Below are 72,089 nucleotides of genomic sequence, written 5' to 3'. Positions count from 1 at the left end.
TCAAGCCTAGAGAGGAAAGGAGGAATAGAGGCTTAGGCTGTCCACCAGGCAAACTGATACAAGTTCAGGTCCTGGGGAACAGAGGCAGATTGGGGTGTTAACATTCACATGGCTCCCATAGTTTCCTCCTCAGACAAGGACCTAAAGGAACTGCTGAATTCATGAATTAGGGACCAGAAGATAACCAAAAATATACTAAATCTAAATCCTTCCCCTTAAGAAGAATTGGGCAGTAAACTTAAGTCTCAGTTGAAAAGGCCTGGGGAAAAGGCCAGAAAATTCAGATTCTTTAAAATTAATGATACACTTGACCATTGCCTAAGTCATGTTTTCTTTCTTTCTTTCTTTCTTTTTTTTTTTTTTTGAAGATTTTGTTTATTTATTTGACAGATAGAGATCACAGGTAGGCAGAGAGAGAGAGGAGGAAGCAGGCTCCCTGCAGAGCAGAGAGCCAGATGCGGGGCTTAATCCCAGAACCCTGGGATCATGACCCGAGCCGAAGGCAGAGGCTTTAACCCACTCAGCCACCCAGGTGCCCCGTCATGTTTTCTTTTAATACTGGTATTAACTGAGACAATGCAAATAAAGTCAAGTTGCTAATTCTGTTTTTTATGCACATTAAATGAATCAGAAGCATCATCTACATTGTCTTTCCTAGTGAATATCCCAGTTATAATTCTCTAAATGTGATCATCAAAACTGCACATAGATTTCTTAACAAACTGTAGAAGTGAATTCCCCCAAAAGAACATTTAGAAGAGAAGCAAGTAGGGCTTCTGCAGAATTGGTCTATTATTAATCAAACTGCTCTGCTTCATCAATAAAATGATTAAGAGCAAGTTAGCACTGTTTACAGAATTCATTGATCAAAGCTTTTGATTTTATGGTCGGGGACATGGTGTGGGGTAACATAACTGCAACCCTTCTGTACATCTCAAGCTGTTAGGATTCTTTGGAGTCACAGAATCATGGCCCATCCATGACAGATGGTTCAGCAATGACCATGACTCCGATTCTGCTCATTGGGAACAACACAGAGCTAAGGAAGTGCCCACAGGTTTGCTCTCTCAACTGCCATTCTTCACCTACAAACACTTTTGTGGTTTTTTGTTTTGTTTTCTTTTGTTTTTAAAGATTTTATTTATTTATTTGACAGACGGAGATCACAAGCAGGCAGAGAAGCAGGCAGAGAGAGAGGAGGAAGCAGGCTCCCTGCTGAGCAGAGAGCCCGATGCGGGGTTTGATCCCAGGACCCTGGGATCATGACCAGAGCCCAAGGCAGAGGCTTTAACCCACTGAGCCACCCAGGCACCCTTACAGACACTTTCGTAATGTGCGTGTACTACATAAAGCTTTTCTTATGGAAACCACTCTCTCTGTTTCCCACTTTAAATGGACAGTTTGAGTTTTATTCTCCAATCTTAACTGTAATAATAGTAGTGATCATGTATATTATTGACTGTAACCTAGGACTTGGGCCATGCGATTTATATACATTACTCATTCATTGATTGCAAATGAGGAAACGGAGACTGAGTAACCTTCCCAAGGTCATTTGGGGAAGGTGAGAGAAGCATTGCACTCAGGTATGTTTGACTCTGATAATGGATATTATCAGCGATATGCTTTTATCTAGTGTAATTACTGCCTCTAACAGCAAATGTCAATATTGGGAAGAGAGAAGTCCATTGGCAATATTTAGTTTAATTATAAGAAGATGTAGCCTACATTTATGATACAAATATTCAGTAGAGATGTTATCATTCTGCAAATGATAGAAAAAAAAACTGTATTTCTTGATTGCATACATCTACTTATCTGGTATATAGTTGGATACTTCACCTACTATATACCACTTAATCCTCACACGATCACTAAAAAATACCAATTCTTATTCTCATTTTACAGTTGAAGGCATTCAGGCTTAGGATGGCTAGGTAACTTTCACAAATTCACAGAGAAAGTAGTTGACTTCTAGTGCAGGTGCTGGATGCTACACCATGCTGCCAGTGTGACTTTACAAATGCATCTTTAAGATTGCTTTCATACCAAATATTTGTGTACAAAACATATTTGTAATATATTCTTTCATCAACAGGCATAGTCTCTATTTTGTATTAAGGACTGGAATCAAAATAATCAAATCTTCTCCAAAAAAGTAAAATCTTCGAAGGATCCATTAACAGATTATAGACTGTTAATAGCTGGAACATGAGGGTTTATGGAGCACAACCCACTTAATCTTCATGGTAAGGAAACTGAGGTCTCCAGAGAAGTCCTAGTTTATCCATCCTCTGATTAGTGGTGAGACTATGAACACATCTCTAAAATGGCAGCTAGAATTCAATTTGTGCAAAAACCACGCCAATTGGGAAGCCAAATAAATAAAACAAATAGCACTCTGTGTACGTACTGTTAGCTAGACTATTACCATCACGGGTACCAACATGACTACATTAAAATGACCCTAATGGCCCACTAAATTGGCCAACCTTATGCCCACACACACGTGGTCTTTGTGCTCACTGGACAACAATGATATTCTCCACTTGCTGAATTGATTTCTCAGATCACAATCTGAGATTGTGATTACACCTACTATGTAAGTTCTTCTCTGGTTTCGTATGAACCATGTTCGCATGAACAAAATTAAATGTTATGTTTGTATGAACATAATTAAAATGTCTCACAAATTTAAAAAATATGCCAAGAAACTTTGGACTTCACAACACAGAAGTTACTCAGAAAGTGACTATAAAGCCTGGAGTAGGGTGATAAAAGCATCCAGTTTGCCTGTGGCAAACCCAGCTTGTGCTTGGTGACGTAGCTTTACTATCAATAACATCCCATTTTACTCTCGAAAGTGGCCAACCTTGGATGATGAATTATCTGGTTTAAGCACCTCATTTCCAAATTGGTTAAAAATTTAAATATAAAGCTATTTTGGAGATGATGCAAATTTACAAATGTGATGTAGGCTCCAATCCAGAAACCCTATGTGCTCTTCACAGCAGATAGGACAATGAAGAATTCCTTGTGTTCACAGAGAAAATCCAACTGTTTTCTGGATAAGCTAGGTGCTGTCTTTCAGAGAAACTAGATGATTCATATGAATTTTTAGTTTCTCCAGAGGACAAGAACATTACCTACATAACAACAAAAATGGTAAGTTGAAGCAAAACACCTCCTTCTACGTGAATGGCTGCAGGAAACACCCAAACCCTCCTAGACGATCCACTCTTGGAGGCGCATATGCCTGAGTCTGTGAGATAAGATGCATCCCAGGCCTCACAATGCATGACTTGGCTATTCCCTGGAACTCCTGTATTACATTTTATTATTAACACAAACAATAACATGCATGAGAGACAATATTTCCATCATTACAGAAAGGGTGTTATGTCCTCCCAGGAATATAGCAGGACCCTCTAACTAACCATTAGGCAACAGCTCCAAAAGTCATTGTCATAATCATAGTTAGGTTCTGAACAATGCTTGGCTATAACATATAATAACGTGACAAACTGACAGCAGGATGCTGTCCATTTCCAAGGGAAACCTAACAGAGGTTTAAAGAAATAGCCTAATGGAACAACCTTGTCATTGTCAGGAATATTCCATTTGTAAGCAATAGAAATCCACTGGCATTAGCTTCAAGTAAAGAGAAATTTAGTATAAGGTTGAAGTGGGAGAATCATGTTGAACATCAGTTGGGGGGCAAATGCATTTGGATCTTCTCATAAGTTGGAAAGCTCTACAGGCACTAAGCTACCACCTCTGGAACAAAGTGGTCCATTACTGCTTTTCTTCTCATGTCTACATTAATCTGCTTCAATTTATGACTTTCCTCTGTCTATTAGAATTCTCTGCTGATTTACTTCTATACAGAGCCCCCCAAAAAGGCATCTCCATTGTAGTTTCCTAGTTCAAGTATCTAGTTCAGGTCCTAGTTCAAGTACCCAGCCTTCTGGATTCTAATTCTAAATTCCCAGGAAGAAGCAAATCTGACTGGCCCATGAGGTAGACATGTGTGTCAGTGAGCTATGACAAAAGAGAACTTAAACAAATAAATATAAACATGGAACTCAGGAACCTGATTTGAGCAAACATTCCCAGAGGAACCTACATATGGGTATACAATGGTTGTGTGCATTTTTACCATATTCCTATAGTACCAAGGAAGCTTATTTTCTGTCTCTTCCCAAATACATTTGGAAATAAGTTGGGCATCAGTGGGCACAGGGAAGCATCATGTTCTGAGTAGTAAGTATTGCCATTTTAGCACACTCAGCTGTGCCTCTGAAACTTCTGTACAGAAGATCAGATCATGTAATTCCTGAGAGTCATGGCGAGGAGTACCAACCAAGGCACCCAATGTGGACTCCCAGTGTGGAGACTGATGGTGTTCATCACTCTTTACCCAGTCTACTGTCCTCTGGGTATTCTTCCCTAAGCCCTGGGACTCTCACCATCTCTTAAGTTTTCCTATCCTGTCTATACCAGACCTCAGGCTGGAAAGAGAGGGTCTTTTTGATAAAGAGATCAAAGATATAATAAATATACCCTTAGGCAGCTTGACCAATCTTGTCATTCAGACATCTTTGACTTCTAAGCAACATGAAAAGTTCTTGAAATTTTAAGGGGAAACAGACAAAACTATACCAAAGGCTTATGTTTTTACAAATTACCCTAATTTTTTTAACTTAATGGCTCACATCATTTAAAACTCATCACAAAAGCTTTTGTGATTTACTTTATAATTGTTTGTGTTTTGGGGCACCTTGGTGTCTCAGTCTGTTAAGCATCCAACTCTTGAGTTAAGCTTAGGTCATGATCTCAGGGTCTTGGGATCAAGCCATCAAGCCCCATGTCAAGCTCCCTGATCAACAGAGAGTCTACTTCTCTCCCTCTCCTTCTGCCCTTCCCCCTCATTTGCATAGTCTCTCTCTCTCTCTCTCTCTCTCAAATAAATAATCTTTAAAAAATGATAATAATTGTGTTTTTACCTAATTATAATTGTGTTGGGCGCCTGGGTGGCTCAGTCGGTTAAGCGGCTGCCTTCGGCTCAGGTCATGATCCCAGGGTCCTGGAATCAAGCCCCACATCGGGCTCCTTGCTCAGTGGAGAGCCTGCTTATCCCTCTCCCTCTGCCTGCTGCTCTGCCTACCTGCTCTGCCTACCTGCTCTCTCTCTCTATCGCTCTGTCAAGTAAAAATAAATAAATAAATAAATAAATAAATAAATAATCTTTAATTATAAATGTCTTATTGGTAATTTTTTTATTATAACAGAGCTTAATGAGATTCCTTTTAAGAATGAATTTACACACAGAGGGATAGCAATGGGGGGCTTTCCTGTATTTTCCATTATTTTGTCAAATTCAGAGTTTGTTTTGTGTTTTAATTTAAGATTTGGCTTGAAAATGAACAAATACTTACTAAAGGATGTGACCAAATTGTGGTTCTTGTGAATTAAGCCTATGTTACTGCTTTTTGAGGAATTATATTGTTACAATTTTAGTTGGCTTTGCTCAGTTTTAAAACCCCATTGATTTTAAGTACTATGAAAGAAATAACATCTTTTAACAGAGAGGACAACACAATAATTCAATAATTTGGAACTTGATCATAATTTTAATACCATTTCCTATTTAATTTAATTCAATCAACATGTACTGAACACATACTATTGATTAGCCAAAGCACTATAGAGATTAGAAAGATGGTGCAAAAATATACCTTTTCCATCCTTCTCCCCTGCTGCCCAAACATCCCCGAGTCCACGTGACAGATGGAGATAAAATAAATATAACACAAGAGAAACTGCAGTAAACTTGAAAAGTATGGAGTGTTTGGGGAATATGGAAGGAGAGATTAATTCCAGTTTGAGGGACACATGAGGAAATGGAATTTAAACTAGGTTCTGGATTTGAGGTAAGCAATCTGGTTATTCCATAGCCTCAGGATCATCACTTTAAGTATGATTTCTTTCTTCAGAAAACACAGAATTAGTACATCACATTGATATTCAACACAGGGGCATGTCAGAGTCACCTAGGAGATTTTATTAAATATACACATTCTCAATAAACATAAGGCCACCCACCCCTGTGTCCCCCCCCCAGTTTCTTAACTGGTGAGACTCAGATGGGTCTTGGGCACACCCCTCCCCTCAAACAAACACATACACAGAAAGCAAGACCAAGTGTGAACGCCATGGTGAAGCTTTAACGTGTACTTCAATGTGAAATGCAGTTTCTATAAATACTTTTTTTGGATAGGTAATGTTCACATTTCTTGGGAAGATCACATTTAACTCTTAAAGTTAGGAAATTTATCATTATAGTTCATTTTTATTTAATTTTATCTTATATATATTTATGAAATGTACATCAGTCCTTCCCGGAACCCGTAGAGTAAAACCAAACCAAACCAAACCCCCAAAAACCCAGAAAAACAAAAAACAAAACTCAAAATAGGTTGATGATAGACATCTGGATGGAGAGCTAGTGACCTGAATGACTCAGTAGTCTTTCTTTCTGCTCTTGGAGAGCCAGAGTTTGAGGAGTCCTATAAACAGGCCCAATCCCATGCAAAGGTAATTCACCAAGCCAGGGTGAAACGTCTTACTGAGCCTCAGCCATTAATCACAAATCCAGATAGAAAAACCCCAGGCTTCAGACAGTCTGCGACCCTAATACAGACAGCATTGAGCCCCTGGAGCTTTGTATTCTCAGTCTCAAAACCTCAGCAACATATGTTATTGATTGGTCTCCTTTCTCAATAATTTTACTTGGATTGCTTTCTTTTGAGCACCATAATCATAACCTTAGAACACCCTAAGCTGCCCATTTCAGCTCCTTTCCCTTTGTCAGCATGTAGTGCAGAACTGACATATTCAATTTACTCTTGGAGCTCATTCTTGTTCATACAACCTAATTATGTCGACAGATTAATATTTTTCAGATAATTTACATGTGTTGTAGCATCTCTTCGTTGGAACGTTTGCATGGAAAATAGCCAAAAATTTTCATTTAAAAAACAAAACACAACTAATACATTCCAGAGCCTGACCCTCAACAGAATGAATTCAAGGCAATTTGCATGGGGTGCCTGGGTGGCTCAGTGGGTTAAAGCCTCTACCTTTGGCTCAGGTCATGACTCAGGGTCCTGGGATCAAGTCCCACAGCGGGCTCTCTGCTTAGCAGTGAGCCTGCTCCCTCCTCTCTCTCTCTGCCTACCTCTCTGCCTACTTGTGATCTCTCTCTGTCAAATAAATAAATTAAAAAAAAAAAAAAGATTCACTCACTGTCCTAAATAAGGACAGAGTTTAAAAAAAAAAAAAAGGCAACCTGCATGATAGAATTGTTTAACTCTCCTCCACTACCTGGCATGCCAAGGAAAATAAAAAAGGCTAAATATCCCTGAAATGGGTCCCTCAGCTTCTCTCATTCAGATGTAAACTGCAATCCATTCTGCCACCAGCGCCTTTGCTGGAAGGTAGTAGTTTGATGAAACAAACACGATTTCTTTTTCTCAACTAGTGCAGCCATTTCAGGCTGGTTAATTACTCATTAAGTCTCATAGTTTGTGAAGCTGTGTCAGAAGCATTAAGTGGGACAGTAATAAAAGAGGAGGGACTGTTCTGTGAGTGAGCGAGAAGATGGGTTTTGAGGAGAGAACCCTGAAAAGGAGGATGGATCACTTTCTGTGACAAAATACCGGGCTGGCAGCTGAGAAGGACGGTCGGGTGGGCCTTCAGCTGTGAATGTTTTTGTCTTCCCCAGGGTGCCCCAAACCGCCATTGAGCGTCATGGTGTGAGAAGCAGAAGAAATTGATGGAAAGGGATGGGTGATACAGCTTCAAAGTCTGGAAAATTCCTGTAATCACCTGAAAATAAGATATTTGAATCTAATTTAAGAATCTAGTAACTGTAAAGGCTGTTATTAGTCATGTTATACCGTGTGAAGAGATTAACTCTAGCATAAAAAAAGTTACCATATGACACAAAATACGAAGGGTGCCCATGGCCTGTTCATGCTAACCCTGGGCACATACTTGGGCCATTTCACTTCTTTTCTTCTGTTTTATTTTCCTTATTTTCTTTTCCCACCAAGTGAGCATAGCTGAATGCTGCAATGTTTATAGAAAGACAGTACAATTTAACTGCCTTTCTCCCATTTGTATTTTAACTGCGGGGAGGAAAAAAAAAAAAGCTTTCACATCGAAAGACTAAAACCCTAGGTGTAAAATTTCGGGTAGCAGTCAGTAGATAGGAAAGTTGATTTTCCAAATCATGCCCGGCACTTCTAAGTCCAAGCCTGTAGACTGTCCCTTACCTTGCCTACTATTTTTGAGGTGAGAGCTTCTTCGGGGATAAGGCCAGTTTTAGAGAAACATCTGTATCTCCTTCTCCTTGATGTTGAAAAACTCCCCATTCTTTTCCGCTGTTGTCATCTTCTCTGTGTTACAGGATTTTTGGAAGCAAAGTTATAGTCCATTCAATTGTTCATTTGCAAATGTTTTATGAGTTCCCACAATGTTTTACGCAATGTGCCCCGTGTGCTAAAAAAAATCAGTGAACCTAACACTGTTGCTATCTTCAGTTAGTAGAGGAGACGGTGCAACAGCGCGCTGTTGGTGTTAAGACAGAAGTCTGCTTAGGGTTACACTGGGGGTCACAAGAAGTAAGTAGTAAATTTTATCTCCAGTGCATGTTGCTATACGAACCGAAAAAAAAGGACATTTCTCCCACTGTGTCAAAAGATAGAATAGTATCAACCCAGCAAGAAGCTAGCACTTGCCCTTACTTCAAATGGGAAAAGATATTTTGGAAAATTATGTTCTCATTTGAAGTCATTAGGTTAACCACAGAAGTATGATAAGAATTGTGAAACTTACAACCTAAACATACACCGGAAAAAAAAGCGATTAGAGAATTGACCATAGATGGAGATGTACCCTAAATAATGTTTCACCTACGCTTCTGTAAGCCACTTTTTCAAAGCAAAACCTAGTCTTTAAAATCTTGTCTCGTCGTCTATTTATCTATCTACCTGTCTGATGAGGAAGACATCACCTTTTACTCCTAGCAGAGTGCCTTGCACATAGTTGGTGGTCTAGAATTATTCCTTGAATGCTAATGTCAGAAACTAAGTAGCATGATGTGAGTTGTGTAAGAATTTGCTTTTTCTCTAACACAGGTGTCTTCTTAATTCTCTTTTGACTTTTGAAATGTTTGATATTCAAATATTTGATATTTGATCTTTTAAGTTTTAGGTGAGAATTACAATTTTTTATCTACATTCCTTTTAGCTTTTCAAAAGATTTGTATTAAGCATTTGTTTTGTACTAGGCACAGATCTAGATACTGAGGATTACAAGGGGCAAGATAGACCAGGACCTTACATTCTAGTGGGGTAGACAGACAATAAGCAAATAATCAGAATGATAATTTCAGGTAATGATGATGAGTGTAGAAAAAAGTAAAACAGTAAGGTAACACCATGTTCTAGAAGTAGGGATTAGATTGTGTGGTTGGGGAAGTATAGGGGGAAGGTCTTTCAAAAGAGATGGCATTCAGAGAAAAACTTGGAGGGGTACCTGGGTGGCTCAGTACGTTGAAGCCTCTGCCTTTGGCTCGGGTCGTGATCCCCGGATCCTGGGATCAAGCCCCGCATGGGGCTATCTGCTTGGCAGGGAGCCTGCTTCCCGCCCCCACCCCCCTTCCTCTACCTGCCTCTCTGCCTACTTGTGATCTCCGTTAAGTAAATAAATTTAAAAATCTTAAAAAAAAAAAAAAGAAAAGAAAAGAAAAAAAGAAAAACTTGGAAATGAGAAGGAACCAGTGAAGCAGAAGTCTGGAGAATTCACAGAATAGCCACTCTGAAAATCTGACACAACCACGCAGACTACACGCAGACTAGTATGTTCAGGCCAAAAATCTAGAAGTTTTCCTTGATTCCTCTTCTTTCCCATCAGCCCTTCATCCAAACCATCCTCTAATCTTGTCAACATGACCTATAAAACAGCATCTCAAATCTCATCTCCCTGAACAATCCACTGTCTATCACTAACGTAGTAGCAACTAGCCACATCCGGCTATCACTCCTCTGAAATGTGTCCAGTGCCGATGCTCTCAGTGCAATATATACAACAGATTTCAAAGGCTTTGTATGAAAAAAGGTAAAACATCTTAACAATTTTTGTCTGGATTATATAATGAAATGATAATATCTTAATATACTGAATTAAGTAAAATACATTTTAAATATTAATTTTACCTGTTTCTTTTTACTTTTTTCTGCCATATATTTTATTTTGGAATGTGATTTTTTCAAAATCCAAGAGCTTTCTTTTTTGTTACATGTTGTTATTAACTAAAGTCCACAGTTTATTTAGGTTACCTTAGCTTTTATCTAATGTCCTTATTTAGTTCCAGAACCCCATCCAGGATATTACATTACATTTAGCTTTCATGTGTCTTTAGGTTCATCTTGGCTATGAGAATTTTTTAGGCTTTTCTTATTTTGGGGACACACCGGTCAGGTAAATTGTAAGATACCTCTCTTTAAAAAAAAAAAAAAAAAAAAAAAAATTCAATTTATTTAAACTAAAACAAAAGCAGTTTATCCATATTTCCTACTTCCCAACTCCCCACCTCTGGGACGACCAATCTGTTCTTTGAATCTGTGAGCCTGTTTTTAAAAAAATTTTGTTTTAATTCCACAAATAAGGGGGATTGTATGGTATTTGTCTTTTTCTATCTGGACTTACTTTACTTGGCATAATACCCTCAAAGTCCATCCATGTCATCACAAATTCACAAATGACAAGATTTCATTCTTTTTATGGCTAATATTCCCCTACACACACACACACACACACACACACACACACAACAATTATTTTATCCATTCGTCCATTGATGGTCATTTAGTTGTTTCTATATCTCGGCTATTGGCTATAGTAATATAGCTAATGCTGCAATGAACATGGGGGTGCATATATCTTTTCAAGTTAATGTTTCTTTTTCTGATGTGGGGTTCGAACCCTTCACTACTCAGAAAGAAGCTCTGGATTTGGGTTCTCTCCTCGTGATGAGACACTGTGCCAGGTGTGGGGCTTATGGAGGGATTATGTTCCAGCCTCTCCAACCCACTTCAGTGTAGTTCTCTTCTCATTTGCCCAATGTGTAGTCATCAGCCAGCCAGCCTTTAAATTTTTTTTTTTTTAAGAGACAACTGTCCCATATGTAGCTACAAACTCAGTGTGACCATGGGAGAAGGTAAGATCAGGATTTTCCTATATCTTCTTTTGTAGTATACACATTAAGTCTCTAAATTTCCATCAAAGAACCACTCGGCTGTATCTCACAAGTTTTGATAGATAGTATTTTCATGATCACTAGGTTCCAAGTGTTTTTAAATTTCTTCTTTAACCCACAAGTTGTGTAGCATTATGAATTTTTAAAATTTCCATATATGTGGTTCTTCATTTGTCTTTTCACCATTTTTAAAGTTCTAATATAATTATGAATTCAGAATCTGAATGATATCTATTCTTTGAAGTGTATTGGAGATTTTCTCTATTATCCAGCATATGATCAGTTTTTGCCAGTGTTCTGTATGTGCTTGGAAAAAAGTATGCATGCTCTAGTCATAGGTTGTAGAATTCTCTATACGTCTGCCCGTCCAATTTTGTTAATGGGCTATTCGAATCTTCAGTATCCTTGTAGTTTTTGTCTGCTTGAGTTATTAGTAACTGAGAGGAAAAGATGCACTGTGAGAGTGGGATTATCCATCGTTGTCAGCGTGGGTCTCTGTGTAGCAGTATTCTGGGATTCTGAGGCCTTCTATGCCTATGAACATTTGTATCTCCTCCCCAAACCTGAATGTCACTCTGGCTCAATATTAAACTTCCATTTCTAGTTCTTCTCCCTTCAATATTTTAAAACTCTCCATTCTATTGTTCTTCTGGATTCTAATGCTGCTATTAAGAAAGCTAATATTTAATCTGATGCTAATCTTTCATACTGTAAACTTTTAAAAGCTTTGGTCTTGATATCCCAAATTTCACTATGTCCGTGGGTATAGGTTTTCCAGATCACTTTCAGGCTCCATGGGCCCTCCCCGCTGAGGTCTTTTACTTGCTTATTCATCCATTCTTCCATGGAAACTTCTTATTACCATTTCTCTAAGAAGTCATTGTTCTTTGGGGGATTCCCATTATCTGTAGGCTGCCCCTTCTTCTCTTCTCCATATCTCTTGATTTTTTCTTTTTCTATTTCTTTGAATTTCCTTCCTTTTTCTGTGAGATGACCTCAATCTGGTCTTCCAGTTCTCTTATGTGTTCCTTAACTGAATCCATTCTGCCATCTTACTCTCCTTTGTTCTTTATTTCAACTACTATACATTCCATTTGTCGTATGTCCACTTGGTTCCTCTTGTATTTCTTTGTTTTCATATGTCTAACATCATCCCTTATCTTTTTTAGCATGTTTATTGGGAGCTAAATTTAAATGCTTGGTCCATTCTAATGGTTACACTTCTGATGAAATCTATAATCTTTTATTTCCCTTCTGAAATAGTTGTACTTCTCAAAATAATCTTGTCATGTGCATTCATTTCCTGCCCCCCTCCCCGGAAATGCATATGGGAATGAATATAGGGTGACCCACTAGGGCTGAGGGGAGTTTTGGGGATGCTGGACTAAAACCATGATGGTCCCAGGTAAACCAAATGGTTGATCACCTTTCTGGACCCCATTTTGAGTCACACCAAGTTGCTCAGGGGTAAGAATAAATGAACTCTAGAGCAGAGAACCCCAAATCTAGGAAAATCACAGCCAAACACTCTTTAGGTCTAGAGTTCATTTTCTGTTTCCCCCAAGAGGAGAGAAGCATATCAAAAGGAATAGTCCTTAGGTTGAAAGTCATGAGCCCAGGGAAGTAAGAGCAGGAGGTGAGGGTGGTCAAATGTCCTAAGTTGGTTAGGACCTAAGGAGATTCTTGGCTCCTTACAAGCACCTTACAAGGTCCTTACAAGCCCCTGTATGGTCTTGATCTTCCCCCTGAGTCCACTTGGACCAAGGCTTTGTGTCACCACACATGCAGGGGCAGGCACTGATTTTCCCAACGAATGGGGAGTGAGAAGCACAAGCCCATGTGTAATAATTCTTTTCCTCTTTTATTATTCTTCTGCAGTGTGGCTGGCTGCGTATTGTCCAAAGCCTAAACCACTACCACCCTCTTCTCTCAGTCCCTTTACTGAACAGTTACTTCAAATCCTCTCATTACCAGTGTTTTCTCATAATTTTCTTCATTTGATGGTGTTGTACCCTCTACATAGCTTCCATGATCTTGGAGGAAGGAGCAGTAATAATGCAAGTTCAGCATCTTCATATCACATATTTGCATGGTGGTTCCTAATTGGTTTTACATTTTTTATCTAAAAACTACAAACTTCTTGGACATGCAGCAAAAGGGCAAAGCACAATAAATATTAATTACATTATCATAAACAATATCAAGATATGTTCATGTGCCTACAGTGGCCTAATTTTTCAGAAATATTCTTATATAAAATAGCATTAGAAAAATACTACAACCATATTTGACCAGAAACCACATAAAATCTGACAAACTTCTGATTTTTGTTAGAAGTATTTATTATTGTTGCTACGCTATAACATTTGGCATATCTATGGGGTTTTTTAAAATTTCCAAAATATGTCACTAATCTGTAACTTACTATTCCTTACAGCTTCTTTATTAAAAAGACTTTTCTATGGCAAGGTACAAAAAGGCAAGTAGGAAAAGCATTCTAAATTACATTATTTACCTAAAAGACTATCTTTATATATTACTGGTCTATTGAAAATTTTCTTTTCAATCAAATTCCATTCATTTTTACATAATGCAAGTCAGTAACAGCTACCATGAAAAAATAACCATAAGCAAAAACTGTTTTGCTGCCTGTCTTCATTTTTTGCTACCCCTCATTTTTCTTTGTACTTCTGTTTGTGAAAGTTTGAATTCTACCTTCTTGATGCCCTCAAGCCCATAATTACTTCTTATGACAATTCTTTCATGATGCCCACTTATAAATTATTCATCATTTTGAATAATACCTTAACTTCTTCGAACATACTCTTCTACTCTTTCTACTTTTTCTTCTGTGTTTTTTCCAGATTATTTCTATACTTTTGTAATCTTGCCTTTGAGACTTCAAGCTTCTGATTTTTTTTCCCCCAATAGTTGTCCCTAGAATGGCACTGCTATAGAGAATTAAATAATCAAGTGATTCCATGTTTTCCATTCAAAACCTGGTTCCATATTAATTTCCTTCGGACAGCTTTCCTTTAGTAAACACACTTCAGTTTATTCTGTTTCTCTTAACATCTAAGAACTCATGTATAAAGTACACATAATATCACATCCTTGAAAGTGTTTATCATTTTATTCAGTTATATATTTTGGTTATATATTTTGTAATATTTTACTTTATTATTATTACATCCTTACAATCTTTGATTTTTTCTTGTTAGCATGAATTATATAATGTAAAGTGCAATCAGTCGTTTAACGTCAGTCTCTTCTGTTTATAATGTCTATAACTACAAGCTCTTCTGGCTGTCTATTTTTGTATCCCCAGAGCCTAGAATAATATACACAGTAAGTGCTCAATTAATATGATAATGTCTTTGGAATGCCATTCAGGATATCAGTAGGATACCCAACAGAATATCACAAATGCTCACTGATTTTTTAAAAATACCATTTTGTCTCGAATCTCTCACACTTTCTATAGCAATTAGGGTGTATTTGACTCGAAGACGCAGAAAACTTCATGGACTTAAACTAACACAGCCTTAAACCAAAGGAGGCTACTCATTTACTTAGTAGTCCAAAGGTGGGCCTTTCCAGTACTGGCATGACAGTTCAATACTGTTTTCCAGGACCTGGATTCTTTTCATCCTTCTTAGCCATCTGAAGGTCGCTGGTTTGCAACCTCAGCCAGAAGGCATACCAGCCCAAAGATGGTGGCCACATTCTCTTATTTCAATGCGCAAAGCAGGAAGCAAGCGGAGTGGCACCAAAACAATGGCAATATTTACTCATTCTTGTCAGAATCCTAGGACTCCCCCAGTCCCAATGGCTTCTCCCAGTTCCAGTGATGAGAACTGGGTCGTGTACCTACTGCGGGACTAACTGGGGAGAGAGGAAAGGACTGCCATTAATGATTAATTCTGATTCATCCCATATTTTTGGACTAGAAGAAAGGGAAACTGCTGGGGATGCGGCAACACTGTGTTTTCTCTTTAGCCACCTTAAACAAACCACACTGGAGCTCTAGTTTCCTCTGAACATTCAAGCTTTCAAGATTCTTCAGGCGTTTTTCTATTTCCTATATCTTAATCATTAAGCCTTTTCCTTCAGCGACATTTACTTTTTCAACCAAAAGTTTTCCTTCATTGACTTGTTTACATAATCACTTCATTTCTGCATTCTTTTTCTTTTCCAAAGTGCTGACACATATTGCATTTTCAAAAAAGATACAAGCTTATTTTGCCCCTTCCTTTCCATTGCTTATATATACTTTCATTTCTCGACTGTATCAGGAGCCTCAGAGGCCAAGAAAATGTCTTCTGCTCTCAATGTACTTGACTTGCCCTTCCCCTTTATGGTTAATCACACATATGTAGACTTTAATAGGAAGCAACAGAAATCAGGGTTTCATAGACAAGAAGCACTGCTAACATTACAAACATCCTCTCCTAACCTGTTTATATTAAATTCTTTGCATACTTGCCTCCTGCTCTAGTCAGAAAGTCCCCGAACACAGTGGATTTCCCACTTCATCCCACCTTACCCAACAGCTTTCACAAAAGCAAAGAAAGGAGCTGGGTTTCCATAGTAACACACGTGTGACAGTTGAGGGTATCTGGGCATAGGTGAGATAACTCTCAGATTTAGTGGGGAGAGGAGAAATGAAGATTTTTTTCTTTTCTTTTCTTTTTTCTTCCAATAATGCCCTTCAGAAGCTAAAGAGACTCTACAGTGTCAGTGCACGGTGTTAAGTTTTCACTATCTTACAGATTTACAGCTCTTAGAGAAAATTCAATTTCATTTTATTTCATGTGATTTTGTCTTGTCCATGAACAAATGAATGGAGACATAAGTTTTTATTTCTAAAATCACTCTCAGAAAGATAGTTCATGTTGGCATAAAAAAGAACATGATTAAGGAATCAGGAGACAGACACCCATCTCCCAACCACATCTTCAAAATTCTCTACACGTTCTGACATCCTTTCTTATGGCAGCTAATCCTTCCGCCAGTACTTCACATACAGTCTCAAATTAGGTAAGTACCATCATATAAGACAGAATAGGAAAGAAAATATGCCCTACTTACTATGTTTCTTTTGCTTGTTAGTGGTTAAAAATCTACCCTTATGGCAATGCTGAGAATGAACATTGAGAATGAATATCAAATGAATATGAATTCATCGAAAACGAGTATCAAATATCAAGATGAGAAATAAAATGAGCCAACCACACTAAGGGCTGCAGTCTGTATACTTCTCCTTATCAAGAAAAGCCAACAGTAATGCAAGGTCAGAGAAAACATCCTGAAAAATGTCAAAAAGCTCTCCTACTCTTTATTATGCTAAATGGAGTGACTAGGGAGCCCATTCAGTATTTTTTGTGTGACTTCTATCAGATGCACTGCAATTCAGAGTTTCTCAGCTTCTGGGGACCTAGGAAATGAAAAGTTGCTTAAGGTTACATTCTGGATTCATAATCCCAATGCAAATTTCAAAAGAAAAAAGTCACTAAATGTTTACTTGCAAAATAAATGATTTTTCAGCTCCATTGTAATGCAACGTACTACACAGATTGTAATTATCTATACAAAGAAAGTTTGATGCTTCTCAAGAAGCCTAGGAATTTTAACACCATGATGCACAATATGGATCTTAAAAGAGACAGTCTGTCTTCTGAAAAGAAGTGTGACTGTTACAAAGCTAAAGAAACCTCAAATCCGCATAAAGATTTCACACAAAATATGAGACCTATGAAAAGCTAGGTGAACACCGCACTCATCTACAACATCTTCTTGAAATATCCCTGCCAAGAAAGCGCAGATACAATGAATCTATGTGAGCTCCTTTCACTTTAATTCACTTTTTCATAATACTAGTTTAGAATCAGATATCTATGGTTTCCATGATCTTAAAACATTCTTCTGATTCATATATATATATATATTTTGGGGGGGGCAATCTGCCCTCACTGCTGATTCTGGAGGCTCAGATATTACCTTTCATACTTTCACAATATGTCATCAAGAAATGAAGCCTGAATCAATTTATTACACATTTTGACATGATGCTTGCCCTCAATTATTTTAAGCAAAAACTTGGTATGTGCTATAGTATAGCAAGATAATGCAAAAATAAGTTCTCCGTTCTAATACAGGGGCCAAACAGTAACAGAACACTGGCGAATCTAAGTACACCTCTGTAGTAGTTTGATTAACTGACAGAAAAGCTGGAAAGTGAACACCTGGTCTTTCCAGGATCTCAGACCAACATCCTCTCTACATGATGACCTTGTGGGGAAGAGAAAGGGCGAAGAGGTATGTCGTGGCCAAACAGAACTGCAGAAATTTATTATTCACGAGAAATGTGATTTAGTAACAGACTGGCGTAGACTAGTCTGAGAAGGACATAGTTTAAGGAAGGTAAATCCAATAACCAATCATTACAAAATATAATCCAGGAATACTTGGAAATATAGCTTCTCCTAATTTGACGTTGTGGGTACTAGAGTGCAACTAACATATAACGCTACAGAGACCGAACTGGCAAGTTTAAAAACTAAGTAGTTTAAAAAAAAAAAAAAATGTTTCGGGAGGCACGCATGGAAGACCCGCGCCAACTGCTGCAGTAGGTCTCCTAAGTACCGGAAAATTTCTCACCCTAAAGACAAAAGTCCCTGTTTTCTCGATTCAGCCCACGATTCAGCCCACATCCCTCAGCACCATTTCCATGCCCATCATTTAGGCAGCATGCCAAGGAGACGACGTTAAACGCAGAATTCATCACTCTCGACTGCAAAACACCTTGCTCCTTGCCAGCATAGGGCACAGCGACCGGCCCCTCAGGCTCCGGCCCCTCCCGGACCCCACCAGCAGCCCTGTCTCCATACCACCGGCCCTAGGTGGCAAGGGAATCGCGCGTCCTGATTGGCTCATATCGAACCTCCGTCATTCTTCAGCTCCCCTACGATTGGTTGGCAGAGCGTGCGCTGGAGCAAACGCCCAGGCTGGCCGGGCGAAGGGAGGGGAGTAGGTTGATCCCGCGACTAGAATTTTTCCCATTGGCTGACGGTGGGTGTCACGTGGTACGAAGTGCCTCTGTATTGGCCGACAACAGTACCACGGGGTACAGAAACGTGATCTGGTTGGTTGGAATGAATCCCAACTTCCTACTAGGTGCCCCAGCTAGCTGTTGCTATGAGGTGGCCCTGGGCCTTCTGTTGCGTCTTGGAGCTCCGTTCTCCCGGTTTTCCAAGCTCCCATAGCCGAGAGGGCGTGGGAAGAGCTCGACACCAGTCCCGGGCTGGAGCAGGGCGGGGCCGGGGGCGGTGGGCCGGACGTACAGCTACGTCACCGGGCGTGGGCCTGGCTTCCGCGGACTCGCCTTCGCCGCCTCGGGAAGTGGGCAAAAGGGATCCTGCAACGCTTTCCTCAGTGTTCTGACGCTGAAAACAAAGCTTCACTTCGCTGTGTTTATGTTCGTTCCCTCAAAAAAGCTTCTCATTATGTTTATGCAAGATAAACCCAAAGCTCAGGAGTACTGAGAGACTGGGTAGTGTGTCAAGCAAAATTCCTCACCGAGACCTCCTTCTGGGCCTTGCCCGTTTAGATTGCTCTGGCCCCGCTAGCATCTTGTCTCCCCCAGATGCCGAGCGTGGGATTCTCAAATTGACCAGGTTCCGGGCTCAGGCAAACGAACTGCGCATGCTCAGTACGCAGGCCTTGGGGTTCGACGGGGCGTGCGGGGTAGGCTGTTGCTGGGTGGCAGAGGAGGTTGTTTATCTAAGTGCGAGCGGAGGCTTCCGCACGGCGCAGTCTCCCGGGAGCGCGCGCGGCCGGTCGCCTAGGCGACAGGGAGCAGGGGCGGGGCTGCCCCGCGGAGCCCCGCCTCCTGCCGCCGGGCCCCGCCCCCGGCAGCGCTGCGGCTCCCGCTCGGGCGCGCGCTCCGGCACCCGAGGAAGCGGCGGTGGCTGCGGCGGCGGCGGCGGCGGCGGCGGGTGGGGAGCTGGGCGTGGAGGCGCGAGGGGCGGGGCGGGCGGGTGGCACTGCGGGCCCGCGGCTCGGGCGGCTCCGGTGCCTCCGGCGGCTCCCGCTCGCTGCTCGTGCTCAGTGCCTGCCGGCGCCCGCGGGCCGCATTGCCGCCCGGCTCGGCCCATGCCCAGGGCTGCTGCTCCCTCCGCCGGCGCCCGGAGGGCCGCGGCGGCCGTGAGGTGGGGGCGGCCGCGGGAGGCGGCGGGGCCGGCGGCCGACGCAGGGTCCGGGGGCGCAGCGCGGCGGGCGTAGGTCTATGTCGCGGGCGGCGGCGGCGGCGGCGGCCGCGGAGGGACGATGCGCGAGTACAAAGTGGTGGTGCTGGGCTCGGGCGGGGTCGGCAAATCCGCCCTGACCGTGCAGTTCGTGACCGGCACCTTCATCGAGAAATACGACCCCACCATCGAGGACTTCTATCGCAAAGAGATCGAGGTGGACTCGTCGCCGTCGGTGCTGGAGATCCTGGACACGGCGGGCACCGAGCAGTTCGCGTCCATGCGGGACCTGTACATCAAGAATGGCCAGGGCTTCATCCTGGTCTATAGCCTCGTCAACCAGCAGAGCTTCCAGGACATCAAGCCCATGCGGGACCAGATCATCCGAGTGAAGCGGTGAGAGGGCCGGGGGGAGCGGGCAGGGGGCTTCGCGGTGCTGCCGGCGGCCGACGTCCCGGGGCCAGAACTCCCCGTGCTCTGGGTGGCCGTGGGCAGAGGGAGCTGTCTGGGGAGATGGCTCTGGGGTCTCATGCGCTGTAATCTTTTTTTTTTTTTTTTTTTTTTTTTTTTGCCGGCATCACTTCCACCATCCTCTTGAATCTCAAATTTGAGTGCTTTGTTTCACAACTCAAATTTGGCATCCCGTGAACCTACAGAACAGCTCTTTGTCTCTTGGATATTGTTAGTAGCACTTGTGCAGAACCCCAAAGGAAACAAAGTTTAAAACTTGCAGTGGGGGAGAGGGTTGGGTAGGTTTGTGTTGGGGAGAGGGGAGCTGTGCAGGCATAGTGGAGACATTTTCAGATTGAACAACAAAAAATCTACCTTGGCAATATTTGACAGCAAAAATAGCTCACATGTATATGGTAAAAACGTCAAGTCCAGAGGAAAGAGACCTTTCTCCTCTCTTAAAAGATTGAGTGGTGCTAAGGCGTTTTACAAAAAATGAACTGTGCAGTTAATTTAATAATTATTAAATTATTTGAAGACAGTCTAACAGTTCCATGAGATTGAGAGAGTTATAAGCATATAGGAGCACTGATATTCCATTTGCATTACGGAATGTGGCTTAACTTTTTTTAATCCAAATGCCTTACCCCCTTTAAAAAAAAAAAAAAAAAAAAAAAGAAGGAAAGGGAAAAAAGCGTTCCTGGAAACAAAACAGAAGTTTCTTCAAATGTGTAACTTAAGTACTAGCTAATTTAAAGTTAATGCAAATGAGCTCTTTCCTAATATGAACTCTTTTTTTTAATGTGCATTTTGAAAATACAACTAGTAGCTTAAATGGCTTAAAATACTTGTTTTCTCTTAAATTAACTGAGTTTATATTTTCCTATAATTTCAGGTATCAGAAATGTAATATCTTAGTCCAGAGTTTTAGCAAATTTGTCTAATTACTACACATTGTTCTGTATGATTCTTATTATTAGCTAATAATTGCTAATAAGTTTGATTTAGTATAATTTTTTTCTTACCTCATATTAGCTTTAGCCCTAAATTTGAAGACATTTACTGAAAGATAGTTGTTAGTGAACTGTAGACGCAAGCACATTGTAAGTCAGAGTCACTCATGTTAAAGAGCAAAGACCAAAGTCACGTGTACTCAGTAGGTACTCAAAAATTCATTACAAGAGGTGGATTTTTAAGGCAACATATGAGATCAAAGGGGAGGCCCTGTCCCCATCCCCTTTTAATTCATTGCACATGTATTTTAATAGCTAAACTAAGATTTTGTTAAAAATACTATTTCTTGTTAAATTTCAAACGAGAATGAAGTGAATATTTTCATGGTCTCTGTTGCTGTTCCAAGATCTGTAAATTTGATTTGATAGCTTTTTACTTCTCCAGTCTCATTTTCTTAAAGTTAATTGCTATGGGTAAAAAAGAGAACACTTTTTGTGCTAAATTTAAAAAATGTGTAGTTAAGGGGCTACACCGAAGTAACTCAAATCCTTAGTTAGTATGTCCCCCCATACCACTTAAAAAAAAAAAAAAAATACAGAACAGAGCAATCTAATACATTGTCACATGTCAATCTTAAGCCATATACATACATCAAATAATAAAGTGAATGCTCCAACTACTCCATACTTTACATCTATATGTATACATGTAATTCAAACATTGATAAAAGGGCACACCTCTTGACAAAAGCCTAGGGGATAGAATATAGCAAAATAGCCTCAGATAGTTGAGTCCACATGATTTTGTAGTCTTTTATGATTTAGTGGAGATTACTAATAGTGGGCTAGTCTGAACTTGGAATGCTTGAAAAATGTATTTGTTTGCACCACAACCCAGAGAGGAAAAAAAAAGTAAAATTCTACTTTCCCAGGTGTCATTTTATTCGCTAGTTTCAATTCTTTTTTTTTTTTAAAGATTTTATTCATTTATTTGACAGACAGAGATCACAAGTAGGCAGAGAGGCAGGCAGAGAGAGAGAGAGAGGAGGAAGCAGGCTCCCTGCTAAGCAGAGAGCCCGATGTGGGGCTCGATCCTAGGACCCTGGGATCATGACCTGAGCTGAAGGCAGAGGCTTTAACCCACTGAGCCACCCAGGTGCCCCGCTAGTCTCAATTCTTGATGTAAAAAAAAGCAAAACATGGATCTGCTGAAGTCGAGTTCATAAACTCTTTTCACTGGAGTTCATCTGTTGTATGGGCCCTTCTGTATTGGGCCCTTCTGTGTCCTGACATTTGATATCTCACCCAAACTTTATCAGCTGGCCTCACAGCCTATAACATATTATAAATAACTTGCATAGAAAGAAAGGATCTGTGTATATTATATATATTACAAGATAATAGATAATGCATATATGATACTAAAGTGGGCATTAAATGTGCTAGTAATTTAACTCCTCCCACTTACGGAGAATAAAACATGATTTTCAAATAAGTAAGTTTTCTACTCTTTTTGGGACTCAGTTTTTAAATTAACCAGTTGCTATAGGAAGTATCCAGTAATTATTCCCTCCCTCTGCACACTAGCTGCTTTACATATGACAACAGTTGTTTGGGGATATTTAATATCACCATAATGTCAATGACAAAAGTGAAGTGCAGAGAGGTTTGGTATTTCACCCAAGACTGGCCACTGATGGAAGGATTTAAACCAAGATCTGTTACACTCCATGTACTCTTCTATACCAGGCTGCCTTTGAACTTATTACTGGCAAATTCAATACCTAGTTTTTGGTCTAGGATGGCATTGTTCAATACAAGTATAATGTGAGCTACACATGTAATTTAAAAATTTCTAGTAGCTTATTTTTTTAATTACAGCAGATAAAGTTTATAATGCACTTTTTAACACACTATATAAGATACTGCCATTTTAACATGTAACCAGTATTCAAAAATTGAGATACCTTTCTTTCCTTTTTATTCTAAATTTTCAAAATCTGATGTGTCATTTACACTCAGCACATCTTAATTCAAACGTATTTTCAGGTGCTCAGAAGGCACATGTGGCTGCAGGCTACCATATTGGGCAGTACAGGTCTGAGATGGGTGTGTTGCAGGGAAACAGAAGACTCAGTTTCCTTATCTGTGAAAGAGATGCACCTTTCAAAGTCTTTAGTAGGATTAAATGAGATAATTTGTTTTAAGGTGTCCAACACAATACCTTGAACACAGAAATTACCCCAAAATTCCAGCTGTCCTTTTATTAATAACCTTGTCACCCTACCTTCTTTAAATTTTATCCTTGAGATAAATATAATTTTAGAGGAGATAAATTTGTGACTGCCTTTTGAAATTCATTACCTGGTGTAGACAAGATGAGAATAAAAAGCAACTGGGATTAAAACAATCCTTGGGAAAATTTCGCTCGGATATTCTCAAAATAGTTTCTCTTATTAAGGGCCTTATGGGAAAGGGGAGGAGACCGAAGATTTAACTTCAAGTATAGCACCAATTCATGGCCAGACAGTAAAACAGAACTTTTTATTGGATTTTTCTTGTATGGAATGTTGTGCTTTTAGAAAATGCAGAACAATTCTGTACCCCCTTAAGTGTTCACAGGTGCAGAGGCGCCCATACACATACACTACCTCCTGTCCAAGCTAAGTGGACCAACTAAAAAGGCTGTATTTATGAATTCATATGCTTTCCTTGTTCAACCTGACTTCAGATGAGAACACACACTCAAAGGGTGATAAGGGTATAGAAAATGTTTCAATTGAAATAAAACTAGAACTTTTTCTGATTTCATAATTGCTGCTCCCATTCCTCCCAGGGTAAGCTGCGGTCCTGACTTAAAGTTATCTTGGAACGCGCTGTCCAAGGCCTGTTGATCTCAGAATAAAGCCCAGAAATCTGCATGACCTTCCCAGGCCCAGCAGGCTCCTGCTCCTCTCTGCCTTTCCGCCTCACCTTTTTGCAATCTTCCTCCTCGCTTAGGTTCCAGCACCCACTCCTGCTTTTAGTTCTTTGAAAGTACCTGTCTGGGCTTTCCTTGTACATGGAGCAGTCATTTACCTTTTGCACTCAATTCCTACTCTCTGTCTCCCCTACTTAAAAGATTTCCTCCTCATGGAAGCCTTCTTCTCTTCCCAAACTGAGTTAACTCCTTCATGTCTTCCCACACTAGATTAATGTCATCCCTCACCCCTTCCCTGAACCATGCATACCCCAGACATCCTTGCCACCCCGTACTCCCTCGTCTTGTACCACACACCGAATTTGAATTACTTGTGTGATGACAGACGTGCTGTCCGTCTTTGTCATTAAACTCTAGTCATATGTTGCTAGCACAGCTCCTGGCACAGAGGAAACGCTCAAGAAAAATGTGTTGAAAGAAAACTAGTGTTTGGAAAGCTAACTATTTTTATTGTCCTTTGACCTCAGTTTCCCCAGACATTTCGATTTTGTAGATGGAGAGATGATTCTTCCAAGTCCCTTTTGCACATGGAGTAGATGGTGTCCCTTCAGCTCTAACATTCTGTCACAGTACTTGTACCCAGTTGGGGTGACAAGGGAAAGGGGTGAAGTTTGTAAGAATCTTAAAGCATCAGAAGTTACAAGGTCTTCCAGGTGGAGGAAGTGGCATGGGAAACTCCTAGAGTGTGTTTGTTGGCTGTTCAATAGACCAGATTGGCTAAACTAGGAATTCATATAGAAGTGTGAGAGAAGGGAGGTCAGGCTAAGAAATTGTAAAGCTAACGTTACAGAAGGTTGAATACTTTGGACTTGATCTTGTAGTAAAGGACCATGATCAAAATTGGTATAGAAATGGTAACATGGAGGACGTGATAGAAGGGTTAGTGGCAGCAGACAAGAGTCAGGGGGAATAATCATGCAACACTGTGATCATCTATCTAGTTTCTGGGTGAAGTAGAACGATTCTGAATTAGCATGGTGTCTGTAGGAACAGAAAGGGAAGAAGGGATGCGATAATATTGTAAATTACTATCAAAATAATATTGTAAAGAGTGAACTAAACTTAGTTGAAGAGGGAGGGGGAAGGGTCAAAAGTAACCTTGGACACTTTGAACATGAGTGAGCAGGGTTATGAAGAAATAGCAGGGGTGGGGAGGCATTATTTCTGCCTTGGCAATGGTCATCATGCACATAGATGTACCTAATAAGTAATTAGAATATTTGAATAAAGCCTGAACAGTCACTTTATATATGAACAAAAGGACTCAGGGTCATCCCCAGAATTCAGATGTGGAGAGTAGATGAGACCTCATGGGTAGAATATGTAGCGAGAAATGAATGGATATGACCAGAATAGAAATTGTAGATGAATATGGATGGCCAAGGATAGAACTTGAGAGTTATAAGATATATAGAGGAGGCTTCACACATTACTGTATGGGCTAGAAGGCGTGGGGCATTTCAAGATTGGGAAAAAGAGAATGGAAGAGGCAGCTAATTTGCACTACCCAAAGCGAAATTAGTAACTTTTTTTTTTACTTTTATTATTAATTTTTCTGTATCATTTAAGTGATCACTTTTAAGTGACCAAACAGATCATTTGCACTTTTACTCCTCACGATAAGTCACCATAAAAACCTTCTCTAAAATAGAGGCAGGTGGCCAGTTGCTACACATAGATCTTGACCCTCAAACAGATGGGTGCGGTGGATCCGAAACCCAGGAGTATATCAAATGTTTGTCCCAAGTTAAGTGAAATTTCTAGGGTCTCCCACCACTCCTTCCTCCACAAGTGCCCCCTTCCCCAGTTGGATACCTCCAGGAGCCAGAATTGTTGGAAGCTGGGCCTCACAGATACAGAGAACCTAGAAGCCATGAGTCACTTTTTATAGCCCCAAACGTTGTCTTCCTGAGGGGGAACCTCAGATTTGCCGCATTATAAAATTAGAACATTACAATACTGGGCTTTTCTCTCTGCCATCCCGAGACTGGAATGAAGTTCACTCTGCAGACAGAGCAGATGCTCTCCCTTGGGCTCCAGCACGCTGTCCGTCCTTCTCCCTGATGGGAGCCACGAGGGAAGCAGTAGGCTTTAATACGAGCCTTAACGAGTGAGCAGCCTGTGACCTGCAAATCTTGTCTAGTTAAGATTTGGTGATAATTGGGTCCGTGAAATCTGTAATCAGAGGGATCATTACTATATATATATATATATTTTAAAGAGAGAGGGAGCAAAAATAATTTAAATAGACCACCGTTCCACTGTACACAAACAAGATATCACCTGTCCCTGCATATGGATAAACTCCTCCGGCAGGAACAAATAAGCGATTTGAAGGTGACCTCGCTGACCACGCAATGGGAACTACTCAGGTCGCCAGGCAAGTGGATGGCGTTGCCTTTCTAGCTCTCCTTTAGGAAAAGGTCAAGTCACGGACAGGTAGACACTAGGAGGAGATGGAGGAACTGACAGTGTCTCTAGATGACTCAGCCGACAGGAAGACCCAGCAAAGCTGGCATCCTTTCGTTTGTTCAAGTTTTCCAGTTAGTAATACATTTGAGTGTTTTCTGTGTGTCCTCTTCCAGGAAATTATATATGGCACACTAAAATGCATAGATTAGACGTTTATGTATATATATATTTCTCAGCAATGAACTTTACATGAAAGCGTGTACACCATACTGAATTTGTGAGGGTTTTTTGGTTTGTTTTTTGTTTTTTAATCGAGGGTAATTTTTGTCACATGGTTTTTTTCTTAGCCATTGTCTTCAAACCTAAACCTCTGGGGAAGGATGTGTGTGATTCTACTCTAGGTTTTTTTGTGTGTGTGGGTGGGTTTGGTTTTTGTTTGTTTGTTTGTTTTGGCTTCTCTTTTCACTTTTTCTTGTTACCTGTTTCTCTCTCTCTCTCTCTCTGTTCTTAAGTACTATTTTCTTAGGTACTTACATCTATTTTCTTAGGTACTTATATTTTTTTTGGTCTATGGAATAAAAAGAATTGTAAGTACTCTACACATTTTTGGAAAAATATCTGGGTTTGGATATGAGTAGATTCTAGTATGAGATAAAACCGAGAGAGAATAAAATGTCATGCAACTAATGAATCATTGAACACTACACCAAACACTAAAAATGTACTATATGTTGGCTAATTGAATTTCAATTTTGAAAAATGAAATAAATTTTTTTAAATGGAAAAGTATAAACGTAGAGATACTATTTGGGTAGGAAATGCATCATGAAATTTTAAGAGCATGCAGAAATACACCCTATATATTTGCCTTTTTGTTACTTTCACAGTTGTGGGGCATTATATTAAAAATTATTCTCAGCCTGACAGAGAAAAGTTTCTTAAACATACCTTTACGCTTTACCAGATCCAACTGTGCCTTTCAGTAGAATAATACCAATAATGGTAATGCTATGATTTTAGACATCTACATTTCCATAAAGTGTGTAAGTAAAATGTAAATATGTTAGTAAAGTTTAAGGTTATCAAAATATCTAAAAATAGCAGATCCCTAGTTGCGATGATTTTAACAATAGATTTAACTTTATACTTCTAAAAGATTGAAACCTCTTTGAAACTATTGGGCCCAATATTCCAACTATTTCAACTTTTATTCTTGTAGGAAAACCCTAATAAAACACCTTGTGTTAGCCGGATTTTTAATACATTTCAGTTTAAATTGAAGGTCACAACTGTGAAATAAAAATATTTTAGGCCTGTGAGTCAGAATAAAATTATTGGGTATCTGAATCCAATAGCAACAGCATATTGAATTGAAATCAGAGTTTGGTAAGTTCAGTAACAAAGCAACATTGGGAGTCTTGGAATCTGGTTCATTTCATTACTTAAATTTGAAGATATTGCACATTGCTCAAAACTCTGTCTGAATAAGCTATTTAAAATAGATGACAGTGTGTAAGTTAAGTACACTTTAAAGTATACATTCTTTTTACTCAAAATGCTCAAATACATTCACGGTCAGAATTGGGTAGATTGTTGTTTTCAATTTGTTCTGTTTTTTTACTTTCTCTAATATCTTTTCTTAATATGTTTAAGGTTTGAATACATATCAAAATTGATACTTTAAGGGACAATAAAATGATTTATAATTTTTGTGTTTTTTAAAAATTCATTTTTACTGAGATATAGTTGACATATAACGTATTTAGTTTTAAGTTTTTTCACTTAGAATTATGTGAGAGAAACATTGTGAACTTTTATTTAAAACGTTTAGAAGTGTTACTCATAAAATGTAATTCGATATGTATATATATTGGAAAATGATCACTACAATACATTTAGTTAACATCCATCACCATTCATCATTGCAATTGTGTATGTGTGTGTGTGTGTGTGTGTGTGTGTGTATGATGACAATTTTTACAATTTTCTCTTACCAGGTTTCAGATACATACCACAGTACTGTAACTATAGTCACCATGCTGTATAATAAACCTGCAGGACTTATTTATCTTAAGTGGAAATCTACTTTTTTACTACCTTTACCTATTTCTCTTTCTCTCGCTCGCTCTCTCAGAACACACACACGCACATCCTGCCAACCACTAATCTGTTCTCTATTTGTGAGTTCAGGTTTTTGTTTTCTTTGGTTTTAAGATTGCACATGTAAGTGAGCTCATAAGGTATTTGTCTTTCTCCGACTTATGTCACTTAGCATAATGTCCTCAGGGTCTATTCATGTTGTCTCAAATGGCAGGATTTCCTTCTTTTTTATGGCTGAATAATAATTCTGTTTGTGTCTGTGTGGATATGGGTGTATACAGACCGACATACCATGTTTTCTTTATCCATTCATCCCTCTGTGGACACTTCAGTAGTTTCCGTGTCTTGGCTACTGTAAGTAATGCCTCAGTGAACATGGGCTGCAGATAGCTCTTTGAGATAATGATTTTGTTCTAATAAATACCCAGAGGTAGAATTGCTAGATCATATGTAGTTCTACTTTTCACTTTTTGAGGAACCTCCATACTGTTTTGCATGGTGGCTGTACCAGTTTACATTCGTACCAACAAATGCACAAGGATTCTTCTTCTCCACATTCTTGTCAACACTTGTTTCTTGCCATTTTGATAATTACGATTCTGATAGGTGTGAGGTGTTATCTCATTGTGGTTTTGAGATGCATTTCCTTGATGATTAAAGAAGCATTTCATGTATCTGTTGTCTATCCATATGTCCTCTTCGTAAAAATGTCTTTTGTGATCCTCTGCCCATTTTTTAATTGGGTTGTTTGTTGTTTTGTTTCTATGGAGTTGTATGAGTTCTTTATCTACTTTGGATATTAATCAGATCCATGTTTGAAAATATTTTCTCCCATTTCATACATTGTCTTTTCATTTTTGTTGATGGCTTCCTTTGCTTTTTAGTTTGATATAATCCTGCTTGTTTGTTTTCGCTTTTGTTACCTTTGTTTTGGTATCACATCCAGAAAATCATTGCCAAGACCAGTGTCAGGGAGTTTATCCCATCTATTTTCTTCAGAGTTTTACGGTTTCAGATCTTATGTCCAAGTCTCTAACCCATTTGAGTTGATTTTTGCATATGGTGGAGATATGGGTCCAGGGTCATTCTTAGGCACGTGGCTATCCAGTTTTTCCAGTACTATTCACTGAAGAGACTGTCCTTTCCCCATTGTATAGTCTTGGCTTTGTTGTTGTGAATTAGTTGACCATGTATGCATAAATGTATTTCTGGGTGTTCTCGTCTGTTCCATTGATCTGTGTGTCTGTTTTTATGTCCGTGCCTACCATTTTGGTTGCTGTAGCTTCGTAATATAGTTTGAAATCAGGAAGTGTGATGCCTTCACCTTGGTTCTCCTTTCTCAGTGTTGCTTTGGCTATTCAGCATCTTTTGTGGTTCCACACAAATTCCAGATTCGTTCTATTTCTGTGAAAAATGCCATTGGAATTTTGATAGGGATTGCGCTGAATCTGTAGATTGCTTTGAGTGGTACGGGTATTTTAAGAGTATTCTTCCAATCCAGAAGCACAGAATATCTTAGTTGTGTCTTCTTTAATTTCTTTCATCCATATCTTACAATTTTTTAAATTGTTATTTCTGTCAAAAAACCAAAATAATTGAAAAAACTAGCCCATCTCTCTACTTCTGTGTATTCCCTTAGCAATGGCTTTCACATTTTCTTAATCGTGGCCCTCAGTAAGAATTACATTTTATGTTGCAACACAGTACACACAGCCTACATACAAGTTTCATGAAATAATAAACTTGTTACGTCGCTACTATATTTTCTATTTTATTCTTTTTATTTTATTTCATTGTTTTTAAACATTCCTCTTGATCCACTCAATTGATCTCATCACACACAATTTGAAAACTGCTATCCTAGAACATTTGTACTCTAAGAAAAACAAATAGAACTATCTCTGTAATTGTCGGAAACAACATTTATCTTTTCTTCCTGCCTTTCCAGTTTCCAACAACCCTATATAAATGCTACAAAAGTGAAATGCTTCCTAACATGAGTTAGTAAATCCTCTCTCCATTATAGAGAAAGATAACATTTAGTCACTAAACAAAAAGACATGTAAAGTCAATCTTTTGAAGAAGCATTTATTTCTGTTGGTTGTGCCTATTAGAAATATGGGAACCTATTTCTCAAAATGAATTTTATTCATTCTGATAAGGCGGGAGAGCTCCTGCCTTGTGATAACCTAAAACAGGAAGAGAGGTAGTAGGAGTCAGCCTGGGATGTGGGCTTATTACAGGATTAGCCATCACTAAATTATTAGAGCTTTGCTGCATCTGTCCAGGATGACATTGACTCAGCTCTGCCTTTGACAGTAGAAATAGATGAAGATAGTCTTAATTATATATATCTTAATATCACTTAGTAGAAGTACCCAAGAGAAAGATCATAAACCTTTACTTAAAACATTGAGGAGTATTTCTCATTCTTTTCTAGGAGGAACCCTTAAAAACTAATAATTCAGATGTGGAAATACTACATCATATTAATAATTCAGTACATATTAGTATTTTCTTCTTTATCTAGTATCTTTACAGCTTTCTGTCAGTGAACTCTTGGAGTGTTTTTCTGTGTTCTGGGATGGAGAATTTTGTTGTTTTAGTCTAAGTTCTAAATACAGCCACTGTTAGGTTTCCAGTGAGTGTAACAAATACTGCATATATGATAATTGCTCTTATTTAGTATTTTATGCACATACTGATCTTATTATGAAGACGGTAAGTGTTAATCTGGTTAAAGCTGAGTCACAGTACTTAGTAGTCACATGATTTGGGGCAAGTTAATGTTATCTGCACCTCAACTTCCTCATCCGTAATATGGGTGTAATGCTAAGGGGGTAATGATGTACTGTTTCTTTATGTAGTAACCCTAAAATATCCATAGTAAAGTTTCCCCCAAAATCATGCACCTAGGAATGCAACTCCAGCATTTATCTGACTTTATAAAACAGTATAGTGCCACATGATTTCTTAAGAACTAGATTCAATTGCCTTACCATATCTAGATAAGTTAGCCAATCTGGTAGTGTTTTTCCATTTTTTTCCACTGCTTTCTCATCTGTGTCTGAAGCTCCTAGTACAGTATGTTACAGAAATTATAGCATAGACCCTGAGTGTTTTGTCTTTCCCTTCCACTAGAGACTATGTTAGCTATAAATGGTGGCAGTATGTTTTTGTGACTCACAAAGAATTGTGATAATTTTTAGTACATGTATTTTAAGTGTGAGGAATACTTTATAAAAAGTGATGAGACATATAGTATTTATTAAATACCACGTCTTTAAGTTCATAATGATAATAAACCTTTTTATAAATACCAAAAACTATACATGGGGTGAAGATAATTTTAACACTCTCTGGCCAGTTTAGATAGATAAATAGATAGAAAGAAAGAAAGAAAGAAGGAAGGAAGACAGGTAGATAGATGGCTAGTATAGAGAAAGAAATATGTTGACAGCTTTTAAATAAATTGATTTCAGAAGTTTTATCTCTCTTTATATAAAAGTCATCACTGTCAACATTAAATGCTGTGGTTTAACCCACTTTTTTTGCATAACATTGCTCTGGGTGTTATGCAAAATCAGTACAAGATAGTATCTATCCTTCTGGAATGCCAAAATGTTCTGTAATTGAATATATATTTGACAGTGTTGAGTGGATTGTATATAGAGAGGGGAGCAAAATGCATTAAGTTTCAAAATATTTTTCCACCAGAAAACATTGCTTTTACTAGGCAATGTTTTTTGAAGGACTTTTTGAAGGACTTTTTCATGCACTGTAACTGGTAGAAATTAAAAATTTATAAGAGTAATGCCAACAATTTTGTATTCACTTTGTTATGTTTAGTCGATCCTCCCTGGAAATGAAATCTTAGTTTCTGTTTGTATTTGGTTATAGAATGGTTTGAGCAGAATTATTATTTTAGAAAGCTTTAGAAAAGTAAGCTGATTTGTGGAAAATTGAGGAAAAAAAGTAGAATAGCTAGTCCTCAGGGAAGATAGCTGGGAGCTTAACTAAAGATAGAAGTTGATTATCAAGGATAGTCTAATATAGATTAAGAAATGAAAAATAAGCTTTTTGTTATTGTTTTAGTATTTAGCAAAATAAATATCCAGATATAGTATAAATAAAATTATACTGTCCAAAATATCATTCCCCCCACCCAAATGATCCATATACCCTCAAGACCATCCTTTATCTGCTTTTGAACCAACATTTCAAACGAACTTTGGCCCCCGGTGATGTTGGTACAGTGCAGGGCTGGATGCCCACAGTAGGACAAGGAGTTAAATACATTGATGTACTGTCCTAAAAGCTGCCAGGAAATTCAGATAACTTTCCTTAGTTTATTTTGAAGAGCAAGAGATGAGAAAAGAGTCTCTCCATGGTAAATTCAGTCCGTGCGTACTGACAAATATGATATGACACAGAACTTTTTGTTCAGTGGTCTTGCATGGAGGGGCAGTAACGTTTGCATAAACTGCCTGTTCTTGCTCTCAAATGGCCATGAGCCAGTTTCAGCGTGCTGATTCCTTAGTGAGGAAGGATCTACACAGAGCGTCCATCTCAGTGGCTGGGCAGGAGGGACCCTCCGGCAGGGTGTGGGCTCAGCGGGGACAGTGCTGTGGCCACCAGCAGCAGTTACCCTGGGGGAAGCAGCCGGTGTGGCCTGTTCCCATCCGCACCTACCAAGTCAGCACCCTGATGTTGGTAGGCTGCCTCCCAGAGGTCCAGGCACTGGAAAGGCTGCTCTTGGTGACAGTGTTTATTCCTAAGGCCATCCCGAACAGATCGTCGGGTTTCATTGAAAGAAACACTTGGAGACGGAGGGAAGAAAGGATCGTTTGGGGGAAGGAGATTTGGTCCAGGACTCTCATCAGCACACCCTATTAAAATAACAAATCTGGAAGCTTTTCTTTTTTGGCCATACTGATTGGCTCCGAACATTCTCATCTATCTGTTCCTTTGATTAAATATCACTGCTTTGATCTCATCCCTTTTCTCCCATGGTGACCTCGTGTCTCTCTTTACCTGGGACAGTTCATGCCTGTTGCCATGGCACATTTTTTAGCAGTGCCCATTTCCATCTCAGAAGTCTCTCTGGGCAATAGATTTTGTGGTCATTCTAGATTCTTACCTCAAATTCCCTGTTTTTAGAATCCATCACCATTTAAATCCCATTTTTACATATATTTTTGTGATATCTAGTCTACATAGAGTTTCTTTGACCAGCGTCCTTTTGTATTCCATTTGTTGATGGGGATCAACAAATCCTGGTAAACTGGAACTTTTATTCAGTTTTTAAACATGACATCATTTTCTCTGAACACGCTGGGTTAAAGATGGCTGCAGAGTCTTAGCTCAGCTCCCATCAGGAGGAGGCTCTGCCTGCCCGCTCCCCAAGTCTGGGCTGGCCCATGACTACTTTGATCAACTGAGGATGGCAGGGTGATGCGAAGCAAGTTTTGGGCCCAATCACTGAGAGGACTAAGCACCTTCCACCATGGTCTTTTGGAGCCCTGAGCTGCCGTGAAAAAAGTCCAGCTACCATGCTGGAGAACCCATGAAGAGGGCTGAGACCATGGTGGAGAGTAGCCAGCCCACCAGCCTTCCAGGCCTGTGGTAGGATACCCCCCAGAGGTACATGCGTTGGAAAAGCTTTGACCCTCCGCTCAGCCCAGCCCTAACTGAACACCACTGAGCCCCATCAGTGCCACATGGAGCAGAATTGCCCAGCTGAGCTCTGCCTAAGTTCCTGACCCATACCATCATGAAATACAGTTAAATGGGGGGCGCCTGGGTGGCTCTGTCGGTTGAGCATCTGCCTTCAGCTCAGGTCATGATCCCAGGGTCCTGAGATCGAGCCCTGCGTGGGGCTCCCTGCTCAGCGCAGTCTGCTTCTCCCTCTCCTGCTCCCCCTGCTTGTGCTCTCGTGCTCTCTCTCTCCCTGTCGAATAAATAAAAGCTTAAAAAAAGAAAAGAAAAATAGCAAAATGGTTAGGTTAAGCCATTGGGGTAGTTTTTTATGCAGCAGAAGTTACCTGAAACAGCAAAACATTTTTAGGTACACCGGTTACTTGAGACGTTATTTTGATAAAAGAGTACTGTTGATCCTTTGGATTTCTCTGTGAAGATCTTTAAAAAATATTTATTAAAGATACATGATAAGTGAATGAGTTGATGTATCTTAACTCTTAAAAGGTGGCAAATTGACGTGAGCACCTGCCACCTGTCCTCACATTTATCTGCCCTCATAATTTATCTGCCCTGTGTCATTTTACCGTTCCCACCCACACATAATTAACTTTGAAGATCACATTTGATTTTATTGAGAATATGACATAGTGGGGGCTCCCGGGTGGCACAGTCGGTTAAGTGTCTGACTCTTGGTGTTGGCTCAGGTCCTGAGCTCAGCATTGTGAGATCAAGCCTTGAGCCAGGTTCCACAGTGGTAGTGGAACCTGCTTGAGATGTTCTCTCTCCCTCTCCCTCTGCCCCTGCCCCCCAACCAACCCCCTCCAAAAAAAAGAAAAGAATATAACATATTAAAGTTTAGTTTAAGCAGAAAAGCTAAGTACATTTGACATAGACTGCCATCTAATTTAACAAAAAAGTTTCCTTCTCTGCGTGCGTTTGGTGGTAGACTGCTTCGATCTTGGTATCAGGCACCTGGCACACAGAAAGTTTGTTGAATTAATGAATACAGGTCTGTTCAGGTCATTCTATTTTGCATTTTGGCCATTTTCCCCCCAAATATCTGGAGATAACCCCTCCCCCCATACCACGAATCAGATTAAGCGTTTCAGTATCTAATAATACAAGGTATGATAAAGAATAAAAAATAAAATATTCTGGATAGTGTTCATCCAAAAATGCTTTTCTCACACTGGTGACCAGGGATATCGTTTCTGTGACATTTCCACTGTGGTCTGCATGCACAGACTGTCATATCTGAAGATCTTCAGTTCATGGACTTGTCTGTTTTGTATGTCTGTAAAGATCGATTCCAGCCCTGGCAATAAAGCTTCACATGTATAATACATCCCTATCCCTTGTTTCCTGAGGGCCCAGATGTAACTTCAGAGGTCGCACAGCTGGTGTAAAACAGAAACCAGACTTTATCCCAGAACTCAGAGCTCCTAGCTCTATCCGAAGTTTTGTTTTGTATTGTTTTCTGTTTTCTTTCATTCTCTCACTAGGGCTTCCGAGCCATGGCTCATATCTAATGACTTAGCAGTGTTTGGAGTGAGAGGATGACTGGAATAGGAGAAGATACTTCTGCTTGGAGAAGATGGGCAATTGCCAGCCTCTGATACTAGAAGGAATTGTATCTCTCCTGTTTTTTTCTAGAATCAGAGAGTCTTCCATAGATGGTTAGATGTAGTCGTCCTGGACAGGCAAACAGGAGTGCGAGATAGAGGAGATGAGATTCTGTGGAACATTTTTTGTACATTTTTACAGATCTCTCACCACAATTAAGATTCCAGAACTGACTTAACTAACAGATGGTTTGAGCAAGCTTAGAAAAGAATGATTAGCATTTCCATAGTGTTTTACAGTATCCATAATACTTTAATGGCTAATTCATGGAAACTGCCTAGCAGTGTCTGGCACCCCCTAAGCCTTGTACAGATGCCAGCTATCGTTAGTAAAATCACCACCATTGTGTTCCCCAACATAATATCTGAGTATCCTTAATATTTCTGTGTCACAAATAAGGAACCTCCAGCTCAGAAAGGTCACCTGACATCCAAGGGAGCAGACCTGGGCTTTTTCTAGGTCCGCTAAACCCCAATGCAGTTCTGTCTCCCTTTGCCAGGGGGCAAACTGGTTGACCTTGACTGTTAACCTAGGGATAAGCTCTGTCTAGTCATTGCAGAGCCAACGCATCTTTTTCTCATGGAGCGGTTCAGGGAGATGGGGAGAAAACTGTGTGCAGTGTTTTAAGATAATTATTGTGGAAGTGGCCTAAAGGTTAGAATACAGAGGTGAGAAACTGGAGGTGGGATCAGCTAGGAGACTGGTGCGTAGTCCAGGCGTGAGTTATTGTCGAAATGGGAGGGTTTCTGTAGCAGGAATGAAAATGAGGGACCAGTTTTCTCATCTCCAGTAATCCTTGCTCTCCCCATCCTCTGTACACCCCATAGTCAACCCGTTCCAGCCCCTCATCCCAAACCTGATTACTGTTAAAGACTTGGAAGCTTTTTGCTTACAGCCATTCTGCCTTGCTGGCTCCCACAGAGCTTCTTACAACGGTTTGTAATTTCTTTAACTGCAGGTTTGAATCAGGGTCTGATGTGTTCTTCCCCCGAGGTCTTTGTGACTGGAGAGAAGAAATCCTAACTCTATTGGTCTGATAGCCCAAGCTTTCTAGACATCTGATGTGTTGGACTTGGGGGTTAGCTTTTTCTTTCGGTTTTAGTGGGTGCTGTTTGTATTGTGATTTGGAAAGTAAGAAATAATTTGCTATCCTACTACAACAGTAGAACAATCTCCCAGGACAAATACTTCTCTGTTCATCATTTAAAACTTTAATCATCATTTAAAACATCATTTAAAACTTTCCTTGAAAGTTTTAGCTCTTCGGAGCTTTGGTGCGTCTTTAGATCTTCTTTATTCAAAAGTAGCTTTGAAACAGTACGTGTAATTGAACTTCAACTCTGTACCAGAGACATGAGTTTTCATTCATAAACATTTTTGCCGGAAGTTCTGAAAGGAAGGGGTGCCAAGAAGACGTATTCTATAATTTAACCTGGTATAAATGTATGTAACAGTTCAGAAAACTTGATATTCTGTAGCAGTTGACTCAGCGTAGTCTCTTCAAGTACAATAGTCAGACCTGTTTTTAAATGCACAGATTTCAGGTTGCAACTCTGACTAAAGGTAAAACGCACGTTTTATGTCTGAACATGTTTGTTCCTTTGACAAATGAAAGCTGTATGTTCTTCATATACGCATCCAAGCTTGAATTTTCCCTGCTATTTAAATTATGTAGGAAGTCCCGTATTTTGCTAACAGATTTTAAAAATGATATATTTTGATTCGGTGACTGAACATATATTAAAATACATATTGAAATTTAGTTGCACATTAAAATATCAAATATAAACCAATCACTGCTTTCATCTACCTTACTTGGGGTATCCTGAATGTTGCGCTTTAAAAAAACAAAACAAAACAGGATCAATTGGTTGAGTCAGGTAATTTTTTTTTTTAAGATTTTATTTATTTATTAGAGAGAGAGCAAGCACAAACGGGGAGAGACAGAGGGAGAGGGAGAAGCAGAGAGCTGAGCAGAGAGCTGGATGCCGGACTCGAACCCAGTACCCTGGGATCGTGACCCAAGCTGAAGGCAGACACCCAACCAACTGAGCCACCCAGGTGTCCCTAGTCAGATAATTTTTTGCATTTGGTTTTTAAGTAACAAGATTTTAGGCTTCTGTCATAAACATTCCTTTACAAATAACACATTACTGGGGTAGAAAATCTCCATTTCTTTTTTTTTTTTTTTTTTAAAAGACTTTATTTATTTATTTGACAGACCGAGATCACAAGTAGACAGAGAGGCAGGCAGAGAGAGAGAGGGAAGCAGGCTCCCTGCCGAGCAGAGAGCCCGATGCGGGACTCGATCCCAGGACCCTGAGATCATGACCTGAGCCGAAGGCAGCGGCTTAACCCACTGAGCCACCCAGGCGCCCGAAAATCTCCATTTCTAAGAAATAAAAACAAAATGTGTAGTCATCTCTGTATTTTTTCTTTTTAATAGAGTTATTTGAAGTGCTGTGGTTATCTTGATAAGCCTGAAAAGAACTGTGGCCAGATGGATCCAATTTATAGATCTGAGAGTAAAGAAAATGTTCAAAATTACCATTTTTTATTTCCAATGACATGTACTTCAGTATTAGTATTCCTTTCACTTTCAGTCTTTAGCCAATTCTGAATATAAATTAAACAGCATAGAACTTGGACAAAAATTTAAAATTGATTAACGCGTTCAGCTGAGTAATGAACTTAACTGATTGGCTGACTCAGGTGCTTGATGCTAAGCCCCAAAGCTGACACACACGCTTGCTCAGTCTGCCTTGAAGGTTATCTTCTGTTCCTCTTTTAATGCAGAAATCATTTGGATAATTATCTGATTTATTGATTTTTTTTTTTCCAGTCTCAATTTACTTTTTTTATGGAGGTAACACCTCTAGGCAGTAGCATGCATCCATCTCAGGCGTCCAGTGGGACGAATTCCTGGAGGAAGGTGCGGGACAGACATTTGCAGCAACACAGCAGTTTCCCTCGTGCTCCGTCCTTGTCACTTCTATGCTCAGACCAACAGCTTAGCTGTGTCTAGTCCCGAGCTGCCTGCTTCTGTCCTTCGGCGTCCTGTGAGATCCACTCATGTCGATTAGAACAGTAGTTAATCCCTCCCTGAGCTGCTGTCGTCCCCTTGTAGGAATCCACCCTGGTTTCATTCTCTCTCCCGAGCACGATTTGGGTAGTCCCCAGACAGGGGCTGTTATGGTCAATGACACTGGGAACATTCTAGCCCGTCTCTTTGGCTGCATACATGGACACTTTTGGTGTATACCTAGGAGTGGAATTCTTGGGTTGGACATGCATATGTTCAGCAGTAGTAAACACTGCCCAGTGGTTTTCCAAAGTAGCTGTACCAATTTCCTCTTCCACGGCTCCTGGCAGTCTTTAATTTTAGCTAATCTGGTAAGATTACCACAACCTCATTGTGGTTTTAGTTTTGTTTCCCTGCTGTGTAATGGTGATGAACGCCTTTTCACGCACTTACTGACCATTTGGCTGTCCTCTTATTTTTTTTTTTTTCTCCCTCTCCCTCTCCCCCTGCTTGTGCTTGCTCTCTCTCTAATAAATAAATAATATCTTAAAAAAAAAAATTACCTGACTAAACCAATTGATTCTTCTTTTCTTTTTTTAAAGCGCAATATTCAAACTTCAAGGTATAAGCACTTAAACCTACAAGTGCTTTGTCCATTTACAAATTGTATTGTTGTTTTCTTTTGTAGAAATTCTTTATACATTCTTGATAGAAGTCCTTTGTTAGATACATGTATTGCAAATACCTTTTCCCAATTTTTGGCTTACCTTTTCAGTTGCTTAATAGTTTCTTTTGATGACCATCAATTCTTAATTTTTTTTTTTTTTAAGATTTTATTTATTGGGATGCCTGGGTGGCTCAGTTCGTTAAGCGGCTGCCTTCAGCTTGGGTCATGATCCCAGCGGCCTGGGATGGAGTCCCACATCAGGCTCCTTGCTCGGCAGAGAGCCTGCTTCTCCTTCTGCCTCTGCCTGCACTCTGTCTGCCTGTGCTCACTCGCTCTCTCTGACAAATAAATAAATAAAAATTTAAAAAAAAAAGATTTTATTTATTTACTTGGCTGACAGAGACCACAAGCAGGCGGAGAGGCAGGCAGAGAGAGAGAGAGAAGAGGAAGCAGGCTCCCCTCGGAACGGAGAGCCCGATGCGGGACTTGATCCCCAGGACCCCGGGATCATGACCTGAGCCGAAGGCAGAGGCTTTAACCCACTGAGCCACCCAGGCGCCCCATCAATTCTTAATTTTAATGAAGTCCAGTTCATTAACCTTTCCTTTTATGGTTCTTTTTTGTGTCCCATTTAATATAGTTTTCTAAGACTCTTGAAGACTTTATTAAAGTAATAATTTAGAAAGAGCTAAACAATGTACATTTATATTGTTGCATAATTTTCATTCACAAACTTTCCAAATAAAGTGTCCCAAGTGTTTGATAAGAATTGAAAGCTAAAATATCATTCTCTTTTTAGTAATAGTAATTTGAGAGTATATTGGAAGATCTGTGAGAAGGTAAAATTTGACTGGCAGATGATTTTTATCTTACACAGTAAAAGAAAAGTTTGTATGTGGAGACAACATAAGTCTTTAAAGAGACTCACATTTGTAGTCAGTAAATGATAGGTGGAAATCCAGAATAACGTTAAGGTAAACATGAAGTGAATAACCTGGGTAGAATTTTTTAAAAATAAAAATTTTATAGGAAAAAGAAGTAGCCGAAAATCATCATTTTGTAAACTCAGAGCTAAGAGGAGATGGTCTTTAACGTTTATTAAGAACTCTACGATAAACCAAAATCTTCTTAGTAAGAAGTAGTGATTTGATAACCAAGATCATTTTAAACATGGTCACAGGGAAAGTGTATTAGGGTAATAGAAGCCATTTGGTAGTTCTGTTTGGGGTCTTACCATTCTTAGTCATGAGATTAAAACTATACTTATAAAAATACCTATGAATCATTTCTGAATTCTCTCTCTCTCTCTCTCTCTTTTTTTTTTTTTTTTTTTTGGTCAAAACTACTGTCTTTCAACTGGTTTGTTAGTATGTTTTGTTGGTACAAACTCCAAATATATTTTATATCTTAAGTTCTTTTCACTGTCATTGCCATCATCCCAGTTCAAGTCCTTGTTTGTCTCATGCCTAGAACACTGCAGGTGTGTCCTGTCATCCTGCTACTCTTGTGCCCCCAAAACCCATTCTCTGTATTTCAGCCACACCGATCCCTGCACACATATGCCTTGTAACTTCCCTGTGGAAAAGCCTTCAGTGGTTTTCTCCTGTTCGTCGAAGAGTGGCCATCAGTCCTTTTTATCCCTCATGCTCTTCCCTCTTGCTCTTTATGATGTAACCATACCAGCCTCCTGTTTGTTCCTAAATAAGCCTGCTTCTTTCCTACTGCCTATATTTTTACATTCTCTTCTGTCTAAAATGTTTAATTCCTGGTTTTCCCCATGGTTCATTCCAAATCTTCAAGCTTGTGCTTAGATTTTTCTTCCCGGAAATGCCTTCTTTGATCACCCCATGGAATTAATTTTGGCCTGCCCAAGTTACTACATAATAATCAGGGTTGGTTTTCTTTGTAACAGCCATCACCATCTTTAGTTATGTTGTCTGTCTGTTCATAGTGTTTCCTCCAACTTGAATTTAAATTTCAGGGACCTCATTTGTCTCCCATGCCCCAGTCCCTCACACAATGCCTCGTGGATACTCAAGAGAGAGATTAATGAAAATCTGTGCATCCCAAATTCTTAATGATATGAAGTATAAATAAGAATTCAGACAAATGAGCTAATTTGTTACCAAAGTAAGAGAAGATTTTTATTAAAAGAGATGAAATTTGACCTGAGCTTTGAATGGTAGTTAGAATCTGATTGGTGGGAACTGATGAACTCTAAAATTCTGCACCTGAAACTAGTATTACACTGTATGTTAACTAACTGGAATTTAAATAAAAATTTGAAAAAATTAAAAGATAATAAAAATAATAACAATTTGGTGGGGGCCACTATAGTCAAATGACCGCCATGACCAAGTAAACAGTTTGGAGCAGAAGATTCTCTCTGGAAAGTTGTGGGAATTAAGGTTGAATTAGATATAAAGGGCAGGAGTTTGCTAGCTGAAGAACTAAACAGAGGGTTTAGGTATGATACAGTTAACAGTGGAAAGCTAGTGTCAGCCCTTGAAGAGGGGCTATGATTTTTCTCTGACCTGCTTTAACTATATCCCACAAATTTTTGTGTGTTATATTTTCATTTTCTTCCTAGTTTTCCTTATGATGTCTTCTTTGACCCATGGGTTATTTAGAAGTGGATGGTTCAGCTTCCAAATATTTGTAGATTTTCTAATATCTTTCCATTACTGATTTTTAATTTCATTCTCTTAGAGTCTGAGAACATATTTTGCATCCTTTCCATTCTTTGATATTTGTTATGGTTTTTGTAGCCTGAATATGGTCTATCCAAGTGAATGTTCCCCACATTTTGGGAAGAATGTATTTTGCTTTTGTTGAGTGGAATATTCTATAAACATTAATTAGATAAAGTTGGCTAGTAACCTTTTGCTCTGCCACACGGTGCTCAAAGCTGTGGCCATCTTCCTGGCAAAGTGGGCAGAGAGAAAAGAGAAGGAAAAACAGAGATTTCCCATATAACCCCGGACCCCACACATGCATAGCCTCTCCCTTTTTCAACAACCCCCACCAGAGTGGTACATTTGTTACAATGGATAAACCTACGTTGATACATCATAATCAGAGTTTACTCTTACCTTCAAGTCTACTCTTGGTGTTGTACATTCTGTGGAGTCAGATGCTTAGTAACTTGCATCCATCATTATGGTATCCTACAGAGTATTTTCACTGCCCTAAAAATACTGTGTCCCACCTATTTGTCCCTTCCCTTCCCCATCCCAATTCCTGGCAACCACTGATCTTTTAACTGTCTCCATAGTTTCGCATTTTCCAGAATGTCATATAGGTGAAATCACACAGTATGTAGCCCTTTCAGATTGGTTTCTTTCACTTAGTAATGTGCATTTAGGATTCCTCCCTGTCTTTTCACGGCTTGATAGCTCATTTCTTTTTAATGCTGAATGAAATTCCATTTTCTGGAGAGACCATACTTTATCTGTTCACCTACCGAAGGACACCTTGTTTGCTTCCAGGTTTCAGCAGTTAGGAGTAAAGTTGCTGCAGACATCCACGTGCAGGTTTTTGTGTGACATAAGTTTTCAATTCCTTTGGTAAACACTAAGATTGCTGGATTGTATGATAAGAGTGTGTGTCGTTTTGTAGGAAACCACCAGAGTGGTTTTAACAGCTCACATTCTCACCAGGAATGAATGAGAGTTCCTGTTGCTTCACGTCCTTGCCCGCATATTTGGTGGCGGCAATGTTCTGGATTTGGGCCACTCTCTTAGCTGTGTGGTGGTATTCATTGTTGTTCTGATTTGCATCTCCCTGATGACAGATGATGGTGGAACATCTTTTTATACGCTCATCTGCCATCTGAGTATCTTCTTTGATGAGGTGTCTGTTAAGGTCTTAGGCTCCTTTTTTATTGGGTTGTTTCCTTTTGTTGAGTTTCAAGACTTTTTTGTATATATTTTGGGTTATAATTCCTTATCAGATGTGTCTTTATCAGATATAAAAATATTTTCTCCTTCAAATGGAGAAATACATTTTAATACATTTAAAATGCCTGAGTTGCCTTGTCATGATCAGTTGGTCCCTCACAAACTATTAGGAATCCATTCTTCTGATACAGTGTCAGCTCTTGATTTCCTGGAAAGCAGATTATCTTCATTCACCTTGGTATGGAGTATCCCTGATAGCTTTGGATATCTTTTTACTCTCCTTGCTTCATTTTTTTATCACATTTACACATTTCTCTCGGTTCTTCTGCAGCATGCATTCTGAAACCAAGAGAAAGTCAGAGAGGAGGATTGTGATTTCCTTTCATTATTCAAACTAAATTACCAGAAATGCCCTTTTAAGATGAAATATTGAGTCACTTCAGAACAAGTCAGTCTAGAGGAAGAGCGCAGCCTTACTTAGCTCATGTTTTCCATCCTTACGAGAAGTGTTGATGTTTCATGCTCGCAAGATGTGGTAGGAGCCATCACCTCCTAGCCAAAAACAATCCTTTTTCTTCAGGACTGCCGTAGTACTTTATAGAAAGATTAAAAATATCAACCCCAAGGGCGGGGAAATAGGCACTCTTAATTTAAGCCCTATTAAGCACTGACAATCCCAAAATTTGGGGATGTCAGCTAAGACTGTGTATGTGTACACAACAGTCTGATGTGCTAACTTAAAAATAGGATTTTTGTGGTTCAAAGATTATGCCATACACACACGTAAACACACATATATACCGTTGAGACGGAAATCACACTTCTCGGTGTAGTTCATCAGATGGCTGTTTGTGTTAGTTAAAAATAAAAATGGGGCATGGGAGCCCTTCGTATGTACTAATAATAGGGAAGGAATAATTAAATTATAATACAGCTGTAGTATAGAACCTATAAAATGTAATACTTCTTAGTCCTTAATAAAATGTGTATCATTTATTGAAGTAGAAATTTTCATGATATCAGTGAACATTGAAGCTACCGAATATACTTCGTATAATTGCCTTTTACAAGAATTTATATCTATGTTTATATAGATTCATATAGGAAGGTAGTCTGGAAGGCGGTCGACCAAAATAGATTGTTCTCATGGAGATGAGACTAAAAACGTTTTTCATTTTCCTCTTTACCTATTTAAATATTGCTAGAGATTTTTGTCATTATGTATTACAGTTCACCCTTGAACAACACAGGTTTGAACAACCGTATGGGTCCACTTACATGCAGACTTTTTTCAATACAGTGTAGTTCTATAAATGCATTTTCTTTTTTATGATTTCCTTAACATTTTCTTTTCTCTGGCTTACTCTTTTGTAAGGATACGGCATATAATACATATACAAGATACGTGTTAAACAACCGTTTATGTCCTCGGTACGGCTTCCAGTCAACAGTAGGCTAACTCATAGCTTTGGAAGAGCTAGAAGTTCTATATGGTCAGCAGCCCACTTCCCGCATTGTTCAGGGTCAACGGTGCTTACTGAATCTGACCAGGGAGAGGGGAAAGAAACGCTATTTTCATTTGGAGAAAAGAAAAGATTTCTATATTCAAAAGGGTAAAAGAACTAGAACCTCTCAGAAGGGCCAAGATGGTACAAATGACGGCTCATGAGATCGGGATAAAGTTTTTAACTTTGACTTTTTAACACTAACGTTTCACAGAGCTGACAGAAAGGACAGAACGGGTTGTTTGAGATGGGAGTTCCGCATCACTAATGATGTTCAAATATAACCATTTGGTGGGGTTGTCATGGAAGTGATCGGAGCATGGAGTGGTTTGACATTTTGCCTTGGGACTTGCTCGATAGATGAGATTTTTAACACGGGTAGAAGGTTGGATAAGGGGACCTATAAAAATCTTTCTGATGTTCATTCCTGAATACAGAGAGAATTATGCTTTAACCTGCTTGTGAAAAAGTGACTTAAGAAGAAAGCATGGTAAAATTCACGTGAAACATGACCTTCTTTGACTATGCTACAATACAGCACCCTGCGAAGACAGTTAAAGGGGCTGACACGAGTGCTTTCTATCTGCAGCTTCTCACTGGGGAATCAGTGAAGGGAAGGAGGAATTGATTCTGGACTTGCCACAGTGGGAGACCGTCAACTGTACAAGTAGGATATTATTTGGGGTCACGAAGCAGCAGATCAGGCCAGTGATTTCTCAACCCTGCTGAACCTCACCATTAGTCTTCAGAGCTTACACATATAGATACATATTTTTAATAGGCTCTTTGCGGGTCCTGACCCCACGGATTCAGATTCAGTAGCTCTGGAGTACGGCCTGGGAATCAGTATTTGTTCATTCTCAAGTACTTTTGGTGATTGGCCAAGTTTCGGCACAACCACAAATTAGAGGTACATACACACGTATCAGGGCAGTTACCAAATACCAAAAAAGGAGAAAACATAAGGACCATTGGAAGGTATCAGATGTTTCAAACTGTCTACAGAGTTGCCTCCCTGAGAAGCCTGTCCACGGCTAGGTGCTGCCAGGGCCTGTGTTTCCGGTGTTCCCTTCAGTGCATCAAGCTGACCTGCTTAAAAGAACCAGTTTTATTTATCAGTACGTTACGTAATCCTGCTCGTGAATGCGAGAAGCGGTTTGAAAAGGCATGTTGGTAAAACGTGTTGTGCTCATAAAGAAAATGTCAAGGAGGATCTGCTCGAGTTGAAGAGAAAGCAGCTGATGTTTAAGACGTGGACAAGGTGCTTATCCTCATGACCAGGTTAACAGCAATACGGCCGCTGAATATTTGTTGGAATTGTGCATCTTTGGTTTCACTCCCAAATGATGTTAGTTGGGGGGAAGGGGATCGAAGGTGACCTGTAGGACTGTTAACAAATCTAGAACATAGAACGAAAGGAACTGCCGTCACCTGCTATCCCACCACCTCGGCTTCCTAAATAATAGAGTTGACCCTGTCGTAATGTCCCATTTGTCTTTCAAGGCCACTTCTGCCACCCAGGTTCCCAAGTTCTCTTTAGCCTCCAGTGAGCTAGTTCCCTGCAGTAGAGGGTTGCTTCCATACTGGAATGCTCTTTCCCAGCAGCCACTAGGCAAACTCCCGACTCCCGTCACGTCTTCGCTCCCACCTTCCCGAGGCTTACCCTGATCATCTAATTTCAAATTGCACCTGTGCCCCAGTCCCCGCCCAGACCTACATTTTCCTTCCTCCAGTGTACTTCACCCCTTTCAGGAATTATTTACTGTGTTTATTGTCATATGTCTGTCTTCTCGGCTATATTGTCATATGTCTGTCTTCTCGGCTAGATCATCACTGTGAGGGCAAAGATCTTTGTTCTGCTCATTTGATGTATCTTAAGTGTCTTGAACAGCGTCTGGCACGTAGTAGGCTCTTATCAAATAATTGTGTGTTAAGCGGATGCATCAGTATATGATGCCTTGATTGTTTCTCACTAGTTCTTGACGCTGCTGCAGCCGGCTTTCAGTAGGGCCTTCCACAGTCCCACGGCTCAGACTGTCCCACATCTGAGGTCCCGAGTCCCAGCTCACTGGCCAGAGTCGCTCCACTGGTAGAGTTGAAAGCCTCTACTGCTTGGTCTTGTCCCCAACAAGATCTGAGGTTTCCCCTACATTTCGGCCTTAGTCCTGCTGTGCATTTCACATCCCTTGTAGAGATCGGCCTGTCGGGGTCATGGTGAGAAGAGTGCTGAGCTCTCAGCAATCGCTGGGTAAATGACATGGGGTGATTATGGGAGTGGCCCACTAAGTTCTGATTTTTAGCTCAAGAGCCCCTTAGAAATGACCTAGTCCAGCTCACGTTATGGTTCAAGAAACTGGAGAACCACGGGATGAAGTTAGTTTTCTAAACTCACAGAGCTAGTTGGAAGCAGTTCTGGGACTGAGTCCTGGCCTGGCATCGTTTGCTGGTGTTTTAGGACACCGTTTGGCACCAGCCGGTGGGGACGGTTTCCCCACGCCCTCCTCTACTCCGTCAACGCAAGGCTCTGCTGCTTTCCCTTTGCCTTCTCACCTGCCTGCCTTCACGCAGATCCAGGTTTCTCTAAATCTCACCCCACACGTGGGACCCATTCTCCCATCCCAACCCAAAGGCTCGTGTTCCCTTCCCCTATGGATACCCGTATTTGGAGAAGGCTTCCCTGCTTTGCTTGTCCCTGGTTACCCTCATGCTGGGCATGGGGTCCAGAGACAGGGGAGGCTGGTGGCAGGTGGCTGCTTCCATCTGTGACTCCGGGTCAGTCTGTTCTGCCCGTGTGTCCCCAGGAGCTCCTCACCCCCATCAGCTTCTCTTGTTCCGACCCCAGGAGAAGCAGGGGGAGAAGGGGAGAGAAGCGCCGCCCTGCAGGGGGGGCGTACTCGCGAGTTTCAAGGGTGTCTCATGAGCTTCACAGCAGCCCTCGCGGTGAGTGGGGGTAGATACTCTTTCTCCGTCTTTACTGACAAGCAAGGGAAATGCAGGTGAGAGTGAATGGTTTCCCCAACCTCGCAGCCTCCGCAACGGGGCTGGAAGCTGAGCCTCCAAATCCTGCTTTAGCATCTTTTCTCCGGTGTCATATTTTCATGTTAACCGAAAGAGACAAAAATTTCTCACCGTCTGCTCTCCTGGAATGTACATAATACCTTTCCCCGAAGACCTTATTTAGTCTTTGAAAGTCTTCTGAGGATATCAGTCTGGATCTCTCTAGCATTTTAGCGTGTTGGCTCTTAGAAAAGACCACTGACTATTCAAACAGCGGTATGATGGACAGACTCCCTGATACTAAGTTGTCATCTTCATGTGACAGTCATCAAATGTCGTTACATAGGGACCTATGTTCGCAGTGTTCTGGTTTACCTTTGAAGAATCTGTTGGGAACATTAAGATTCTTGATTCAAACTGTGTATCGTACAACTGTTAATGATTTGGTATTTTTACGAATTTTGAAAACCCACGTATTTGTGGGGGGTTTGTGTGTGTGTATGTGTGTGTGTTTTTAATATTTCATTTATTTATTTGACAGAAGGAGATCACAAGTAGGCAGAGAGGCAGGCAGAGAGAGAGGGGAAGCGGGCTCCCCTCCGAGCAGAGAGCCCGATGCGGGGCTCGATCCCAGGACCCTGGGATCATGACCTGAGCCAAAGGCAGAGGCCCTAACCCACTGAGCCACCCAGGTGCCCCTATTTGTGTTTTTTTTTAATGAGTGTAAGAAATGCCTCTTTACAAATAAAACATGATACATTACTGTATTTAAACTAAAAAACATTCTCTTAAATATGTATTGCTTACCTCATAACAGAAAGGGATGTCTTATCACTGTCCGTTTTGTTAAGTCTTGTAAACAGAGGTTGAAATTAACTTTTAACCTAATTAAATTCAACTAACACATTAACCAAATTGTGTTAATATTTATGTTAACCTCACTGCCAAACCAAGTGTTGTCAAACATACTGTGGCATCTATACTCCTGAGAAAAATGAAACGCAGTTACATCTTTGCAAGTCAAATAGGGGAGTGACATTGTCCTGCTAGGACTGGTGCTGGGAGCTCCTGCCAGACTTCTCCGCACAGCGGGTCGGGAGGGCTTGTGTGCAGAGTGGCCATGGGGTCTGTAACGCGGCTCACTCTTGCTGCCATTTGTCCTTCCTAAGGCCACAGGCTATGCAGAGATGTTTGTAGGTAAGAGTCCTGGAAGGTGCGAAAGACTCTTGTGTCCTGTTTTCAGAACCGCTCTGTAGGACGATGTCACAGTCGATGCCCCGTAAATTCATACAAAGTCCCTGATAGAAATGGGAATTGTCCAAATCCATTTCCTGCAGAAATGATACCCACGCTCTAGATTAACTGTCAATACTGTTATCCCCACACATGTTTCAGTTATTTTTATGTTCCAGATTGCCACGTGGCACGCCGCCTGGAGCATGCCCCTTGTTGAAACCGCTCTCCATTCCATCTAGTGCCCAGAAGAAAGTGAGCCTTTGTCGGGAATATAGTTTACTTTACAAGTTAGAGTGAGGGGAGAAACCCCTTTGAGCAGGATGGTAGAGTTGTGCAAGTATTCTCACGAATTGTAACCACCGGCCCTCAGTCAGTTTCCTGAATGATTAAAAAAAAAAAAAAACAAACTCTGAGTCTCAACCTCCTGACAGTTTTCCATCCGATTTGCTGTGTCCAGTCACGTATGTTATCACTGGTGTGCAATTTTGCAGTTTGCTTCCTTTATAAATTAGACATGCACCCTGCTTAGGGGACAGTACACACACACACTAGCATGCATTGATTTACACTGTGAAATCACAAGAAGCTTGTAAAGTGGTGTTTAGAGTAAAAACGATAGCCTTATGAAAATATATTAGCAATATTTCTTACAACAAATGTAAACAAAAATAGTAAATAAACGTGCAGTGTAGCACCATGTATTTTTAAACGGGGAGTGAGCATCGAAAAGAGAATCATCTTTAGGTACCAATATGATGTAGGGCCTTTCTTCTTGCTTAACCTTTCATATCGTTTCTTATCTTTATTAGTCGATCCTTTTCATTTCGTAACTCACAGTCACCTTATGTTAGTCTGTCTGGCTCTATAACAAAAATACCATAGACTGTGTGGCTTAAAGAACAGGAATTCATTTCTCATGGTTCTGGAGGCCGGAAGTCCAAGACCAAGCCTCTGGCAGATTCCAGGTCAAATGAGGGTCCGTGTCCCTAGTTCATAAACTCATCTTTGTGCTGTGTCCTCACACAGCAGTAGGAACAAAGGAGTACTCTCCTATCTCTTCTAGGTACAAAAGGGCACGAGTCCCATTTGTGACCTCATCACCTCCCAAAGGCCCGAACTTTTTTTTTTTTTTAATAATTTTCTATTTTTTTATTAACATATAATGTATTATTAGCCCCAGGGGTACAGGTCTGTGAATCGCCAGGTTTACACACTTCACAGCACTTACCATAGCACATACCCTCCCCAATGTCCATAACCCCACCACCCTCTCCCGACCCCCCGACCCCCAGCAACCCTCAGTTTGTTTTGTGACATTAAGAGTCTTGTATGGTTTGTCTCCTGCCCAATCCCATCTTGTTTCATTTATTCTTTTCCTACCCTTCAAGCCCCCCACGTTGCCTCTCAACTTCCTCATATCAAGGAGATCATATGATAGTTGTCTTTCTCTGATTGACTTATTTCACTTAGCATAATACCCTCTAGTTCCATCCACATCAGGCCCGAACTCTTAAATACAGTCCAGGGGGGCTTAGGTTTCTACATCTGACAGGGAGGAAGGTGACACAAACCTCCTGTCTATGACCCACCCATTCTGTTAAGGAAGGAAAAGAAGAGACAATCAAATAAAGCTAATGGTTGAAAGGTTTAATCCTTAACAGGCTGAAAAGGATTTTCATGATGGTCTTTCAACTGGCCAGTCTACGACAGTTTTATAAAGGCATAGAGTAGAGTTTTATTTGATAGTTTCTCTCCTAATGATTTCTCCTATCTTTTTTCACATTCAGGACCTATTTGCGCATGACCAGTATGTCTATGGAACAGAGTAAACGGCTGACCATTATGAATTGTTTGTTTACTCAGTAGAGCTATTACCTCATCAACTGAATTTTGAGTAAGCTTCTCTTAGAATGAAAAAAATTAAAATTAATCCACCTAACAGGACTTTTCTGAGATTCTGAGAATAATTTTCCAAATATATCTGGAAAGGTAAATTGATTTTAAAAGATGTATAATTGATGAATTAACCTCATTTTCAGAAAACCCATTTATGATCCACTTCTGCTTCTGAATGCCCTCAGGTAGATGTCAAGCCAAGTGAAGCAAATAATTTTTCACTCAGTGAAAGGGAATAATGTGTAGTAGAATAGAACGACAAAAGAGAAAATGTGGTTTGGCCGCTGAATTTCCTGCTAACTTCCACATTTCATGTGTGTCGTTTACTGTCTTGCAGGTATGAGAAAGTGCCAGTCATCTTGGTGGGGAACAAGGTGGACCTGGAAAGTGAGAGAGAAGTATCATCTAATGAAGGCAGAGCCCTCGCGGAAGAGTGGGGCTGCCCCTTTATGGAGACTTCCGCCAAGAGCAAAACAATGGTAGATGAACTCTTCGCAGAAATCGTGAGGCAGATGAACTATGCGGCACAGCCCGACAAAGACGACCCGTGCTGTTCTGCATGTAACATACAATAGCATTCGAACACGGCTGTCCTGGACAGGGCACACAGGTGACACCACCACCACAGGTGACACACACCTCGTCTGCCTGACTGCAGAGCACGCAGGATGTGTGGTGTGAATCCACAGTGAAACAGCCCCCCTATTCAGCATCGAGCAGTGATTGTCAGTTGATATCTCTGAGTAACATTTGGGTTCAGGAACTCCGGTCTTCACCACGGTCCTCCGTCTCCTGTGTGCACCTGCAACTTTAAGGCATAGCCGATTGATCTACAGGGTGATCGCCTCCAGAAGCCGTGATGGCATTGTCGCTGGGTTGACAGAAGCAACTATTGTATAAATTAAAAGTAACCATGAGAGAGAAACCGGAAGAGTCCCTATGACCGCTTACAGTTAAAATATTTTGTCTTCTTAAAAAAATAAAATTAAGTAAAGGAGAAATATTTTCCTAGGAGAGTACTGAATTTCAGGACTGGAGATAGTGCTTCTAACCAATGTATCCCGTCAAGTAAGATAACAGCTGGCCTGCCGACAGCATTACAGGGAGCGAATCTTCCCTCAGCTGACATATTCCCGTTTCTCAAAATTGATGCTTAATTGTAGATGTTATCCTAATTTGTGACGCAGAACTAACCCGCGCATCAGTCCTTGACAGAGCAGAAGTCAGAACGGGTCGTGTAGAAGAACAGAGTCTGGCTTTAGAATGTGTAAAAACCACCTGCTTGGCCGCAGAAGATGGAGGCTCTCAAGAGGGTTTGATCCCCTTTAAAACCCCGAGCCCACCCTCTGTTCCTGAAGCAGGGGTGGTCTTAATCACTTTACTGAACAAGAAGGAAGCAACTGTCACGGGAAGATTGCCTAGCCTTACTCGCAAGATGTGTTCTGGTCGATGAACTAGTACCATCGCGTAAGGAAAATGAAGCCATGTTGCATCCACACGTTCCCATTTGCGGAAACCTCACAGGACAGTACAAATATCTTGCATTTTTACATTCGTCAAAGCAGCAAATTCCTTCTTGCCTTTAAGGGCTATGGTTGTGGTGTGATTCTTGGCTAACCTGCTTTCAAAATCAAGTTTCCTGTAGCAGAGCTTTACTGCAGGCACCTAAAAATTGAATAACCATGTGAAATAATTTGGGTTTAAAAGTAGAACATAAATTATAGGGTGGAAGGCAAGGGACCCAAAAAAAAAAAACAAAAAAACCCTAAAAAAACCTTTTATCTTTAATTTTCCTGGGGAATTATATAAAGATTTTCTTAAAACAATTTTGCCCTGATTACTGAAGTGGCCAATAAAGCTAGAGTAAGTATTTTGTTTTGAAACGGTGCTCCGAGCTCTGGCACTTTTGGTTTTCATAGCCCTGAAGTAGTTATCATTTGCATGACTAATGGCGCAGGCAAAACCTATCCCTAAGTTTTTACAATCAAGCATAGAAGGGTTTTCAACCAATCTCAGAGTTGTAAATGCTGAAGAGCGTATCTTGAGCTTAATCCTCTGGAGAGAAATTTGGCCTTTGGAACTGCACTGTCACTGAGCCTGCGATCCACGTCCTTGCCTCACGTTCTGTTGGCTTCACACACTTGTGCAAGTAACCTCTGGTCTTATGTGTGTACCTGAGCGAAGAATGTGTGTTTGTGTGTGCATGTGTGTTTATTGTTCCTAAGAATTTGGCACAAGTCAGAGATAATTGCCTATACTCAGACTCCGTACTGCAGGATATAGTGTATCACAAGCATTTTTTTTCCTTTTAAATTATTTGTGTGGGTTTGTTTTCTTTTTTACACATTATGGAAATCATTGCTGGCCCCCAAGTGTTTGGTAAACTGGCACTGAGTTTAGAGGATGGCAGAAAGGTAGATAGTACTTTTCACAGATGAGAAAACAGATTCATGGATACAACCAGGCCGTGATCATGAAAGATGCTTTGAATTGTGAATATTTGCATTCTTCAGCATAGTGTTTTCTGACAACCCCCAACGGGGAAGCACCTCGTTTACAGGACAGAAAGTTCCAACCTGTTTTCTTGGAACCAAGCTCTGTATGTCACAGCTGATTCAACTCAAAACATTTAGAGAAATCCGAGATTCAAGAAGTATGATTTGTCCACAGAAATAGAAATATTTGCTAGTGAATCGGCTGAGATTTGAAGCCTCTAACTTCTCAGAATGATTTTTTTTTTAGAATTCCGTATTTAACAGCAATTTATGACAACTAAGATTATGTATTAAAAACGTCTAAAGGACTACAGTTTTACATTACGGATTGCTATGCAGACAAGAAAAAGAAGTTAATATGAAAGGAATGTCAAAAACTTAAAGTGGAAAAGATTATCTAACCCTTTGGATTTTCGTTCGGAAGTGTTTGTGTCAGACAAGAAGGCGGGTTTTTACTGTATAGACGTTGCAAAGAACCGGTCTGGCTGCCTGATCAGTGTTTCTACACAGCCCTCCGTGCTTAGTGACAGAGCCTCAAAGATCCCCAGAAACATGGGAAACCTCTTGTGCTCTTCCTGTTGGTGTTTCATCGGGTAGGAATATAACTGGGTTTGAAGGAATGTGTTTGTGGAGGTGTTACTAACAAGCTGAAGAACAGGAGGGTCAAGTGACATGACGTCACAGTGGCTACAGAGAGAAGTCGGTGACCTTGCGTCGCTGTTGATTTTATGCCCTGATCAGACGAGCAACTAGTTACGTGAACGTTTTTCTAACATGCCTTAAAAAATGTTATGGTTTGATCCAAAGACCCACTTTTTCTTTAGCTGTTTGTGATAAGCTTTTCTTCTGTTTTCATTTTGTCTTGTTTCACTTCCGACAAAGGCAGCGTTTTTTAGGAGGTTTTTTTTTTTTTTCCTTTTATGATGCATCCTTTTTGTGGGGGGGGGGGGGTTTAAGCTGTGATAGTGATGGTAACTGATGCCTTTTCCTTTCGTTCCATTTACACCAAACAAGCCAGCATTGATCAAAAGCATTACATAAAATCTTCCTTAAACTATTGAAAGGTGCTTCGATGATTTTCTCCTTTGGTTTTTAGAGGTAGAACTTAACTTTTGACTAAGCACTTAGGCGTTGCCATCACTTTTCTGTGGTAAAACTACTGATACTTGCTTTTCTTTATAAGGAAATGTTGCCTAAGGATGTCTGCCGTTAGTTTTCAGGAGTTTTCCAGTGGGAATGTTGTCAGCGTATGTCTGAATGTGAAAAGTGCTTATTGTTTGTGGCTGTTGGTTTTCTTGTTGGTTTGTTCTGTTTTTTAGTTGTTTTTCTCACTAGTTTTGTGTTCGCACTGTTAAGCTTTACTTGTCTCCTTTGCCAATCAAATGTTAAAGACTGTGGGGGTCTTTTTCTTTCTTTTTTTTTTTTTTTAATTAACGTGTCATTGTGCATCTATTAAATCTTGATCAGGGTTTCAAGAATGACTGCAGTGGGTTTTGGAAACAGACTTATCATTATTGATTTGGGGTTTCCTAGAGATATAGTTCACAGTTAATTGTTGAGCTCTAATACAACTGACCATTTAAAATTGAACAACAGTTTATTGTTTTGTAACAATGTCAGTTGTTAAACCTTGACATTTCGATTAAAACATGAATTGTAGTTATAACTCAATGCAAATTCAACAGTTGTATTTGGAGTTAAATTATTTTAACAAATAAATTTATTTAATGAAACTTCCTCTGGACTTGTGTGATTCGGTTTGATTTTGTACATGTTCATGAGGGAAATGTGATCAGAATGTAAGGAAACAACCCAAAATTGCCATAGAACAAATTTAATACTCTTGATACAGAAGTATTCACGCTGAATTAAATCAAGAATGCAACAGATAAAAAGGGAGGTTAACGGATCATGTTAATGCCCCTTAAAAATAACACAAGAGAAACTTTAAAATCAGAAATTACTGATAGAACCTTCTCTCCATAACCACTGTTTTATAGTTTTTATGATGGTTGGCTAATTTGAAGCCTCCGTGCTAATGTGAACAGAATTGTTCTAGGTAATTAACATTAATTAGCCATTGCCCTGTGGTCCTGCTAGTATCACTAGAATGTATCAGTCCAGTGATGGGTCTGGACTGTCTTTTTGTTGAGGTCGGGTGGATCTTAAGGTGCCAGAAGCTGGAGGTTGCTCCCTGTGGGGCTGGAGGGCCTGTCTGTTCTATATGGGGCCCTGTGAATGTTGGCAGATGCTGTTAATTATGGACAGCCTTCAGCTGCTCTGATAAGGAGCCCATTCATTCCGTAAGCCAATTTAAACTATGCCTTTTGGTTAGGTCGCCTTCAAACTCTGTTGAAATCCTCTGGCAACATTCCACCAGTTTAGAGCCTTCATTGTTTTAGACTATCAGAATAATTTGAATGAATATAACAGGGGCACTGTAGACAGAATCTCAAATATTTAAAGGAAAATGTGCCTATGCTTTGGTATGATAAATACATGCTGGTTCGCTTCATAATCTCATTTGAAGCATTTGTAAAGTATTTAAACCTATTGAATTCTAATTTCAACTGGGAGAATTTCTTTATGGCTGCAAAGCAGTATTTTAAGCAAGTACTTGGGAGCAAGTGGCACTTTATTGATTGTTAGAGGTCTGTGAATGGAACTATAGGTAGCTGGAGAATTAAAGGGCCACCCAATTTGGAACCCGTCTGACCCCCCAGGACTTGTGAAGCAGACTCCGTAAAAAAGCTGCTAGCTTTTTTCCCAATTTTACGTGTAAATGCTAATAGAACAGGGATACCTGGGTGGCTCAGTCGGTTAAGCATCTGACTCTTGATTTCAGCTCAGATTATGATCTTAGGGTTGTGAGAGAAGCCCCATGTCAGACTCCATCCTCAGTGTGGAACATGCTTAAGATTCTCCCCCACTCTCTCTCTCTGCCCTTTCCTCCCACTCACCAGCCCCCCAAGCTGTGTTTGCCGCATGTGCACTCTATCTCTCTCAAAAGAAAAAAAAAATTGAGACCTAAAGACACCTCATTTGTTAGGTAAGCTGGTTTCACATTTTGTAATATTAAATTTTCTCCTGTTTTGTTTTTTTGAAATAATAGGTTTTCGAAAGATTTGCTGCTTCTCCAGGTAAAGTGATAGATTTTTTGTTTTCGATGTTTTCTTAGAACAGTGGTCTTCATATTACCTTCTACAGATTCCTCCAAAACTTTTAGTAAAGAAAATGGTAGAAGACTATGTGCTTAAAAGAGCAAATACAAAGATCTATTTAGTACACATGAATTAGAAAGAGAAACTGAAGGAATGATTACTTGGTTTGGTTTATGGGAATTTTTTTTACAAATACCCATTTCAAAGGCTCAGAAGTATGAAAGATTTCATTGTTCTAGCATATGATTACATGTTTACATGGACAGTATTTAGGGTATGGTTTACATTTTTATCTTTAAAAACCAGATATTTCAGGGGCGCCTGGGTGGCTCAGTGAAGCCTCTGCCTTCAGCTCAGGTCATGATCTCAGGGTCCTGGGACCGAGCCCCGAATCTGGCTTTCTGCTCAGCGGGGAGCCTGCTTTTCCCTCTCTCTCTCTCTGCCTGCCTCTCTGCCCGCCTCTCTGCCCACTTGTGATCTCTGTCAAATAAATAAATAAATCTTAAAGTATTTTAAAAAATTAAAAAAAAAATAAAAACCAGATATTTCCAAAAAAACAGATATTATTAAAAAATACAAAGAAGAAGGGGAAAAGCCACTCAATTTCTAAATCTCTAATATAACCACGTTGACATTTGATGTAAATGTCTTTCTGGGCATACGTACATGTGGACACACACACACACAGGTAGAGGGATAAATGACTCCATGTCACTTTGAGAAACGTGCTAAGTACTAAGAATGAATCACCCAAAGTTACACTAATAAAGTGGCAGAGTTGAGGTGCAGACCCAAGTTCTAACTTTAGATCATTTTTTTCCCGCTATTCATTCTTAATCTTGAATGGTGTCCACTGATTTCAGGTTCATTCAGCTATTTTTTTTCTTTTAAGATTTTATTCATTTGCAAGAGAGAATAAGCAGGGGCAGAGGGAAAGGGAGAAGCAGACTCCCCGCTGAGCAGGGAGCCCAATGCAGGGCTCGATCCCAGGACCCCGGGATCATGCTCTGAGCCAAAGGTAGACGCCTAGCCAACTGGGCCACCCAGGCGCCCCAGTTCACTCAGCCGTTGTTCATCAGGGGGTAACTCACATCAGATGCGGTGCAGTGATACTTAGAGACATCTAATCCCTGACATCCAAGACATCTGAATTGTCTTACCCCATTCAGGCTGCTCCAGCAAAATGTCATAAACTAGGTAACTGGTACAACCAACGTTTATTCCTTCTGGTTCTGGCAGCTGGGGAATCCGAGATCAAGATTGGCAGGTTTGGTGTCCGGTGAGGACCCGCTTCCAGCTGACTGCTGACTTCTCCCCCTTCATAGTGGAAGGGGGAAGGCAGGTCTCTGAGGTCTCTTAGGGCACCAGTCCCATTCGTGAGGGCTCCACCCTTACGCCCTCATCCCCTTCAAAAGGCCTCCCCACCTCATATCATCTCCTTGGGGATTCTGTTTAAACTAACAAATTTTGCAGAAACACGGACATTCAGTCTATAGTACCAGTCTCGTCTACTGGCCTTTCCCATTCCATCAAGGCAGATACAAATGAGCTCCCTGGCGAGAAATAATTTATTTCCCTACTTGTAAATACCGGAACTCCAATAACCTGGGCCACGCCAAAGTCCTGGGCACAGCCCGCAGAGGCGGTAGCTGGCTCCGTTCTTTCTTCCCAAATCCTGTGCGACCAGCCTGAACTAATCCATCCTGGGAACTTTGAGGAGTCGGTGTGATGGATGAGGGTGGATGGCGGTAGGCAGGATTCTGGGACTCTGCTCTTATGGCATGTCTACTTCCTAAGGAAGCGCTCAGGCTTCCAACAGGATCTTCAAGGGAGGTGGGCCTTGGGAGCACTGTGCTAGTTTGGGGACACCAGCAAAACAGAAAGGGGCAGAGGGAGCTGTAGTTCAGATACTACATTGAAAAATGCTAACTCACCAGTGTCCTTGACCTTGGCCCATATCAGGAAATGATGAGTTAGGGGTGTCATTGAAAGAACATTGTCCAAAATATCCAGGAATCCTTGAATCCCATACTCGATCCGCACCACATCATCCCTGAGGGGGAGGTGTAAGTTCGTGTGAAACCACACTCAAACTGCGACACAGGCACATAAACGCACACACATATGCGTGCACACACACCCACCGTAAAACACCAGGGGGAGGGAACAACAATTACTTCCTGGAGCTTTCCTTATAAAGCTGCAGTGCTGAGCTCTGGTACACTGCCTGGACACCAACAGACTCAGGTCCGCTAGAGGAGCCCAGAAGGAGAAGCAGACCAAAGGCCTCTGTCAGCATCTATCTTGAAGCCCAAATCCACATCCTGAACATGTCTGCTAGTGAGAAGAACCGAAAGAGGAAAAGCAAGTTTGGTCCAGAACCCTAGCACAGTGCTGCCCTGGCCCATCCCCTCCCCACCAGGGCCTGACTGAGGGAAGGGGAGGCAGCAGACAGGAGGAGGATGCCCTGGGGGAACTGCCTCCAGACTTCTCTCACTTCAAAAGGGAGAACAAGGAAGAGCGGGGAGGCCCTGGCCTTTATCCTGGAGGTGCCATCATGGCTAAAGGGGGCTTGATCTGACGTCCTCCAGCAGCCATCCTCCTTTTGGGCGTGGAACAGAGATGGGAGTGAAAACCAACATGAGTTAGGGGGCAGCTTTTTCTCCACTAGAGCCCAGTAACCCCTTTATTGTAAGTAGAGTTTAAATATGTTTTCCCTCAATTTATTTCATTTGCTTCATTATTCACTACGTTTCAGTTCATTTATACTCTATCAGTTACCTATAGCTGTGTAACAAATGATCCCAAAACTTAGCAGCTTAAAACAACAAACATTTGTCATCTCGCAATTTCCGTAAGGCGGGATTCTAGGCATGGCTCTGGTCACTCACAAGCCGGGAGTCAAGCTGTGGGCTGGGCATTCAGGCATCTGGAGGCTTCACTCAAGGTAGATCAACGTCTACAATCTCTCAGTGGTTGTTGGCAGGATTCAGTTTCTCTAGGGCTGAGGCCCTTACATCCTCATTGGCTATCAGCCAGAGGCTGCCTATGGGCCTCACCACTGAGAAGCTCACAACATGGCAGCTGGCTTCATCCTAGTTGGGAGGTAAGAGCAAGAGAAGCGTATGAGCAAAAGAGAATCACTGTCTTGTGTGTTATCTTGGAAGGTATACCTTGCCAATTTTGCCCTATTTGCTTAGTTCAAATCGAGTCTATGTTCAGCCCACACTCAAGAGAAAGACATCACACAAGATTCTCAGGGAGGTTAATTTTATGTGTCACTGACTGGGCCATGGGGTGCCCAGATACTTGGCCAAACATTCTGGGTGTTTCTGGGAGGGCATCTTTGGATGAGATTAACATTTAAACTGGTAGACTGAATAAATCAAGACTGCCCTCCCTAATGGGTGTGGACTTCTTCCAAGACACTAAAGACCTGAACAGTATAAAAAAAGCTGACCTTCCTCCAAATAAGAGTGAATTCTTCCTGCCTAACAGGCTTTGAGCTAAGATATCGGCTTTTTCCTACATTCAGACTCAAACTGAAACAGTGGCTCTTCCTAGGCGGTGGGTCTGCCAGCCTTCAGACTGGAATCATACCGTTGGCTGTCTTGGTTCTCAGACCTTCAGATTCATACTGGCTCTCTGCTTGGTCTCCAGCTTGCTGACTCAAACGCAGGTCTTGGGACTTGCCCATCTTCATAATCTCATGAGTCAATTCCATGTAATAAATTTCTATATAAATAGGTGATAGATACATACATACACACATATCTACATATATACATCCTATTGGTCTGTTTCTTTGGAGACTTACGACTAACACGGGTGTGAATATCAGGAGGCAAGGATCATTGGGTGCCCCCTTAGAAGGCTGCCTACTACATATTATTATGAATTTCATTCCATATTATCACCCTACTTAGAAAATTATGACCCATAATCCTAAGGATTTCAGTGTGTGCTCTTTTTTTTTTCCATTTATCTTGATTTCAATTCCTCCCCTACCATCATGTATACTGCTGTATCTAGGAAAAACTTCCAGTCCACCGCAGACATATAGGAAGCCCTTATCAACCATAATGCCAACTAGAAGGACAGGAACTAATTATGTTTAAGTATGTAATATTACATAGACATAAGTTAAATTTAGTTTTCCCGATTAAAGTAAAATAATTTCCCAAATACCCATCAGGATATTTGTCAACTTGTATTCCCAAATCAATTCCCAAATACAATTCCCACATGTACCATACCAGTACAGTTTTCAAAGGAAATTGACTGGTCTTCATTAAATGATAAACTAGCATTCCAACAGTGTATTCTTCCATTGGTGGACTTTAGAAGCTATTCTGCTATTTGCAGTAAGGGGATGGGAGGGTTGAGTTTTAACTTGTTACTTTTAACCTCTCTTACTCAAGACTGATAGACAAAATAATAAATTTTAAGAATTGTCAATATCTGATTTTTTTTCTTTGTAGACTTGGTTCGTAATTGTCAATAACAAAGCAGGTTAAGTCTAACTGTCAATTCATTGCATTTACCCAGTTGCGGATTAACTGGTTTGGTTTATGCATTCTCCTAACAGGCCCATGAAATGAGATTATTTTCCTCCCTACAGAGATTCTCTGTCAGAGAGCCTTGGTAATTAAGAAGCAGCTGATAAGATCCGGTGGTAGATATTTGAGTGGGAGGAACTGTCCTAATTAGGATCATTAGAACTGGAGGGTCCTTCTCTTCCCCCCAGACCAGAAGCACCAAAGTTTATTTTTTCTGCCACAGAGGACCTAATCAATGCACGAATCAGTTCTACTTCATTACCAACCCTGTTCCCACCCCCACTAATCCCAGGAGATGACAATATCACTGGTCACTGTGGGACCTTACCCAAACCAAATAGTCTACAAAATAGTTTCTGCAATGGGCTAAAAAAGAATTTACAGTTTGAGGTGTGTTTGTTTTTTAAGTGACCCATAACATACCTATAGTAAAATGACCCAAACTTGTCCTTATACCTCAATGGAATTTTACCTATGTTACCACCAACCACATCAAGATATAGAACATTTCTGTCCCTCTTGAGGGCTCCTTCGTGTTCCTCTTAGTCAATACCTACAGCCCAGAGGTAGCTACTGTTCTGACTTCTTTCACTTTCGGCTACTTTTGCCTTCTTGAACTTCATATAAATTAAATCATACAGAATGTACTCTTCTGTGTTTAGGTTCTTTTGCTCAACATTATGTCTATGAGAGTAAATCTTGGTGTTCATGGAGCAGTAGTCTGTTATATCTTATCATTGTATAGTTTTCTTGTTTATGAACACACTTTATTGATAAAATCTGCAGTTAATGGACCTTTGGGTTTTTCCTAGTTTGGATCTGTAATGAGTAAAACTGCTATGAGCGTTCTTACACTTAACCTTTGGTGGAGAGGTAGAGTGCTTATTTCTCCCAGGTAACTACCTAGGAATGGAACTCCTGGATCCCATATAGGCTTGTAAATTAGCTTGGATAGACAATTTTCTCAAGTGGTTGTACCAATTTACACGTTAACAAGCAATGGGTGACAACTTCAGTTGCACATGTCACAGGATAGGTTTGTTGAGATGCAAGTTCTGTGACAGAGCTCAGGGTGTGGAATCTTTATTAGGAAGTGCCATTGGGATCTCTCACTTCTACAGGAGAAAATAAGATTGGACAAAAGGAGAGGCTGAGCTGCCATGCAGGGTTAACAACAACCTGGGAGAAGGGTGGGGAATCAGAATGGCCCCTCAGAATTGTCCCAGCTTAGGTCAAGTTGGCTAATCCTTTATGCCCTCCATCCACCAGACACAGTGACCTTGGATGAGATGCAGCCTAGATGGTCTCTGAAGGACTGGAAGATGGAGGCCTTTAGCACTGTCAGCAACTGGCGCAACAATCGCCTTATTGAAGGAAATCCAGGCAGTGCCTCACAGCATCTACCAACTCCACACACCCACACACATACCTAGTGCTGTCAGTGTTTTTCATTTGAGTCATTCTGGTGGGTGTGTAGCAGTATGTCATTGTGGCTTTTACTTTGCTTTTCTCGAAAGCCGATAATACTCATATGCTTATTGGCCATTGGTTATCTTTTTTTGTGAAGTACCTGTTTAGGTCTTTCGCCCATTGTTTAAATGTGCTGTTTGTCTTTTCCTTGTATATTTGTAGTTCTTTATATTTTTTGGATATGTATCTGCAGATATACCATCCTCGTCTGAAGTTTGCCTTTTCACATTCTTATTGGAGTCTCTTGACAGAAGTCCTTAATTTGAATGAAGGCAATGTACCAATCTTCTCTTGTATAGCTATTTTTATTCTTTAAAAGACATCTTTCTTTACTTCAGGGTTGTTTTGACCTGTTTCCTCATTGGTGTGCTGAGTTGACCTTATGTGTAGAATCACCACAGAATAATTACTTTTCTTTTTTTTAAGTAGGCTCCATACCCAGCACGGAGACCAACATGGGGCTTGAACTCACCATCCTGAGATCAAGACCTGAGCTGAAATCAAGAGTCGATCACCATCCCTAGGTGCCCCTAGAATAATTACTTTAATCATACAGAGTTTGTTGAACGAGTAGAGTTGGAGCTACCATCATTAATTAGTCTTTGTTTCATATTATTGGTGAAGTATTGAAATATTTAATTGGCAGGTTTGGCTCTTGGCCAGTGTATACCCAAATGCATTTTACCAAGTTTGTAAATATCTAACATTTATCTAACACTAAGTCTGTGTTAAATAGAAAAAGAATTTCATGATCAAATAAGTTTGAGAAATACCCAGTTAAACAAAGTGAAGCAGGTTTTCTACTATAGAACTCCTTGGAGTCTTTAATATCCTAATGTATATTATATAACTTAAAGAGAGATGTTAGATTCATTATGTCCCTAAATTATTTGATCATAGAATTTTTTTTTCTCAGAACATTTCACAGGACTAGTGTTTCACAGGTCACTAGATTAGTAAATATATTTAAGAGAAAGGGTATGATGGTCAACAAAAAAGAGGTAAAAAAAAAACCCCAAATCCATGAATCCATAGTGATATATTAAAATATCACTAAAAATAAGGGGGAGTTGACATTTTTTAAATAAGAGGATCTAATTAATAAATATAGAAAGACTGATAGAATCAAGAAGTCATCATTTTGCAATTTTTCAAATAAAAGTGGAACTAGGCAAGGATCAAAAATGCTAAGATCTGGTAGAAAGGTTATAGGGAAATGGGACTTTCAAACGGTCTCAATGTTTCATTCCACAAAGTACTTCTTAATTGTTAAGGGAAAGAATTCACTTTTCAGTGGAAATACAAGCTGACAGGAACTGAACCAAGCGATCAAACATAGCACCCCCCAGAGTGGGATGGGCCCCTACTGTGAGGCAACGGGAAACACCCTGTTTCACCTGTATGGTGTTCTTGCCACAAACATCCTGAAACTAATCATGGGAAAGCAATCAGGCAAATCCACATTGTGAGACATTCCAAAAGAATAGGTCTGGAGGCTTCAGAAACATTCGTCGCAAAAGACAAAAATAGTAGAGTGAGAATGAGATGCGACATTTAAGAAGACTAGAGAGACATCTTTAAGAAGAAAAGAATGGAAACAGTGCCTCAACATTTTCCCTGGCTCCTTGTTCTTCACTGGTACAATGTGATCTCATTAGCAAAAATGTATTGCATACAGGAAGTCTGGGCAAAAAAAAAAAAAGAAGGAATGTGGAGCTCCACCCCCTAAGGAATGCAGCAGAATGTATGTGTGGATAGGTATAGAAAAAGCTGGTCTTTCCCCTGATCTGGAAATTCAGAAACCATCTTCCCCTCCACCCCCTTCCTGCTGAGAATCACTGAATTAAGTCAAGGCTTTTCCCTTAACATAAGTGATGCTCCTGTAACATTCCCTGCTCGAATTGTCCAACTTTTGCCACCCTTATGGCCGAACAGTACAAACTAAATATGTCCCAGGGTACTACTGCCCCGTGGCAAAAGAGAGAGCATATACGATTTACAGAGTTTATACCCTGTGAACCCCAGTAAAATATTTAAGATAGATAATCAACTGTCCCCCTAAACCAACTCCAAATTTCATTATCCTTCCTCCCTCCCTTCCCTCCTCCTCCCTCCCTCGCTCTTTTCCCTCCCCTCCCCCTTCCCTACTTCCTCCCCCCCACCCTTTTGTCTCATTTGCCACTGATGTGGGAAACAAAGGCAGAAGAAAACTTATGAAATGTCTTTACTACCTACAGCCCACTGACAAGTCCTTGAAACGGGCAGAGTGACATTCCTCTGGGGACGCAACTGCCTCAATGTTAACATTTGCTAAGGGCAACAGGCAATCCTAGCCTGAGGGTCCCCCCTTCCCCCAGGATCTGGTGTCTACTTAACATATAAAAATCCCTTTGGAAACTTCCTTTATCTCTAAATCCCCCAAGATACATGTTGGCAATGACCCCCAAGGCATATGCCCTACCAATATACATCTGAAAGGATCTTATGACTGGGTTTCTACTAAGCAGTGATAAACGACCTTTCCTAAAAATAGCTAGCCTCTTCAGGATCCTGGAAACCTTGTTTCTGGAACACCTGGGAGGCTTACATTATCCCTAATCCCCTCCCAACTTGAAAGAATATAATGGGCCACTCCAGGGCAGTTCTTTTCTGCCCACAGGTCCTGTCCCTGTGCTTTAATAAAATCACATTTTTGCACCAAAGACACCTCAAGAATTCTTTCTTGGCCGCAGGCTTCAAACCCTAAAGTCCTTCCTACAGTCACCACCCGTATCTTCCCTGGACCCATGCAGCTGGCTCTGTCCCACCTCCTAAATCCAGACGATTGCTATTTAAGTCATGAACAGTATTCCCTCTTGAGAATAATTTTGGTCAGGTGGTTGCTCTAGTTGCTTTTTCATAATAAATGAGTTCGCTTTAGCAACTCCGGGCGTTTTCATTCATCCCTCAGGGACATGTGATTTACAATTAAAACAAAACAAACTAAAAATTTTCTACACTTCTTTCTTTCACTCATACAAGTAGTATTTTGTTGTATAATAGTGTTAAATGACAAAACTTTTTTCATTGTTGCCACAAATATCATGTGCAACAGAAGGGATTTCTCGTCATTAACTTTAAACCAGGACAGGTAATTAATGTTTGTCCTGGTGCCTGTTGGGACTCCTCTGTCGTGGTCTCCTGAAGCTGCCATGGCCATGGCCTTAGGGGGAGGAGGGAAGGGCGGGAAGAAACCCACAGCCCATGGGCAGGATTGGCTGGGATGCTGGAACCTGGCTGGGGAAGGAGGGCAGATGCTTCCTAGGACTCAAGGGAGGAGGGTCTTTGGAGTATAAGGACTGGGAGGAGCCCTTGATGGGGAAATGTCATACTAAGAAGTGGGAAACCCTAACATAGTGGCAGGCCTTCTCACCACTCCTTGAAGGAATTCCAACAAGCAGCAAAATAATACGTCTTTTCTTCTTGTTTTATTGTATCTGCAGAATTCCTAATGCTTCTCCAAGAAGACTGTGCCCTCTTTTCTGTCTTCCTACAATGACTTATCAGCCTCAGTTCTGAACAAATACCATCTGACATTTTAGCACATCAGTGGCTTAGAAAAATATAATCAAAGGTAAAATGTACTAGAACTGAACAGTATAGTTCCCCTAGTCACTCACTTTTAATTACATTTGGATGGATCCTCCGTTGCCATGGAAACTCTCTCCTTGGGAAATTTTGGAGGCAGGGATCTGCTCCAAGTTTCACAGTTCTGGATCTTACAGAAATTTCTTGGTCTGTTTAGAAGTTTAGAAGCTATGTTGACACCATCCACTGGGATATCTCGCGAAGTTAGCTGTTGTCATTGCTCAAAACAGTTCGTATAAATGGCATTGTTGGTTTCTCATTGTTGTAAAGTGTTACAAATTCTTTCTATGTGGAACTATTTTCTTTATGTGTAGAGGTTGGTTGATTCATTAAACTTCTGTGTCCAGTATGGCGGCCATTAGTCACATCTGCATGTAGCTGTTTACATTTATGTTAATTAAAATTAAATAAAGTTAAAGTACAACTCTTTAAAGTGCAAGTAGAACTACTTGAATTTCAAGTCACGTTGGCCACATTTTCAGTGCTCAATAGTCGTACGTAGTCCATGTGTAAGGGCTTATTTAGCCAGAGCGGCCCCATCCTGGGTTAAACAGTGATTTTGTTGTTTATGCAGCAAAACTTAAACTGACCCTGCCCACCCGCTCCCCGGGGAAACTTACTTAAAAGCAAGTCTGGGAAACCAGTCCCAGGTAACAAAGCCCAAATACAAGGGCGGGTCAGGTCAGGTGGAGATAACAGAGCCCGGATGCAGGGATGAGTCAGGCCAGGTGGAGACATCCAATCAGTGGAGCGAGCATACTGTCTCCCTGGCTAACAAGGAGTGTGGGTCCCGCCTTTTGGGCGCGTTTTTGGGTGCCAGTTCTGACCAAGGTGATAGGCTAGTTCAAATAGCTACTATGGGGTAAATTGTAGTTCAATTGGCCACCCGTGTGTGACCTAGCATGGCTGTGCAGCTTTCTCTGTGTGTTGCAATCTCATTGGCCACCTGTGTGTGGCCAGGCCCAACCACATGGCCTTTGCTCTATAAAAGTTAGTCTGTGAGGCAGGGAGGGGTCACCCTCTCTGTAAGAGGCGGCCCCAAACTGGTCTGTTTGATCACAGACCCATTATTGGGGAACCCGACAGATGGCTATGTATTAGGCTGGATAGATAGATAGCAGAAATTTCTATTCAACGACCCTTCAATAAAATAACAATCGTTTGTACCAGACCTGTTCAATTTCCCTTGTTCAAAAATAATAAGAGTCTAAGAACACATATGCAAGGCTAGTTTCATGGGCTTGCAATCTGCGTAGTCCTAAAGGGACTTGCACTTAAGAAGGACTCCATGCTTGGTTTACTGTGTTGCCACAATCTCGCAGTTCTTAATACTTTTGAAAAAGGGTCTTGACACTTACCCACCAGGCTTCTCAACTATATAGCCAGTCCTGCATCTATGACATGGAGCTTGAATATTGAGTTGTTTCCCTTCCCTGCAGATTGGTTCATTTCCAGCATCCTCTCCTATGGTCCTTGGAGAGTGAGGGGCACCAGCTGGCCCATCAGGTAAAATTCAGGTGCCTGCAAACATTTAGGCCATAGATTCAGCCTTTTTGTTTGTTTGTTTGTTTGTTTTGTTTAAGATTCTATTTTTAGGTTATCTCTACACCGAACTGTGGGACTTGAACTCACAACCTCAAGGTCAAGAGTTACATGAGCTACTGACTGAGCCAGCTAGGTGCCCCAGGGATTCAGCTTTAAATATATCTGTTCACAGGAATGCCAGAAAGCCTAAAGCTCTGTCCCAGCACCTCCAACATTAAGAGAAAGCTGGGTGCTCTTTTGAACAGGTGTTTTCTAATATGGATTCGGAGTTGCCCACAGTGGAACGTCCTTCCCTTCAATAGCCTTGCTAACGCTCCTGTTGAAGCTTGAGCCTCCTCAGCCACTCATTCCTTTATTCTCACACTCATTCATTCAACAACTGTGAAGCATCTATTATATATGAGACACTGTTACAGATCCGAAAAAAAAAATTATAGGACATGGACCTACTGTTGCCATCCAGTAAATTATATATTGTGATCACCCAACATTAACAGCAGGTACCAGACGACAGCAAAATCAAATGCAGCCCGAGTATTATCCAGGATTTATTAGCTGTTCCATGTTTCCATGGTCACCTTAAAACAAAAACAGTTAAAAACCAGATGAGTGTAGCAACATTCAGACTGATTCATGTACTGTCTTATGAAGTTTTTCTTCCAGAAAAAATTCATCATCGGATTATTTTTTCTCAAAAATATGTACTTACCAGAAAATGAAAAAAATAACATAGGTAATAACAGTGTTAGTGGTAAATAACCAAGTCATTTTCACTTGCTTCTGGAATTCACCGCATGACACGCTTTCCTGAAAACGTTGATTCCTGATTATGCTTGAGTTAAACTAAGTTTGCATTGGTGTTGCATTTTGGGAGCTGATATGACCCAGGTATGTACCAAAAGGCAGAGGGAAGACAGTAGGTAATGAAACTGTCCAAAAAAAATTTTTCAAAGCCAGAGACACTCATGCTGAGAATTGAACCGTCATTTTAAAAAGTAATACACTCAACTTCGATGTCCTGGCGGTGGTGGGGGGGGGTGTCTTGCAGGAATCATACCAAATAAATTGACTAGGAAATAAAAGCAAAGGGAATATTAAAAAAAAAAATTAGAAAAAAAAACAAGGGTACTGTTATTATTCACAATGAATGCCAGATACTCCTATGTTTCTAAAAGCTGAGCTCTTCATACTTGATGTTGAGGTCCCTGGGGGGCAAAGTCAAGAAGAAAAGAAAACTATAGTATTCAAAACATCCTTAAGTTAAGCTCCAGAGAGCTTCTGTAGATTCCCATACAGGACACACTGTGTGGTGTACCAAATGTTACCATCAACCACATAGCAGGGGCTGTTCTGTCGTTAGTCTTGTGATCCCCACCACTCACTTCTTCTTTTCAATGCTTAATGTTTGTATGATAAATTTCTGGATCTTCGGCAAAGGGGCAGGTTTTCAAATAATCCTATGTAGAGGATCACAGAAGATGAGGGTTTTTGTTAGTTTCAGACACAGCAATATTACCGATGGATGGCAAGGAGCTTTAAAAAAAAAAATGGAACCCATGAAGAAAGGACCCTCATGAGGTGCTTCATACTATAGGGGTTAGGCCGTTTCACAGAAAGACCCTCCTCAGATCTCTTAGTGCAGGGGAAATGTGTGTGATGGACATGCAGGAATAGAAGAAACAGAAGGAGAGGCAGCAAGACCGATGAGGGAGCAGACAACGGTCACGAAGAATTAGACCCATTGTGTTCCGAGACGTACACCACAACGTGGAGGATGTCCCTGAGAAGATGCTAGACATTCAGCAGAGGCAAGCTGGAGTCCATGGGCTCTCTGGGCATGACATCGGGGTAGTGCTTGGTGGTTATTAAGTCTAGATGGACTGTGTGCGTGTTTTCTTTTCTTTCTTTATTATTTAGATATAATTGATATATAACATTGTATGTTTCTTGCATTTTTGTAAGAGACTTAAGTTTTTAGAGCGGTTTTGGGTTCACAGAAAAAGTAAGCAGAGGTATAGAGAGTTCGCATATACTCCTTGCTCCCGGTGCATACATGGCGTCCCCTAGGATCAACATCCCACACCCGAGTGTTGCATTTGTTACAATCAATGAACCTATGTTACACCTCATTATCACCTAGCATCCATAGTTCACAGTTGGGTTCACCCTTGATGTTGCACATCCTATGGGTTTTGACAAATGTATAATGAAATATATCCACCACTATAAGCCTATATTTTTTTATTGAGGTATAATTGGCACATAATGCCCTATCAGTCCCAGCTGTATAACATAATGATCCAATATTTGCATTTATTGCAAAGGGATCATCACAATAACTAGTTGACATTTGTCAGCACACAGAGTTACAAAATTTTTGTTTTCGTGGTGAGAACTTTCAAAATCGACTAAATAACATTCAAATATGTAATACAGTATCGCTAACTGCAATCAAGTGCTGTACATGACTGACTTATTTATGTTATAACTGGGAGTTTGTATCTTTCAGCGCCTTCACCCATTTCATCCACCCCCACCCTCCGCCTCTGTCGGGCGACCAAAAATCTGTTCTCTGTATTTATCGGTGTTTTTAAGATGCCACATATAAGTGATACCATATGGTATCTGTCTTTCTCTGACTGATCTCACTTAGCATAATGCCCTCAAAGTCCATGTGTGTGGTCACAAATGGCAAGATTGCATTCTTTTTATGCCTGAATAATATTCCATTATATATATATATGTTATATACACACACACATATATGTGTGTAACATATAACTATTCCACACATACATATACATACATCAGATTTTCTTTACCTGTTCATCCATTGATAGACAAGCCTATATATTTTTGTCTTCAGAAAGTCACAGTTTTCTGTGATTTCATGCCTGGGTGGCTCAGATGGTTAAGTGTCTGCCTTTGGCTCAGGTCATAATCCCAGGGTCCAGGGATCGAGTCCCACAATAGGCTCCTTGCTCAGCCGAGAGCCTGCTCCTCCCTCTCCCTAATTGTGCTCTTCCTCTCTCTCTCTCTGGCAAATAAAGTCTTTTCAAAAAATTTTTAAACAATATATATTTTAATATATATTATGTTAAATAACTATATTAAACTATATATATTTATATTTATATTATATTTATAATATATGATATAAAATATAAATAATATATAAATTTTATTTATTTATTTACTTACATACACACATATATATAAAATATCACAGTTCCTTATAGTCCTGTGGCTAGAATTTACTACAGTGTTATCAAAAGCTCGGGATACAAGAACAGCCAGAAATAAGTCCTCTTGCTATATAGCAGAAATCAGTGGGTTCTCTAAAGCACTGGAATGGGATAGATGGTGGGCTTTCAGTTCAAGAGCTTTTTTCTGATTAACTCCAAATCTGACTTCCTCTAGTCCAGGTCTAGAAAACTATACATTCTAGTGGGAGGTGGAAATAGCGTGTATAATGAAAAATAATGGAGTGTGGGATAAATTTAATTAGGAAAAGCCAATTATAATTTTACCTCAGAAGACTGAGATGCTTAGGAAAGTGAATTGAGTTTTTAAGTTAATTAGGCAATAATGTATTGTACCATTTGCTGAGAATCTTTCCAAAATTTATGTGTTCAATTTCAGAGTTACAATAGCAGCAAGTTTTTACATCCATATACCTGTTTTTAATTCCCTATTAAATTGGCCATGAAAATACTGAAAACTAAAACTGACAAAGTGCCAAAGTCAAATAAATAAAATTAAAAATTAAGAAAAAAGTGCCAAAGTCAAGGTGGGATTTCTACCAACTGCATTATCTCTGTATTTTACCACAGTTAAACACACACACACACACACACACACACACACACACACACATTAACCTGAAAGGCAAAATACTAGAAATAATTCCATGACAGTAAAGGGAAAAAAAAAAAAAGAGATGTTTCTTATAATTATCATATCATCAATATTTAATACTGTTCTGGAAGTTTTATTCAATGACATAGAGAAAGATAGATGAGAAAGAGAAATTAGGAGAGGGTGCCTGGGTGGCTCTATCAGTGAAGCCTCTGACTCTTGATTTCAGCTCAGGTCATGATCTCAGGGTCGTGAGATCAAGCCTTGTGACCCCTCTGCACTTGGCTCAGAGGCTGCTTGAAATTCTCTCTCCCTCTCCCTCTGCTGCTCCCCCCTCAAAATAAATACATTTTTAAAATCAA

General features: G+C 40.4%; 1 protein-coding gene across 1 annotated transcript; it reads left to right on the top strand.

The window, feature by feature from the left end:
• The first annotated feature begins 19,352 nt into the window (after positions 1 to 19,352).
• Positions 19,353 to 52,754, top strand: RAP2A (RAP2A, member of RAS oncogene family). The gene is made up of 2 exons (XM_032864129.1): positions 19,353 to 19,968; positions 51,350 to 52,754. The coding sequence occupies exons 1-2, from the start codon at positions 19,655 to 19,657 to the stop codon at positions 51,585 to 51,587; spliced, it is 552 nt and encodes a 183-aa protein (XP_032720020.1). The 5' UTR covers positions 19,353 to 19,654; the 3' UTR covers positions 51,588 to 52,754.
• The last annotated feature ends 19,335 nt before the right edge of the window (positions 52,755 to 72,089 follow it).

Source organism: Lontra canadensis, unplaced genomic scaffold, assembly GCF_010015895.1.
Source record: "Lontra canadensis isolate GAN:19392208 unplaced genomic scaffold, GSC_riverotter_1.0 scaffold26, whole genome shotgun sequence".
Lineage (NCBI taxonomy): Eukaryota > Metazoa > Chordata > Mammalia > Carnivora > Mustelidae > Lontra > Lontra canadensis.
This window is presented reverse-complemented; position numbering and strand designations above follow the sequence as displayed.

Coding starts and splice junctions, on each gene's coding strand:
- RAP2A (XM_032864129.1), top strand. CDS start 19,655: ATGCGCGAGTACAAAGTGGTGGTGCTGGGCTCGGGCGGGGTCGGCAAA. Junction 19,969..51,349: donor CAGATCATCCGAGTGAAGCG/GTGAGAGGGCCG, acceptor ACTGTCTTGCAG/GTATGAGAAAGTGCCAGTCA.